The sequence below is a fragment of the Eucyclogobius newberryi genome, unplaced genomic scaffold, assembly GCF_026437365.1.
Source record: "Eucyclogobius newberryi isolate DKJ021-1_F unplaced genomic scaffold, fEucNew1.0.hap1 SCAF_6, whole genome shotgun sequence".
NCBI lineage: Eukaryota > Metazoa > Chordata > Actinopteri > Gobiiformes > Gobiidae > Eucyclogobius > Eucyclogobius newberryi.
The window spans coordinates 34093014-34163879 of record NW_027316278.1 but is presented as its reverse complement, the minus strand read 5'-3'; the positions used below and the strand labels follow the sequence as shown (position 1 = coordinate 34163879).

Genomic DNA, 70866 nt, shown 5'->3' with positions numbered 1-70866 from the left:
CCTCCGAGACAACTGCTGTTTTGAGCGTTACAAAAATGTATTGAATTGAATCGCATGGCGGTCGGGGACAGTGCCTCTGGATTGGCAGACCAGGGTGTGTTCCATCTACAGAGGGATCACACACCTGTGCTTCCCCGGTAAGGTCTACTCCAGGGTCGCGAATCTGATCGATAGTCAAACCTCAGATTTAGGAGCAATGTGCTCTATACTCTCCATCAGGTGCTTGAAAGTTCATGGGAGTTTGCCCAGCCAGTCTACATGTCCTTTGTGGAACTGGAGAAGGCTTTTGACCGTGTCCCTCGTGGTGTCCTTTGGGGGGGGTGCTCTAGGATTATGGGGTCCGGGGTCCTTTGCTCAGATTGGTCCGGTCCCTGTATGACCGGAGCTGGAGCTGTGTTCGACAGTAAGTCAGACCTTTTCCCAGTGCCTGTTGGACTCCTCAAGGCTGCCCTTTGTCACCGGTTTTGTTCATTGTTTTTATAGACAGAATCTCCATCTCTCCTCTTTGCTGTTTGCAGATGATGTTGTCCTGATGGCTCCATCAAACCTCAGTAACCCCCTCCCCCAACTAAGGCTTTGGAATATCTTCAAGATACAAACATAAATTCAAATTGCAGTATAAAGACCCTTCCAGTGTTTGTGAACAGAACAGGCATTCGAAAACCGTTCTAAAAATTAGCTCTACAGTATTGCATTTTCCATGGGAAATTCACTCGACCACACATTACCTCATATTAGCAACAAATTTAACAAAGACCTAACAACTATTCAATAAACATTTCTTAAATCTAACATTATACTGTACAATCATGAGCCAAATATATAGCAAGCCACAACAGTTAGACATTGAGCACCACAATTCCTTCACACCTTCGTGACCTTTAGAAAAAGGGAGCTGGAAGTTAGATATTAATTGTTGCAAAATGTCACAAACATATTAAAAAACAACCATTTGTCTGTGCTTTATTTTTATTTTGCTGCCTCATTAAAATTAGTAGAATTAAAATGTGAAAGAAGATATATATTATATTTCTCAAGGTAATTAGTAGTAAAATACAATATAAGTAGATCATCATTTTACATTTGGTTCATTGTAAACCACAACATTGATCAAAAATAGCTTAGTAATAGAAATAGGTTAATTAACTTTCTGTTCAAAGTTGCCAAACTGATAAGCCCCGCCTCTTCACACTGATAAGTACCGTACTTTTCTGACTTAAAGCCGCTACTTTTTTGCCTCGCTTTGAACCCTGCAGTCATTACAACGGTGCGTCTAATTAATAGATTTTAATGGCTAACAGCCACAGGGGGGCACTCTAGCAGGAAGCACAAGCGTTTGACACACTGTAGAAGAAGACGTCAGTGGACAGTAGACGCACTGTCCAGGTGACACGTCATGTTTTCTATATTTTAAGCTAAAAATGTGTGTGTTAATACAATCAGACTCATATTCACGGAGAAATTAGTCCCGCGGCACAGCAGCGGCCCGCAGGCGTGCCACAAGCCAATTATAAAATTTACAAAAAACTGGGGACAAACGGACAAAATGTTTTGTAAAATCTGAAATATAATTGTGTTCACCGCGTTTTAGTGAAATGTGTAGTTTAACCAGTTCACATAGAGTGTCAATAAGGCAAACTAAAGACCATTTAAGACTGCCATGGAAATGCCCTGTTCACCACAACAAAAGCGTGCCAAAAATCCCTGCTATAATTCGCACCATACATTCCCTTTAAACCTATATCCCTCAGAACTCCAAACTTTTTAATTTAAGGGACTTTTTTGAGTTTTATCTGATCCCCCGCCACAACTATTCCAGAACTTTCAGAACCTTTTTTTGTACTCACCTCAGCCTCCCTCGAGCTACGCCGCTCAAACATGCACACATCTGCGGTGAGCATTTTGTTGTCGTAACCTCGGCGATGTTTCTAGCAACAGATTCTCAGAGAGTTCAGAAATGAGCGCCATCAAAGCCGCTGTTGGCCTCATATCTCGACGCTGCTGTGATTGCGGGCTTCGCCGGTGACACGAGGGGACGCGAGGGGGGAGAGGGCGGAACAATTGGAGCTGTCAGCAAGACGAATGGTGTTTATGTCTCTCCAAAACCACACGGGACAAATTGGGTCTTCTTCTCTGCCTTGGACAAGGAGTATTCACAAACGAAATGCAAAAGGAAGGTTGCTCAACGTCCTCTAAAGTGTTGTGTTGCAGTTCCAATGTGCTGTGTAATTCAGTTGTTGTTTTTTTACACTTTTAGATGGGTAAAAAACTAAGAGCTATTTTTGTTTTTGTGTTTTGTTTAGTTTGAATTTCATTGTGGCTGGAGATTTTTTGATACTTTTTTGTAGTTTGTAGGCACTGCAGGTGAAGAGGGAAAACATCTTGAATTTAGAAATATTTGAAAACTTCCTCTGTAAAACTGGGTTGGGGTTAGAAGGTTATCGCAGGATTTTCATCATGAAACATTTTTGTATAAAAGATAAGGCATTTTATGTGTAAATGGGATATTTAAAATAAAGAATAGGGCCAGGTTTAAATGTCTTGCTTCATTCTGTTTACATGTTGGATTACATTTTTTTTTTTTTTTTTTTTAAAGGACATGGTAGCAATGGTAGTATTTAAGTAAAATAAAGTTTTGCTAAAAAATAAAATAAAAATAAATATAAACTCAAAGTTTAGTTCATTTTTTGGCATTAAAATGTTGATAAATCAGGTTTAGAATTGGATGTGAACAATCCTTTTGTACAATCCATAAAAGTCTAGTAAAGATTGTAAAATTTGATGCGCAGGAGCTTCTTTAGAGCTGATCTTTATGTTTCTGTGGGAGGAAAATGCATCTGAAGTTACAATGTTCTATATAATTTTGAGTACCTTTACTTGGGCATCTCATGTTTTAGGATTTAAAATAAGGCGTTCCCTCGTCTGGATTTGAGTTAGTTAGCGCTCCATCTACTGGCAGCAGAGAGAATTACCAGGGGGAAATAAACAAAAGCAAGCTTGCCCTGACATGCTAATGTGGCGCACAGTTGTTATGCCGGTGATTTGAAATTAAATAAGTTTAAAAATCTTTGTGATACTTTTACTTTTACTAATATATTATTTTGCTCCTGTATCTACATATTTTGAGTATGTCTCCCACCCCTGACTGCCTGGTGACCCCTTTTGTGTCTTAGACCTGTACAATTACTTCTGTTAATGACCTGTTTTGTCCAGGAGGCCAACACTTACTGTTAAAAGACAAAACTAAATACTGTCAGAAAAACGTAAATCACAGCAAATTGTGCAGTCACATTCTGGCCTCGATCAGGAAATAAAACTTCAGCTTTTGGGGTTTTTGGAGCTGCTGACAGACCAAGAGCCGAATGATGAGGTACTAAACCAGGTCTTGAGTTTCGCGGTCCATTTGTAGATTTGGACTGAAAACAGTGTTAAGGTTTTCCAGCAGTTTTTAGTGCCTTATTTTATTGAAGCAAGTCTTGAATCAGACTTTGTGCAGTTTGTCTTTACTTAGTTTTATGTTTCGTATTGCCTTGATTTTTTATTGTGAAGCACTTTGGTCACGTTGAGTTTTGTAAAGGGCTCTATAAATAAAGGTTGATTGATTGATTTGACAAGGTTTTCAACTGACAAAAAAAAATCTATGAAATTGAAATCAGTCAGAAATAGTTTTAGTCAAACCTAAAATTGTAAAAACTATGCAAATTTAAGATTAACTGTTGGTTGTATTTTCACATACTAAGCAATGTTTTTTCTGTCGGATGAGAATAAAGCCCTTCTGCTGAACGTTAATCAAGGTTGAAACAATAAGAAATAAATGGAATGATAATAATAATTGTAAAAATGGAAATAGCTTACAACGAATCAAACAAACAAGTCCTGAACAAAAAAAGCTACAGTGAAAACTATTAAATAAAGATTAACATTCAGCCGTTTACAGACTAAATCCATTTTGGATCCAGACTCAAATGATGAGGTTCTAAACCTTGAGTTTGTGGACTTGGACTCAGAAGTCTCCTCTGGGTGTATCCATCCTGATGCTGGCCCTCAGCACAGCACATTTGTCTTTGGTTACGCCAGCTGATCGGACGGTTACCGTAGAGAGAGTTCCCGCCTCCGGACTGAAGTTTGGATTGTGTTTTAGATAGAGAGGGGTCAGGGTCCTGATTCTGTTTTTTGTCCTAGTTTTGGTTTGGTCCTGTTTTTTCTTGGGTCCTGGTTCTGATTTGGTCCTGGTCTCTTGGTTTAGTCTCGGTCTCTTGTTCTGGTCCTGGTCTCTTAGTCTGGCACTGGTCTCTTGTTCTGGTCCTGGTCTCTTGGTCTAGCACTGGTCTCTTGGTCTGGTGCTGGTCTCTTAGTCTGGCCCTGGTCTCTTGGTCTGGCACTGGTCTCTTGGTTTAGTCTCGGTCTCTTGGTCTGGTCCTGGTCTCTTGGTTTGGTGCTGGTCTCTTGGTTTGGTCCTGGTCTCTTGGTTTGGTCCTGGCCTCTCGGTCTGGTCCTGGTCTCTTGGTTGGGTCCTGGTCTCTTGTTCTGGTCCTGGTCTCTTCTTGTGGTCCTGGTCTCTTGGTCTGGCACTGGTCTCTTGGTTTAGTCTCGGTCTCTTGCTCTGGTCCTGGTCTCTTGCTCTGGTCCTGGTCTCTTGGTTTGGTCCTGGTCTCTTGGTTTGGTCCTGGCCTCTCGGTCTGGTCCTGGTCTCTTGGTTGGGTCCTGGTCTCTTGTTCTGGTCCTGGTCTCTTCTTGTGGTCCTGGTCTCTTGGTCTGGCACTGGTCTCTTGGTTTAGTCTCGGTCTCTTGCTCTGGTCCTGGTCTCTTGGTCTGGTCCTGGTCTCTTGGTTTGGTGCTGGTCTCTTGGTTTGGTCCTGGTCTCTTGGTTTGGTCCTGGCCTCTCGGTCTGGTCCTGGTCTCTTGGTTGGGTCCTGGTCTCTTGTTCTGGTCCTGGTCTCTTCTTGTGGTCCTGGTCTCTTGGTCTGGCACTGGTCTCTTGGTTTAGTCTCGGTCTCTTGGTCTGGCCCTGGTCTCTTGTTCTGGCACTGGTCTCTTGGTTTAGTCTCGGTCTCTTGGTTTAGTCTCGGTCTCTTGGTCTGGTGCTGGTCTCTTGGTTTGGTCCTGGTCTCTTGGTTTGGTCCTGGCCTCTCGGTCTGGTCCTGGTCTCTTGGTTTGGTCCTGGTCTCTTGTTCTGGTCCTGGTCTCTTCTTGTGGTCCTGGTCTCTTGGTCTGGCACTGGTCTCTTGGTTTAGTCTCGGTCTCTTGCTCTGGTCCTGGTCTCTTGGTCTGGCCCTGGTCTCTTGTTCTGGCACTGGTCTCTTGGTTTAGTCTCGGTCTCTTGGTTTAGTCTCGGTCTCTTGGTCTGGTGCTGGTCTCTTGGTTTGGTGCTGGTCTCTTGCTCTGGTCCTGGTCTCTTGGTCTGGCCCTGGTCTCTTGTTCTGGCACTGGTCTCTTGGTTTAGTCTCGGTCTCTTGGTTTAGTCTCGGTCTCTTGGTCTGGTGCTGGTCTCTTGGTTTGGTGCTGGTCTCTTGGTTTGGTGCTGGTCTCTTGGTTTGGTCCTGGCCTCTCGGTCTGGTCCTGGTCTCTTGGTTTGGTCCTGGTCTCTCGGTCTGGTCCTGGTCTCTGTTCACGCTTGTTTTATTAATCCTGTTTACAAGGTTGTCACTAACAAATCGCTCCTTTTCAATTTCCCAGCAGCCATTTTTTGTCAAAAAAGAGGTGATTTATAGTCTCTTTCGAGGATAAGAGACCCAGTAATGACTGAACTCTGTCTGGACATCATTCTAGAGCCTGTGCAGGTGTAGAAAGATCACCTGTGAGCGCCATCTAGTGTTCAGACGTGTACAAAAGCCGATGGACATGCTCTTTCTATAGTATTTGTATTACAATGTACATCATGTAACAGTAATACATGATAGTGCTATAGGATGTAGTTTGTCTTAAAGGCTTTAGTGTTTTAAAAAATAAATGCAGAGAACTAAACTAATATCACAGAACTACTGCAGCAGTGACCGAGCAGTTACAAAAGTTATCTTATATTTTTGTTTTCTTTTTTCACATTTTATAACATTGCATTGAAATGATTGTGCTCAAAAATGAATAGGAAGCAGTGTATTCTTTAAAACTAGATTTTTACAGTGTGCAGTACTACATATACAGTGTCATTGATATCTATGTAGTTATTAACATGAACTAATTGTTTCACAGTAAACAAATCTAGTGTACTGTTTGACATGCATCTTTTAACCTCATTCTCCACTGCTGCTTGCCTGGAATCAGTGGCAGTCACAGTTTCACCTCTACAGGGGACTTCCGGTTATGGCAGCGCTTTGAGTAGACGCACCTCATATCGCTGCTGCAAAACGTATCTTTAATATCATCGTAATCCCAAAGAGAAAGAAGAAGAGATGAGTTAACAAGGAAGAGACAAATCTGGTAACACTACAGGACCAAAACAAACAAAGCTGACGGCCCACGGTCCCATTGATAAAATAGAATTGATGGAGGAAAACCATGCCAAGAAGAGATATCCCAAAATGCTACAAGTAATTAAAAAGATAAGAGGAGAAATTAATGATCTGACTTCACAGGAAATAGTTAAGAAAATGCTCTTTATCAAACAAAGATATGAGAGCGTATACAAATTGTCTAAATTACTATCTTGGAAACTTGAAAACAACCAGCTGAAAGAGCAATTTTTTAAATACGGGACAGACAAAATGATGTAATCTTAATGAAACAAGACCAAATTCAATCATTCATTTGAATCCTTACTTTTGTCAAAACATCCAGATAATAAAGATTATATAAATGTCTTTCTGGACACCCTCAATTACCTGTTATGTCAGAAGAACAAAATAAAAAATTAGGAGCTGAAATAACAGTTTTGGAAATACAGGGCGCAATCAAAAGTTTAAAGAACAATTATATCTCTGGGGATCGATGGTTTCACCTCAGAGTGGTATAAAGCTTTAAAAGACACACTTACCCCTTTCCTTTTGGAAACTTTTATTTGGGCATTTAAGAAAACTCAGACCCCTCCTAGTTGGAGGGAACCCGTTATGTCCCCGATACCTAATGGCCGTTCCACACCGCCGCGGCCGAAGCGTCCAGTTTACATTCAAAGTCTATGGTAAACGCGCGTCGAGCACGTAGTGCGTTATCCGCGGCGCGATTTCTTCGTTTTTGCGGCGCGATTGGTGCGGTTTTTAACGCTCTCGACGCTTTGAGCGCGCTTATGAGCCGGCCGAGGCGACGAAAGTGGCTTATGCGACGCGTTCAGATATGTTGAGGTCTCTGGCAGCTGAAGCGTAGCAGCCGCCGCAGCAGCCAATCAGAGCTGACGCTCCAGTGACGTACGTACGTACGTATTGCCCCTCGCATTTCCGGTATTCCCCGTGGAATTCCCCAAGAAGCGCCACTTTTTCCTTGCTCGTCAACAATGGCAGACGAACAATTGATTGTGGCTGTTTGTGGGAGAAAGGAACTGTATGATGTATTCACGGTGGAATACAGAGACAGAAATAAGCCTGGCGTCACCGTGTGAGGGTTTTGAAAACCAAAAACGCCAAAAACAACACTCTCGATATCCACCATTTTACACAATGAAAGGCCACGACAACAACTCCACTGCTCATGCGACAACACCTCTACTGCGCATGTGCGCAGAGAGCTCAAGCGCGCCGTACACGCGCCTGTGTACAGTGGCCGGGGCGTCCAGAGCGCGTGTCCGGTGCGTAAACCTTTTAAATGTACACGCGCTCAAATTCTGTGTCGGGTGCGATTAGGCCGCGGCGGTCTGTACGTAGCTTTAGGAAGGGTAGGACCGTTTGGATTGTGCCTCATATAGACCCATTTCTTTTCTGAATGTGGACTATTGTATATACACATCATTTATGTCCAAAATAATGGAACAATTACTCTCAAACTTAATCCACAATGATCAAACAGGATTCATTAACAAACACAAGACATAATTAATGATATACAAAAACAACAAAACAAAGCCGTAATAATTAGTTTGGACGCTGAGAAGGCTTTTGATTCTTTTAGTTGGTCATGTTTATTTAAAGAGCTAAACAGCTCTAAAGGGCTCTTTACGATGGTCCAACATAACAAATTCAATTCAATGGTAATCTGACAGGTCCACTGACTCTGAAAATGGGGTCAGAAAGGGCTGTGCCTGGTCTCCCCTCCTGTTTGCTTTGTATTTGGAACCATTGGCCAAATGTATTAGACGATCAAAAACAATTCACGGAGTTACAATTGATGGGACAGAACACACAATAGCCTGATATGCAGATGATGCTCTATTATATTTGACCAAACAAAATTAATGTATAAAAAATGCATCATTCTGGCCTCCCGCTCTGACCTTTAGAAAGACCTACTCATTTAAATGGCAAACGGAATCTCTTAGATATTTTGGGGTGGTACACAACTATTCTGAGGAAAAATTATACCCCTCTTTTTATCAATATAAAAAAAATATCTTGTAAAATGGAACCTTATCCCCTACTTAAGTCTAAGTCAAAGGATTGATACTATAAAATTAATGTTTTGCCCTCTATCTGTTCCATCCCCAACTGATGAGTGGAATAAAACAATCTCTAGATTTGTAAGGCAAGGAAAAAAAAAAACTATATCCAATTTTAAACTTCACAATTATCAGGCTATATCAGGGACTATAATTATAACGGACATCTGTAAAATGGAAACAAATCCATTTGGACTTAAATTGAAAATGAACAAATTTGACAGACTTTGAATAAAATGGGATTTTTATTCTGTCGGTCAGTTTATTTAAATAAAAAAAATATAAAATTTTATTTGTTGTTTATTTGTCTACTGCTTTTATTTTGTGTCTGCTTTCCCTCTCTGGCCGTGTTTATCTTTTTCTGTTTATTTTTTTATATGTTCTTTAATTTAAAAAAAAATAAAAACATTACCAAAAAAAAAAAAAAAAAAGGAAATGGTCTGTACAATGACGCTGGAGAGCTCCATGTGAAACCGGGGCCAAACAAAGAGCTCCTGTTCCCGAGGCCAGACAACCCCCCAGCCTCTGCAGCCTCCTACCAGCAGGATAAATAAATAAATACAAATGGGAAAAGGAGCCGCGGCCGCCCACTGAAAGGACCCGCCGGCCGCTGACTGACACACAATCGTAAAGACAAATTGTGGCATTGTCTTTGGATGGGGGGGTGGATGCGCAAAGGTAAGTGGGGTCAAAGGGCAGGCTGTGCGCGTCTGACCCTGCGTTTTTTAAGGCCCCCAGAAAGAACAGCGTGAATCGGACCAGTGTCTTGTATGTGAAATGTTGCGTGGCGGCTGTAGCTGCTCGCACACCAGTTGTACGGGGCGGCCTGGTGAACGCAAATGTAGCAACGTCTCACGGTTCTGGAGGTCGATGAGTTCGTTTCATGAAGATGTCGACACCAACATTGAAGGACACACAAAATTACCATTTAAACCAGGGGTGTCTAATCTTTTTTCACCAAGGGCCGCATTTTGAAACTTAAACGGGGCAGAGGGCCACGAACAACTTCACAATGTTGAATTTGTTGAATGACAAAGTGAATCATTCAAAATGTTGCATTTGACGTAATTGCGATGAGCCTCCACACCTTTAATTAGACCTAGAACATTAATATTAGGTTGGTATAACATCAATATGCCTGAATTTTCCCAATTTCACAGTAAAAAGTACTACTTTTTGTTGTTTGGGCCGACATAGCAGGAAGCTGGAGGGCCAATAAAAATTGGTCTGAGGGCCGCATTTGGCCCCCGGGCCCTAGTTTGGACACCCCTGATTTAAACTCATCAAAAATTCACCAAATTGAGCGTTTAATCAGTTCGAATGTAGTTGTGTTGATGCGTGGCACAGTAGTTAGACAGTGAGAAGGTCCTGCATGGTCGTGAGCTGGGATCGGACTGCTAGTCTTCCATGTCGGCGGGCAAAAATGAACTTATAAAACTTAAACTAAAATTACACATAAAAGTTTGATTTGACTGAATATGGAATACAGATATTAAAGGTGCTGTACATAATTTATTTAATCTTAAAAACATACAGAACTAGCTAATTTTAGCACTTTTTACAACTTTCTGAACTTTCATCGCCCAGAGTTTTGGCGTCACGTGTCACTTCCTGGTTCTCGGATGCTAAAGACGCTGTATAATGTAATGCAGACAACACACAGCTGTCTCATTTTCACACTACGATTTTTATTTTATTACATGAATACAAGAAAAAAAATCTGTTACAGCCTCTTTAAATTTAACTTTTCCATTTAATAAAATATTGGCACTTTTATTATCTTGCACTGGTAAATGATGATAAAAAAATAAAAACATAAAAAAACACAATACAGAGAAATGGTGGAAAAAGCTCTGGTCCTGAAGTGATCCATGTTGAGTCTAATGTCTTTTCCAGCCATGGTGCCAGGACTCGCTGCAGCTGTGATGGACGGGCCGACTCGGAGGAAGTGTGTGTTTTCTGACAGACGAGAGGAGTCTGAGGTCGAGCTGCCCCTTTCCCACAGAGAGAGAGCCAGCTGAGGGGTCCGAACATGGCGACCATCTCATATTACCTGAACTGTTTTCTAACGTTATCGTGCTGTGAGTGGTGGATGTGACTCAGCTTGATAATCCGTACACACTTTAGCTGCTGTTTAGTGTTATTTGCTTACTGTGCCTCGCTGTTGTTTGGCGTTTGGCGGGGCAGCATTGAAATGTTCCCACCGTGTGACAAATAAACGAGTTATTATATTAGTGTCTGAAGCCGTTGGTCCCATGAGAGAAGGTGAAGTAACACTTAGGGTCAAAATTAGTTTGTTTTGAGGTTTGTCCTGACCATTATTAAACCGTTCATCAAACTACATGGACACATTTAGATCAAGGAGGCGAGGCCCGAGTAACACTTTTTGTAAGCAAGTATTTTTTATGACAATTGAAGCTCCGGAATTTCAAATTTTACGGTTCCAACATGAATTTGACTATTGTATTTGTAGCTATCCGATCAGAGCAGAACCAGACTGTGCTCCTTCAGGACTTAATCTATACGCGCTTGTTCTTTTCTTCTTGTTTAATTTTCATTGTTAAAAAGAGCGTGTGGAAAGGCAACTCGCGTCGCTTTTCATTCTAACATCCTGTTTGATCACGTGACACTTCCTTATGTCTGTGGTCAGTTCACTTAGTGTCACTCTTAAATGGCATATTGCATCATAGCTGTACCACAACAGCATAAAACCATTTATGGGTCAGTCCAGACCCCTGCAGGGCATCTTGTACGATCAGGCCCCGTCGCCCTGGCATTAGGAAAAGAGCCCATGCCTTACAGACCACAAAAACCGGTGTGCTAGCTCCGTCTGTAAAGCGTTATGGGCTAGTGGAGTACAAAGCACTGACAGTGAGGGCCGTTCAATCCCGCTTGCGGCTTTAATTTGACTTCTTCCCATATCCTCTGTATCTCTGGTTCTTTATGAACAATAGGAGTTGTAGGATGTTGACACATTTTGGTTGCTATAGCGGCATGCCATCCTAAGAACTGTCTCCTTGGTTACGTAAAAGGAATAACCACATTATAGGCTGAGAAGGGGCATCGGAAATTGGGAGACTATTGGAACAGATCTGAAGAGGGAATTCACTTATTGTCTTTAAAATAAACTAAGTGTGTGGATATATAGAAGACCAGCTTGTAAAACCACCAGAAAAAGGACCACAGTTTGCTAAAAAAGTGGGTCTAAAATGTATTCCATTTGTTGCTTTTGATAACATTTAAAACACTCCCAAACCCCAAATTTGTCAAGGGCAAACCATTTTAGTTACATGAGTAGCATAATGGGTCTAATTTTCATAACTTCCCTCTAAAACATTATTAAATAACTCTAATGGCACATGTTGATTCATATCCAAGCATCTGATCTGCAGTGTCCTTCAGCCTGATTCTAAATGACAGCCTGGGGGTTTTTTTGGCCATGTTCGAGAGCAACAATTTCACAGTGATCAGACCGTTTCGGAAAGCGAGGCAGAAAGTGTTTCAGACGTCTCCAGGTTCTGCAGAAGTCTGGTTACAGTCCTGGCTCTGGCTTAGATCTGGCCTGATGAGAAGCAGACCCGGCCTTGGTCTGGTCCCTCAACAGAACCCGAGCAGAACAGATAAGCCTCCAATGTGGAGCAGTGGGAAAATGTGCAAGTTTGTGTTCATTTTACAGGGAAACTTTATCATCTTACATGCAAAACGAAAGGAATAGACCAATCAGTGAACTCCTGGACAATATATAGAAGTTTAGATCATATTGTGAATGATTAAACCTCAACTATTACATTCAAAGACACATTTCTTTTGGGTTGACGTCATATTTTTGAATGAAATCGTTTGTAAAGATAGAGATATTGTTGTCGTTATGACCCAGCCTCAGCCACGTGTAATCTTTCTGGTGGAGTATCCAACACTTGCTTGTCTCCATAGAAAATGTGAAACACTCATGCTAAAGTGATCACAAGCATTTATAAAAGTCAATGTTGACTCAAAAAAGAAGAATCAACTCTGCAAGCATCAGTCCAGTTCTTCTACAGTTGATTGCATTGTTAATTATAGACGGTTTGCTTCACTGTAAGCTGACATTATAGCTTTTATTTTTTTAATAGGATTCTGTGCTATTTGAAAGTTTTTAACGTGTGTGCACCTGAGGTAAGATGAATTCTTGTGATTTTTGTGCGTTCACATACTCACATTAGATTTTTTTGCTTCATCTGCTGTTGTGATGCTTAAAAAAAAAATAATAATAATAATAATACAAAATAATAATACATTCTGTCACTCATCCAAGAAGCTTCTTCAGTCACTGCCTTAAATATCTGTCTGAATCGAGGCACTAACTACATTGATATTTATTTCAAATTTAGCTTTCTTGTCCTTTTCCTTGCACTGTTGTTCTTTGTCATTTCAACTCTGTTACTTCCCCACGGCGAGATAAATAAAGGTTGTCTTATCTTATCTTGAGCCATAAAACATCCTAAGGGAAAAAAGTCAAATCGTTTCATTTCAGGCTTCGCCAGTTTACCCTAGAAATACTGTTTGTCACCACGTTTGCCAAATTCCAGTTTTTAAATATGATCTCATTGCGACTTTTGTGACTCGAACGCACCAAACCTCTTCCCCGACGGTAAAAGCTTCGCTCTTATCTCACCTCCAAATCTCAACTCGGCTATTTCCCACAAATATGCAGCTGACAAGGCCACGTTACATCTCATTACTGCTTGTTTTAACAGCCATCATCACCTTTGGGCGCCGCTGTTCATATGAATGAGTTTGCTTTGAATAATAGAAGCCATTTTGGGGCTTTTACCTGCTGGGAGGCTGATTCTATCTCCTTCTACTCACCCTCTTCTTATCTAGCAGCTTAAAAGTGCATTGCATCTCAATTATACAAAGTTAAGAGGCCATCTTTAAGCAAGCGATGATACAGGGGAAGCCAATTAGCATTTCTATCCAAGTAAACTCACAGTAAGGGGGCTTTGAAGTTTATGAAGGCCAGATAAGGAGCGCCGCAACCCCCACAGCGACATCCCAGCAGGAGGTGGAGAGAAAATATAACTCTGTTTTCTTAAATTAGATCTATGTTTGAGTGGGGCGTTCGTCGACTCATCAGGGGAACTCTGTAATAGACCACAAATATAATGAAAAAAAGTAGTTGGTTTTAATGTAATAAAGCCATCCATAAAAGTCATAAAGTTCTAATTTACCTGTTTGTGCTGCTGTACTGGTTTTATTCTCTCCATACTGTATAAATACATTTGAATTTATGTCATTTTATTTCATGCATGCTTATTTTTTTAATCAAAGTTTATATTTTACTCTTGCTACGATTGTTCATTGTTTGACGTTGCACCATGCGGTCCCACTTTGTGAATTTGGTTCACCGACAACGGCAATAAAACTGCCTCTGAAACGCAGCGGGGTTTTCCTCCATCAGAAGCCCTGTTAGTCACCGCGAGGGAGACACTTCGGAGCAAGTCGTCACAGGCCACGCTAACGGCCGAGAACCACCCCGTTTTATCACCCTGAGAAGTGAAGACATTTGTGGTGACGGAGCAGAATGCCATGTGAATGCTCAGTGAAGAGATCCAACCACTGAGAAAGAATCGTTTGTTGTCTGAGGTTTTTTTCTTACAGGACAGAAACATTTGCCCAGTGTTTTATGTAACCATTTACTGACTTTTATCACTTCTCTGCACGTCTAAGCTCAATGTTAACGCATGTCATTCATTGGGTTTGTCCGGTGTTGGATGCACTATACACTGTAAATATAATATTGTCTGTGCGTCGATAAACAGGAAACAGGCGATGCTAAAGTGCTAATGTGCTAACGTGCGCTAGCTTTGTTTTGCTGAATGTGTAAGCTAGCATCACTGGAAATACAGTTTGTCAGGAGATCAAGTCAGCGATTGGTTAGAAATGACATAACAGAAAAACACACCACGACCAGAGAGAACAGAAAAGACAAAAAAGACACATAAAGTCTAAAGCGGGAGTGGCCAAAGTGGTTGCTGAGTATCTATTTCATGACATTTTGTGCTGAAAAGAGTCATATTTGTAAAAGAGACCACATAAATTCTACTCCTCTAAAATATGTTAATAAAAGACAATTTCACCACCATCTTTGCATCTCTTGTTGGTTCCTCTTCTCAATATGAGTAAATATGTGAAAAAAGACAAAATGTATATTAACAACATTAAAGGATTTGAATATTAGTTTTTCTTCCACCGCTCCTTCAAATGTATTCAGACTTAATTAATATCTTGTTACATAAACTTGTTAAATGTTATGTCTAGCTAATTCTGGCATATTTGCATGTAATGTTTGTTAATATGCACAAAATAAAATAAAATAAATGAAATGAAATCAAATGAAATAAATAAAACAAAATAAGCCCTGGTGTTTTGGTGCTTTTTACACGTGCCCTTTTTGATATATTTTGCTACTATTATTATTCATTGTTGCGTGTTGCACCTAAATGCCAAAGCAAGTTTCTAGTTTGTGAATTTGATTAACTGACTATGGCAATAAACCCCTTTCTGATTCTGATTCTGAAGACAAAAACCTAAAATTATAAATTAAATGTTAAATTAATCTCATTTGAGTTATAGTACTTTTTTACTCTTACTTGGAGCACCACTGTGTACTTTTATTGAGTAATATTATTTAGGCTACTCTGCCCCTCTCAGGTCCTAACCTTTACCAAATGACCTGTTCCTCACTGTGATCCTAACCTTAACCTGATTGTGAAAAATCTATGGTCAAACAATGCAAAGTGGTGGTTGTGTGGCTAGACTCCTTTAGAAGCTAGAATCTTCTTCAGATCTCTCTCTCAACTCTGGTTTGATAGCGTATTCACCTCTCCATGAATCATGCCCTTGATCGGTATGAAGTGTGAACACACAATAAGAGAAACGGGCGTCCCCACTTAAAGCATGGTATTAATTTAGGAACCGTAAAACACAATATAAAATACACACCCTAATAACCATTCATAAATGTCAGGAACCACCCTTTTTCGACTTGGCAGCTAACAATCAGAGAAAACAGTCAATACATATGTGACAGTTGCTACGATACAATTGACTTCTGCAGTCATTTGGACAACTGTATAACCACCAGCCGTCACACCCGACTTGCATCTGCTGTAGGTGGTTCAACACTGCACTAACCCAGAACTAAAGGATCTCTGACACCGTGCAAGAACTGTACTAAACCAGCCGAACACCGGCCCAGACCAGGTCTAGCCCAGGAATAATCTAGAAGGAACCCAGTATCTAAACCACCTTTGATAGATACTGACCAACGCAGACGGGAACAACCAACAAATGATGCACTAAACCACAAATAAACCAGATCTAAACCAGGACTAAACCAGGACTAAAACAGGACTAAACCAGGACTAAACCAGGACTAAACCAGGACTAAACCAGGACTAAACCAGGACTAAACCAGGACTAAACCAGGACTAAACCAGGACTAAAGCACCATTGACAGATATTGACAGTGAGACCAAGACAAATTTGCAAAAAACTGCACTATACCAGGACTAAACCAGATCTAATCCAAGTCTAACTCAGGAATAAACCAGGATAAAACATCACTGATAGATACTGACCAATAAAGAAAGGAACAAGCCACAAAAGCTCCACTAAATCAGGTCTAATCCAGTACTAAACCAGGGCTAAAGCCCTTCTGATAGATACTTACCATTGCAAACATGAACAACCAACAAAAGCAACACTAATTTACGACTAAACCAGGTCTAACCCAGGACTAAACCAGGACTAAAGCACCTTGGATACATACTGACCACTGAGACCAGGATAATTAGCTAAAACTGCACTAAACCAGGACTAAATCAGGTTCAACCCAGGACTAAACCTAAAAACTTGAGCATCTCCGGTAGATACTGAACAATATAGACTGTATCAACCAACAAGAACTGCACAAAAACCAGATCAAAACCACCGGGTCTAACCCAGAAATAATCCAGAAATAAAGCACCTATGATAGATACAGGCCACTGAGATTGTGAACAATCGACAAGAGCGTTACTAAACCAGGTCCAACCAGTGTTAAACCAGGACTAAAACACCATTGATAGATACTGACCAATTTAGACAGGAACAAGTCACAAAAGCTGCACTAAACCAGGTCTAACCCAGTACTAAACCAGGATTAAAGCACCTCTGATAACTACCAACCCCAGAGACCAGGAAAAAATCGCAGACTCCACTAAACCAGGTCTAAACTAGGTCTAACAGTACTCAACCGCGACCAAACTTGGTCTAACTTTACTAAATCAATGCTGCAGACTTATTAAACACAAATCTATAAAAACGGCAGTTGCATAAATGTGTACATAAAACATAATTGTCTATTCCGGTGCCTGCTTCGCCTTTAGTCGGAGCGCTGAAGCTGACTCATCGTCGGTGAAACCCGCCTCTCATTCACTCGCGCTAACGTCTGCCTCACCGGGGCAGTTAAAAGGGAATCTCCATCAGGGCAACTCCTCAGCCACTGTTTTCTTACGTAACACTGTTTATCTGTTCACGTGCATTTGAACAAAGTCGACTGAGTGAACGAAAGCAGATCGACGGGCTGTTGAAACGCTGCAAAGTCGCTAACGTTACCTTAGCATGAGCTGTAAAATGATCACCGTCACAGGCAAAAGGTTGAAGATACATGTCAAAAAAAAGCTTGCATGGTGATTATTATAGTGATAATTAAAATCGTTACGCCCTCATCATCCTTATCTTTAGGTCATCATTTTCATTTAATTACTTCATTAATTCTCATTCAACCATTTACCAATATATTGACATACAAACCGACATTCACATCCATACACGAACACTTACACTCACACATTACCATTACCAAACGAACAGTACAACCAAATACATTACATCTATTTATTTATAAATATTTCTTTATTTCATAATTATTTCTCATCTCACATCCTTTATGCCTTTCTATTCACTTTCACTTCTCTCGCTTCTGTAAATATTGTATACTTTCTGTCACCCGGTGCTTGAAAAATAAAATAAATAAGTATTCTCATTGAAATAAAAGATTTAAAAAAAAGAAAAAAAGACGGGTGTTTATTAGTCCATAGCTATGTGTCTGTCGGATGGAATAGCCAAATATTTATGATAGAAATTAATTTTTATCTGAGTTTTGTGTCACCCAGACGCATGTGACCCACGATGTCGAGCAGTGAAGCGAGTCGGACACTGAGGTGAGAGATGTCCAAATGAAGCAGAGGGGCCGATCGAGGTCCATGGTCTGGTCATCATAGTGAAACATTCAAAAGAAGTGACCAGACGTTGGACGGTGCCACCACACGTTTATTCAGGCTTGAAATGTTTATCTCGGGTCTGACTTATAATAACACAATTACTGTAATGTGGGCCAATTCATCACGAATGAGGAGAAAAAAAGGGGGAAATCGGTCTGATTGACTACTTGCAATGGTTTCAATGTCAACAAATTAAAGAAATACTTGGATGGACGGACATGGAAAGATCGCCTTGGCTATTCACCGTGTTCAGCCCCACTTTTGCCTCTTTTTGCACTTCCATTGTTTTGGCATTTGTGGTTAAGCGAAGTGGAGAAAGAAGGAAAAGTCTCGCCGCTAAAATATGTTATGAAGTTGAAAGTGTTCAGTGTTCACGGGCACCAACAAGTCAACACGTCACCGGCTTTGTAATCTGCGTAGAACCTATTTTTTCTTAAAAGTCTTAAAAAAAGTCTTAAAAATAAAATATGTTTAAGACAAGGCTAGATATTGTTGTGTGTTACATGTTGAACTTTTCCCTTTCAAATAAACAAAGCAGTCACGGAGTAAGACCTTGAAGGACTAAATAAACCCAAAGAAACTTAAACGACTCAAATTAAGATAAATTATTACCGCTTCAAGTCATTGTAACGTTTAGAAGATTCTTTGTTGGTGATGTTGTGTCCAACAAAGCTGGTCATGTTCTGGTGTTTTGTTTGTTTGGATTGTGTGCTACCATGGAGACGCTTGCTATCTGTGTTCTCGCCAAATGGTGAATGCCAATTTGATAAAGCGACGTCTTGAACATGCATAACACAAGCTACGCTAATCTTGATGGATTTAAAGGAATTAGATTGGATTTGGTCCAATTTTAGAACCTGTAATAATCTAAGGGCACGTGACAATGTGTGTCATTTTGCTCAAAACATCATGCATAATGATATATATATATATATATATATATATATATATATATATATATATATATATTAATGACGTTATCCTGAGTTCTCTATGGTCCTGCCCAGCTCTGCTTTTTAAAAAAAATATTTAAATGTATTATTAGGCCCGAGCGCCACAAGCTGGCGAGAGGCCTATTAATCTCGTAAGGCCGTGCGAAGCACGGCTGCGAAAGTGCGCACATAGTGCGCACGAAATCGAGCGCGAAGCGCTCGCCCACTTCCAAACGCTCACTAACGCACTCCTTCACTCATGCACGCCCCGTGCATACTAATTAGTAGTAGGAAAATGGAACATTACCGTTGTAAACGGGCGAAGCCCGTGCAAAAGTGCGCACTAAACGAGCACTTTACATTGGGATGACGACCGCGAAGCTGTATAGTTTATGATATTTGAAAAATGGGAAACATTGTTTTCGCATCGGAATATTCTTCTTCTTCTTCTTCTCGGGACCAACCCCCCTATTTTTCACCCAGTGAACATTGACGAAAAGTCACAAAAATTTGCACACCTCTAAAAATCGTGCCTCTCTACATTCTGGCTATTTCCCTTTTCTAAAGTAAAAAAATTGGCGCGTCAGCGCCCCGAAATGAACCAAAAATGCATTGAGAGATAGGAAATGACCCAAAAAAAATCTGATCGTAGAATCATGAAATTTGGCGCAGAGGTAGATGGTGACAAGAGAAGTAAAAAATATTATTACGGCAACGCCGTCCGCCCAACCAAATGTCGGCCATATTGGTTCAAAAATGGCTAAGCATGACTCTGGAGTTTTTCCAAATGTCGTACTTTTACAAACTCCTCCCAGGGCGTTTGCTCTAAAACGCTGAAATTTGGTGAAAATGCTACTGAGGAGTGGGACATCAAAAGTTATTCAAATTACATTGATACCTGTCACGGTCTCTGTGCGGCGAAGCCGCAAACTGTAGCTAGAATTTCAGAAATCTCCCAAATTTAACATTTCTGCCGTTTGCGCAGATAAAGTCCAAATTGCGTCAAATTAGAATCAGTTGTTAAACTCTTTGCCCTAAATCTACTTGAAGTGAAATAAATTAATTTGGCGCCACAGCGCCCCCTACAGATTTTATATGGAGGTTAAATGTTTAGTTTTGCGAAATTATCTGAAATTTGACACACAACTCAATTTTGGCATCTCCATCAAAAAAGTAAATGAGACCCATGTCATAATTGCTACGGCTTTGCTGTAGCGATGACCAAAACCTCCCATGTTATTCCAATGGGGAAATCACCAGAACATGTTTACACTTTATACTTTCACAAACTCCTCCCAGGGCGTCAGCCCTATTAACCTTAAATTTGGTGAGACTCATCTTCAGGGGTGGACCGTCAAAAGGTATCCACATATTTATTCAAAAAGTCACGGTCTCTGTGCGGCAAAGCCGCACATTTTGCCAAGAATTCAAAATAAAATTGCTTTTTGATGGTAAAACAAAGGGGAGAAGATGTGACAGCGTCACAGATTCAGCAGTAGGCGTAATAAAAGGACAATTGGGGGCGCGTTAGCGCCCCTTCCTCTTGCGGCGTGGCGGCGTAGCGGCGGCGGCGTGGCGAGGGCCGATCATTGCCGCTTGCGGCTTTAATTATTATTATTATTATTATTATTATTCTTGTTATATATTTTTCTTTACATAGGTCAGTTTGTTGTAAGTTTTTGTTGCTGTATGTTAAAAAAAAAAGAAAAAGAAAAATAAATGGTATTAATGACATGGACCCTTCTTTACTATTATTGCTATTTATTTAACCATTACCACATTACTAGGACTATTAATCTTGTAAAGATGCAGTAGCTTGTAAACGTCCATCTCCGTATCGGACTCTAAAGTCTCCATACACATTTGGAATTTGAGTTTTTCAAATCTAATCATTGGTTCAAGATGAGTTCTGCCTTCTCCACTGCTGAAAACGATGCACTGTTTTTGGTGGTTTCTGGGCCCAATCATCCACGAGCCGTTTTTACAATTATGTTTTTCCATCACAACATTCTCAGAACATGAAAAGTCTAAAGCCCTACACACGTCTCCATAACCGCTCAGAAGAGGGCACATTGGAAACAGCATCGCTCAATAAAGACATAAGTGTGCACTGTAAAAACAAACTAAACCATTTATATTACGTAAACTTACCCAAATGTGTACTTTTCACTAGTTTAGAATAATGTTAGATGTGCAATAGATTTAATGCCAGGCATGACTTGGACTCGAGTCAGACTTAAGTCATTATTTGATTAACTTCAGACTTTGGAGTAAGACTTGAGACTCGACTTGGAGCCTTGTGACTTGAGACGTCTTGCTTCTCCTCCTCAAAAATAGATGAGTTATTTTTTGTGCTACAATGACTTGAAGCTCAAGGCAAAGCTTTGGGACTTGATTTGGACTTTTGGGCCATTGACTTAGGACTTGATTTGGACTTGTGGGACATTGACTTGGGACTTGATTTGGACATGTGGGCCATTGACTTGGGACTTGATTGGACTTGTGGGCCATTGACTTGGGACTTGATTGGACTTGTGGGCCATTTACTTGGGACTTGATTTGGACTTTTGGACCATTGACTTTGGACTTGATTTTAAAGTGTAATGCAGTAGAAAGTACAGATACCTGCTCGCAGATGTACAGATACTTAAAAATATGACTTACGGAATAAACGTCTCAACTCTGGAGTAATACTGCTTAAAATGTGCCTCGTATGAACATGTTGCAGTGTGTAGCGTGGGAATGATATTTACATGACACGAAGCAGCTGTTATTTCTGTCAAACTGCAGTGAGCATCATCACTCAAGTCACCAACTGCACACGGCGGCGGCGACGGCGGCGGTGTTTGGCCAGAGCCGGCGTGGACATGATGCTAAATGACAAACCCCCAAAGAGCCGAACATGGAAACACATGCCAGACCGTACATTCCCTCCGTGTACATGTACATATACAACGGTCCGACACATGGGAAACTGTGTAACTCCAGAAAGCCCAGGCTAAATATTTAGATTTGCTTTTGTCCGGCGCACAATAACAACGTATGAAGCGTTAGGGTCAGTGCGAGCTTCAAAAGACGAATAAACAACATTTCAGGAGGCAACTGGGGAGATTAGTTGTTTTTAAACGTTGATTAGCAAAGCTGAGTATTCTTGCATATTCGGTCACTCTCCCACTACCTTAATGTCATGAGGCGGTGTCAAACCTGCTCCTCTGGGTTTTAAAGTCCGCCAGACTCAAAAAAATGCAGTAAAACCAAGTCTCGAACCAGAACAAAGTTGCAAAGTCTTTGAAACAACGTTGGGCTTCTATTTTTGGAAAGTCACTGGCAAGTTCTTAGTCGTGTCGCGTGTGTTGCTGTTTTTTGAAGGTCAAAATTGACCTTTTTATGCAACTTTGGTTCTGGTTTGAGACTTGGTTTTACTGCATTTTTTTGAGTCTTGAGTTTGAGTTCTTTGTAGGATTGGTCGATGGCTTGGTTGTTGACCCTGAGCAGAAATTCAAAATGAAGCCACAGAACAAAGGAGGACAAAGAGAGTGCATTTGCATGAATGGGTTGTGAGGTGATTGATCGAGAGGCAAAGGTATCAACAGGGAGGAAATACAGAAGTCCTTTTCTACTGACATTTTCCACCTAAATCCTGGCACAATTCTCACTCAAACCAAGTCAACATGATCGTATTTCGTGTACAATGTCACTTCCTGATAAAAATGCATCCATTTCAGTGAGTCACAGTATTGACCACCGCTTTGTGCTCCTCCGTTTGGAATATGTTTCGATATGTGGCGCTGATTGAAAAAAAACACCCCTGATCTAAACTTCCAATGTCCCGGCATTTTGGGCAAATGGCCTTCGGGAATCAGGTTTTAGAATTTCAGAATCGTATTTATTGCAATTGTCGGTGAGCTCTAGGAACTTGCTTCGGCGGAGCAACATAAAACATAATGATAATAATAATATTTACATGAATATTAAAGTATTATTAAGGTGCTCTGAAGTGTTCCTGAGTCCAAAGGCAGAGTGAAAGAAACTGTTCTTGTGGCGAGAGGTTCTGGTCTCGTCCCCAAGTCCTGGAGACGCACACGTCCTGCTCATTATAGAGGATTTAGATTTAGAACTTTTACTTTGGAGTAAGACTTGGGACTAAACAAAACTAATATCCCACTAAACAAAGTCGTAGTTAGAGAAAACATCAGCGATCAGCGCCAATGTAAGCTGGGCCAAATGCAGAAGGAACAACATGCATTCTTAATACGAGCGAGCTGCCTCTGCACAGATCTGACATGTCATATCCATGGTGACAGTCTTGTCCACCAAGCATGGCAACAAACATGAATCAAAGCGTAGCATTCAAAGTTGAGCCTCGTGACTTCACAAATTCCTGGCTAATTCCTATTACTGGAAATCTGGTTGTGAAATTTCCAGGATTTTTTTCTCTCTTTAAGGCAAGTTAAGATTCTGAAAACAAGTTGCAACCTTTTTTCTGAAATCCTACATTACGCAAAACTATCAAAACCAAATGTTGCTTCTGCTGCGCTTCGTCCGTCTGAGGCCGATCTCTTTTGACAAGGAGCTTCTTACCGTTTGAGCTAAACCAGGTCACGTCGTTCAAGAAGAGAAAATAGTTCCCTCGTGTTTCTTGGATTTGAAGTTTTGTTTTAGCAACCGTCGCAGCGCAAGGACGCATTTGTTGTTGGATGCCACTTGCCCATAAAGTTTGTCTCTCAAAACAACCCCATTAAAGCGTCATTAGAAGAGCAAACGGGGCTGTTATCTGCAGACACCGGTGGCAAAGGCTTTCACATCTCTTGGCAAACGCTTTCGCAGCCAACCGTCGCATACCTCGGCCGTAATTAAGCGGCGGCGTAGCGTTCTGTCATTTCTGATTCTGATTAGAGGTAGCTGGCGATCCACAGTGGTACTTTTGACACTTTTATGACACATTTAAACTCTTGCACTCCGGGGAATTATCGCCGTCTTTTTTGACATTACGACGCCATCTGTCACCGTCGTTTCGTTTGGTTTAATGCGTTTTGCATTTTGAGGGCTGGCTTTGGTTCAAGGAGACAAACATGGGCAATAGTTACAGCTGGGAAAGACATATTTACGTGATTATCTGAGCATTATGAAGACCAAATCAGAACTTGTGCAAGATGGCTGATCGGAAAAGCAAGGGATGGATACAAAGAGTGGTAAGTTCCATTGACATACTGCACAAACAGGTAGACGCAGCGTTTGGGACTCTTTTTTAGAACCAAGCCGTTAGCTGTTAGCTTCAGCGTGCAAAAAACGTTAGTTAAGTAAAAAATCAAGGGAGTGTCAGCTGGTACCAACATCGAGCGATTTCAGTGAGGTCAAAGCGTCGTTAAAGTCATTGTTGAGAGTGTAAAGTGTGTTATATATTAGATAATAATTGATTAGTAACATGGAATTATTTACTGGAAACTAAAATAACTGATTTCAATAGGTGATCTGTGGTTTGTAGCTGTTTTTAGGGAACACACTCTAGACCAGGGCTATTCAACCTAAGGCCCTCCAAGCAATTTATTCGGCCCACAACTAGTCTTCCAATCATAGAAAAAAAAAATCGTGTTTATAGGTTTAATTCTGGGTTAGCACTAGTTAAGTCCTGGTTTGGTCTTGGTTTAGTGCTTGATGATTGGTTCAGACTTAGTTGTAGTCTAGTTGTAGTTTCTGGTCAAGCACTGTGGATATTTTTTATGATCCAAAATGTTACTACAGTAGCATGTTGTGCACCTCTGGCCCAGACGTCTTGGCCCTCCGGAAAATCTGGCTCTCGGGAAAATGAGGTTGAATAGCCCTGGACTAGATACTAAAACAAACATGTGTGAAAGAACTGTTTTGAGGTATTTTCTTGACAAATATTGTAAAAAGTATAATGTGGTCATGTATAATGTTTCATGAAAATGTAAATGTTATGCTGAATGGACCCCAGGAAGACTAGCGAATGGGGGGTCCAAATAACCAACTAACTTTAACTTTTTGGTTCAGCGTCACATGACACAATCAATCCATCAAGCCGTAGAATGAATAAATATTATAAAAAGTAAAAAGTCTGCTGCAGCTAAAAGATAAAATGAGATCAGTGCTTATTCAATAAACTGAGCTTTTGTGCACCGTCTTCGTCGCTAAGGGTGATAGTCTACGTGTGTTGATGAATGGTCTTGGCCAGGAAAATAATGCAAAAGAGATTGGTCATCTCAATGGGACTTTCCTGGTTGACGTTTCTGATCTTGTGCGCTTCCTGTAAAGGTCAAGTCACCGCTGAACATCCTCTTTTACGTGTTACTGGTGAGGAGAGCGGATTAATGACACAAACGTCACGAGATAAATGTATATACTGCACGTTAACCTGGGGCAGGGATAGAGAATTTCTTTGAATCCGGGTTGGAACATTGCGTAGTTTTCAGAGCAAAATAACTTCCATCCATCCATCTTCTTCCACTTATCCGGGGCCGGGTCGCAGGGGCAGCAGTCTAAGCAGGGACTCCCAGACTTCCCATTTCCCCAGACACTTCTTCCAAATACTTCAGGGGGATCCCGAGGCGTTCCCAGGCCAGCCCAGAGACATAGTCCCTCCAGCGTGTCCTGGGTCTTACCCGGGGCCTCTTCCCAGTGGGACATGCCCAAAACACCTCCCTAGGGAGGAGCCCAGGAGGCATCCGGAACAGATGCCCGAGCCACCTTAGCTGGAGGAGCAGCGGCTCTACTCCGAGCTCCTCCCGTGTGACTGAGCTCCTCACCCTATCTCTAAGGGAGCGCCCAGCCACACGGCGGAGGAAACTCATTTCGACCGCTTGTATCCGCGATCTTGTTCTTTCGGTCATTACCCAAAGCTCATGGCCAACCTGTCGACACACCTGTCAATCTCTGTCTATCATAATCTGATTTCTAGATTGATCAGATTATCGAAATGTCATGCAAACAGTTACAGTTACAGTTAAAATGAGGTGAGTACTCTGATTTCATTTTGATTGTTCACTCTGTGCGGGATTTGTGAAGGAAAATGGTGCAGAAAAGGGCAAACAAACATAGCAAAGGCTTAAAATGAAAGAAACTATGTTAAAAATATATTGTACTTTGTCTTCCAAATACACTAGTTACTCTCTAAAACTCTACTGATGATCAAATTTGTGTGTACGTGTGTAAAAAAACCACAAAGAAAAATCTGATTTAATTATGTGATATTTACTGGCCAATGTACCCAGTGTTTAGTGCTTTGTTAATCTACCAGAAGTCTGTGCTGTTTCTAAATCCTCTGTTTTCCCTATTCCATTTATTTATTGTTTATTTGATAGGGACAGATACAACAAACACAGATCTGAATTCATTAACCGGACAAATCTTCAACAGATTTCACTTAGATTTACAGACTTCTTTCATCTACTACGGCCTATCAGAGCCACTTAGAAATGAAGGGGGTAAAGTAAGGCATATTTGTTGCGTTTGAGCATTTGAAGTTTGAACATGAAAATTTGCTTAAAGTACAACAACAAATAAAAACAAGGTTGAAAGTTTTAAAACATTTCCTGGTTTAAAGGGGCTGAACTCAATTTTCTTCATGTCATTAATTCAAATATGTTTCCCCAGTACAAATATATTAAAAGCATATGTTCGAGTGCAAATGAGACACTGGTGTGTTATTTGCATGTAAGTATAGAGCGGATAGAGAAAGTGCGCTGTTAGCATGCTCGCTTTAAAGCTGAACTAAGTAACATTCTCACCTTAATAAACATCTGTGTAAATCCCTGTGATATTTAAATGTGTATTTTTGGGACGTTTGAAGTTTTCGTTGTTGCCCCCTGCTGTCTCTGACGACTCAAATCCCAGTGTGTGAATTGTTTTTGTATATGATTCTACTGTGTTATTTTATTAAAGAAACAAAGAAAAGAAAAAAAAAATTGGTTTGCATCTGTTTTCTGACGACCTATTTTCACAAGGAAGCTGCAGGAGAAGCTCTATCGCCAGAGATACTTAGGTTTGCTTTAACAAAATTACAAAATTCGCTCTGGCCTCGGAAAGTTATGAAAAAGTGTGAATAATTAGGATTCTCAGAATGCATTAGGAAACTGCTGAAAATAGTTAAAAATTACCCTTATCTTATGTATTTAAAGTTTTTAAGATGGTAAATATCGTATAAATGATTTGTCCAAATTTTGACGTCGAGGAACAAAAAGATTGGTGTGAGTTTGAATCCGACTCTGACAATTTGCTGAATGTCCGTCCTTCTCTCGTCCCTAAACAGGCCAAACATTTTGAAAAAGCGCAGAAGATCTCTATAACGTCACAAATCTTGGAAATTTGGAACACATTTTCTGATGCTGAGAGCAAGAAGACTTACACAAATCCATCAAATAAGCAGAAATAAAGCTAAATAAAATTCCTTGTATGTTTTTGATGAAGGAACAACGTTATGACAAGGACAAACTCTCAAAAATAAGTCATAATGTGTTGTTTATTTTACACATTCTAAATTCTGCTCTGTCATTGATTTGATCCATAAACATTTTAAAAGGTCTGGCGTTGCCGCAAACACAGTTAAAATCAAATTAGGCTCTTTGTTTTGGCCGCTTCCCCATTGAGCTCTTCGCAGCACAATGACATGCAAATGAAGTGCTATGCACTTCACACCTGGAGGTCACATCCATCATGCAGGTTCTCCTCAGGGACGTTTGAGGGGCTTTCACAGGTCCTCAGCCCCCTCTGAGCCCCCTCAATCCCCTCTGAACCCCCTTGAAGCCCCCTGAACTCATCCGAACCCCCCTGAACCCTTTTACACACCACTGAACTCCTCTGCACCCATCTGCACACCCCTGAAGTCCCCTGAAGCCCCTCTGCACCCCTCTACACCCCCTTGAACCCCCTGAAGTCCCCTGAAGCCCTTTTGCACCCATCTGAACCCCCCTGAACCCCTGTGTTTGCATGTGTCCTGGGACGGTCCATAAATGTTCACTGAAGCAGCAGATGTGTATTTGTGGCAAAGGCTTTAATGTGTAATTAACAGTTAATTAATGAGTAATTACAGAGCCAATACACAAGCTGCTTTACAGTGTGAGAACATGTGGAGCAGTTAGATTACAGCTCATTTTGGGTAGGGCTATTTTATACAGAAGCATGTTTTTTTTTTTCTAAATCAGAATTACTTTTATTAATTCAAAATATATAGAGAAATGAATACTTATGAAACTTTTTTTTGTATAAAAAACTGCAATTAACACAAATGTTGATTTAATTTATTGAGTATTTTGTGGTTTCACTACAGTCTAAAAAGGACACATTAAAACAATTGATCCTACATATGACAATCCTCAATATTATTGCTGTCGCATCAGATCTCAAAATGTTGTGACATCATCAAATGTTATCGAGGACGCGCTCCTCTGTGTTTTTAAAGTCCACACGCCTTCACCGGACAAGTGTTTCAATCATTTCAGAGTTCAGAAGCCCTTCACTGAGACTCTCCACACTGAGCCGCTATTATCTTTAGCCTCATTTGGACTGCTGCTTTTTAATGCTCAGAAATCAGGACTGAATTACTCTGTCATAAAGAGTGAAATGCTTTTACAAGTAAAAATACAAAAGGTTTAATGTCCAAAAAGTAGTTTCAGTTGACGGATAAAGAACCTTTAACATGTTTGATCTCCTGGTAAAATCCCATTGAGACACATTTCCTCAAATAAAGAACAAACCTGCGTGTTTAATTATTCATAATGCTTTTTTCAGATACGCAGTGCACTTTAGTGAGAAGTGTTTTGGTTCCGAGACACTTGTTGCGCCTCCGCAGCAGCAGCGGCCCGTCCAGGCGCAGGCTCATTTCACTTTGTGAATGTTTTGTTTTGACAAAGGAAGTACAAGCGGGGGCCACGGGGGCCACGGGGGGAGGCGGGGGCCACGGGAGAGGCGGGGGGAGGCGGGCCCCTGCAGAGTTTTTACGCACTGGTAATTAAGCGCTTTGAGTGACAGCGCCGGGGCCAAAAGGCGCAGAGCCGTCTCCCATTGGCCGCCGCTGCGCTCTTTTACAAGGCGCTCTTGTTCCTCACGCACCACTTGGAGCAGAGACGCACCGGAGACAACAGCACCAACACCGGAGAGCTTTTGGAGTAACCGGGGACATTGTAGAGTTTTTTAAGACTCATTTAACTTCCACCTAAAATGTGTTCAATCGGGAGCTGGCTGGCGCTGCTGCTGCTGCTGGTTTGTCCGTGCGCCGCGTCCGAGTACGAGTACCTGAGCTGGAGGTCGGACGCGTACAACAACGGGGGTCGCGGCTACGGCAAGCCCCCGCAGTGCGTGGACATCCCGGACGACCTGCGCCTGTGCCACACCGTGGGCTACAGCCAGATGCTGCTGCCCAACCTGCTGGAGCACGAGAGCATGGCGGAGGTGAAGCAGCAGGCGAGCAGCTGGGTGCCGCTGGTGCACAAGAACTGCCACCCGGGCACGCAGGTCTTCCTCTGCTCGCTGTTCGCCCCGGTGTGTCTGGAGAGGCCCATCTACCCGTGCCGCTGGCTGTGCGAGGCGGTGCGCGACGGGTGCACGCCGATCATGGAGGCGTTCGGCTTCCCGTGGCCGGAGATGCTCACGTGCGACAAGTTCCCGCAGGACGACGTGTGCATCGCGATGACGCAGCCCAACGCCACCGAGGCCACCAGACCGACAGGTGAGTCCCGGGGCGCACGACGCAGGGGCGCGTCAGGTCATAAAAGTGTCTTAAAAATATCCTTAAAATGGATTGAATGTATTTGCCACTAAAGGAGAGGTTTTAGGCTTCCAGGTCCACAAGGATGAGACAGATTTATTATGACACATGCTGTTGATGATCACGCACATCTGAGCACGCGTGATCAATACTCACGCACTGGACCCACAATACGCACTAGAGACAAAGAGGAGATGGATAAGGACTGAAAGCTCAGACACTTTTGGAATAATCTGCCACCAAAACACTTGAGAAATAATGTTTTGTGTTTTTTTACATGGCTTATGAAAGAAAGGACATACAAGTTTGTTTATTATGGTGTAATTATAATTATACTGTATGAATATCAGGGTTTATTTCTTTTTAAAAGTAAGACATATTTCTATTAAAGAAACGTTTTTTAAAGGCCTTTGATAATTTTACATTTTTATTTTAAATTCCCCAAAATTCCTGCGCTGAAGTTTCCAATCGTTTTGAAAAATCTAGACATTTACGTGCAATTTTCCGCCCCGTTTGCAGCCCTGGTGCACCCCCTAAGCCTTTTCCCAGAATCAGAGTACCCCTCACTCGGGCACAAGGCAAATAAACCTCTTTACTTTTGTCATTGAGTCAATTAAAACTACAATAGTTTCTTGTTTGAACGTTACTGATGTCCAAAACCCCGCCAAAGCCTCTTGAGGATGTAATATTTACAACAAAGACTAATTTTTTGTTAAAATGCTGTTAAATGTTACCTTCAGTGTTAAAACTGAAGCCATTCCAAGTCCCCCTCCCTGGTCTGTGCACGCGTACCTCCGGTTGGGAACCACAGAGTTAGCATTACAGGCCAATGATTTTCCATGTTAGATTCACGTCTTTCGGGCCAATGTCTGAACCAGAAAAGACACAAAAAACACAAAAAATGACACTTATGACAAAGTCCTAGAACAAAACACACTACAAAATGATGAACCGCACATAACAATAGCGATTGTTTTGTAACCTGTAGTTATGGGCGGGGCACTTCAAATGGAGAAGTGGAAAGTTGGAGACGTTTGCCATGTTTGGGCTTCATAATCAGAATATTACTGTTGTGATTATTGTGAGAAAAAACTTAATTTTTTTGACGATAGATTTAACTAAAAAGACTTAATTTTGCTTCTAAAATGATCACGATTGCTAATTGTTAAAAAATAATGACGTTGTTTTTTCTTTTTTTTTTTCTTTTTTTGCCTTACAGTGTTGTTTTTGTGCCTATTTTGACAAATATTTCCCAAAACAAAGTATGTTTTCCCAAGTATTTTGGATTGGGTTTGTCCCCAATCTAAAGTTTAGTAATTGGTACAACTTTGTAAAATTTGAATAAATATTTTGGCTTTAAACAACAAAATAAAGTTAAATGTGCTAAAAACAGCTGGAGGAAAAACATTCTTTACATTTAGATCAAAAAAGACATAATTTTGCCTCTAAAATTGTCCCAATTTTTATTTTTGGGTTCTCAGGATTAATAATAATGAATAATCGCGATTATCGATTAACTTGATCATCTTGGCTTCCCTAAATCAGACCAATACAATTTATTTGACACACTTTGTCAAAATAGACTATTTATAAGTTTATTAATTTAACAATATATGCAAATCTCACAGTACAAAATCGTCTAAATGCATCTTCCGTACAATAGTACTCAGAAATGCTACTTCTTCCATTTAAAAAAGCCTTGATTTCCGACTAACAAGACCGTGATAAGTGTGCGTAATAACAGTTATTTCTTCATGTTGTTCTGCAATGAAACAGGAAACAGGAAACAGTGTCAGGATCATGTTTTTGCAGTTTTAGCGATTGTTGCAACAAAACAATAGCATGACGAGAGGACAAAACTACCTCTAAACTTAAAAAAAGCAGAGTGGCGAAACGCACTGAGGGAAAACTGAATGAAAAGTGGAGCATCAAACAGCGTCAAAACAAACAATCAAAAGTCACAAGTGTGAGCCGGAAAAAGAGCCAAAGTTGTTTGTTTGTCGACCTGCCTGTGACACATTTTTACGTTTTTCTAATTTTGACACTATTTGGTGTATTTTTACCTGTTGTACATATAAAGGATAGTTTGGAGCAGGTATTTGTGTAGAAAACTCTGAAAGATCTGTAGAGAATGACAGGAAGTGACATCACAGCAGGGACACTCCTTCCAGTGAAAGTTTATGCAGAATTGACACAACTTTTTTGACTCTCTAAACATTAATTCAACATAATAAAGTCGCTCTCGTTTATTTTTATTTATCAAATTAAAAAAACATATTTATCTGAACTGCGTTTTAGTTCAATGAGTCGTCCGACTTGTAGGGGGCACTTTAAAGCCGGCGCACAAAGAGCAACTTACAATAAAAGTAATGCTATTTTTATGACAGTTTTGTGTGAGGAGGTGTAAATGGCGGTGTGGCGTTGGCGTGAATATAACTGGAGTATTATGGCCACTCGGGGCTGTGGAGCGGGGCCTTTTATTGGGGTCAATGAGGCCCATTAGAGAACAGCGTTACAGAAAGGGCCCATTCAAACGTGCGCAAGACTGCAAATGTTGGGACTTTTGTTGAGGGCAAATTGTAGCGGAAGGATTTGTATTTATTTGGTGTTGTTTTTTTGGATAAATATAAGCCTAAGCTAATTGCACTGCAGTGGGAAATCAAAAAGCCGATTGTGCCAAATAAGTGCTTGTAGAAAACAGAAATACTGCAATTTGGGAGATGTTGTCTGCACATCAAATGTTGCATAACTAAATTGAGGCTGCCAACAGTTTCAACTTGCTAATTGTTAGCCTTGCAATGCAAAATAATCACTGTGCACGGAGATTGTACCGTACGTTTGTTTGTTTGCTTGTTTTTTTTTGCCTTCGAGTGTTGTTTTTGTGCCTTCTTTTGACAGAGATCTCCCAAATCAAAGCACGTTTTTCCAAGTGTTTTAGAATGGGTTGGGAGTAAATTAGTTCAACTTTGTTCAATTTGAATCAGTATTTTGGTTTAAAAGAACAGAATGTGTATTTTACCATTTTTATTCCAGAAAAAACAAACAAACAAACAAACAAACAAACTATGAAACCTTTTTGAGAAAATCTGTTTCAATCACTTTTATTTATTTTGTTCATTAAATGTTTTCGGTTAAATCAACACTTGTATTTTAAGTAGAACTCAAAATAAGAAAAAAATGGAATTTTTTAACAGATTTGTAGACTTCAGTTCCCAATTTTAATTTATTTTATTCATTAATATTTTACATTTATTTTTCTCAATCTATGGACTACTATGTGTTCTTAGTAAAGATTAAATGACTAATACATTTTTTTTGGACGTTAGATTGAACTTAAAAAATACTTAATATAGCTTATAAACTTGTCACCATTTACATTTTTTTGGTCCTTATGATTAGATTATGACCTGAATAATCACAATCATCGATTAACCTGATCATCTCGACATCCCTAATCCTGGGGTGTCGTTTACCATCACCAAAATGCCTAAAAGAGCGACCGTCACCTCAGCCCGGCGACGTTGCTTTCCCTACGGTGGCCCTTTTGGACCAGTTGTTGTTTTAGCTGATGTTTAGAGGCTCGCTGATTGGACTGGGCAAAGCAAACAGGCGCGTGTCGAGACCCGCACCTGTGTTGCGTGAGTGTGTGCGTGAGGGGGAGGACGCTGTTGTTTCAGAGGGTTCAAGAGCCGAGGAGGAACCTTTTGGGAGGAAATCCAAGCCGTGAAAGTCCGGCCCATCCGCGGTCACACTTCCAAAACGTGAACCGCGCTCCACCGTCGGGACCGGGACGTTTTTACACACAATTTCAACAGCGTAATCGACGAAAGTATCGAAAATGACACACTAAGCGATATTAAAACTGGTGTCAAAGCTAGATACTTATTTAAGTACAAAAGAAAATCACATAAAAAGGACACAATTGCGGTTTAAGAATGATTTTGAGCTTTATTTTGTGTTGGAATTGGACAAATTTGAAAGAGTTTGGACCAAGCTGGACCTTTATTATATCTGAAATGTGCCATGGTTTTGTTTCTTTGGATGTTCTTTTGTATTTTTACTTGTACCTTTGCTCTTTGGTCATGTTCTATTCTGTGTTCTTCAAGAAAATGGGAAGGAAATGATTTTTTGTCTATAGAAAAGAGCATTTTCTATTGTCATTGTTGTATTGACATTGGTATCGAGTATCAAGCCTGTTCCTTGGTATCAAATCCAGTTTGAAATGGTAATATTGATTGTAGATTTCTTTACTCACTAAACTTTTACTTATTACTTTATAACATGGTCATTTCTAGACACACTTCAGTCAAATATGATATGTGCAGTTTGTGTTGTCGCCATCGAATGTTTTCAATCAGTCAAACTTTTTAAGGTAATCGGACTGACACTTTCAATCCAAAATAATACTTCTTGTTCTTTCTTTATTAAACATCGTGATCTTGTTCTTGTTCTGATAAAGCTCAAGATCATTCCAAAACTGTTCAGGAAAGGTCAGATTTTGTCTTGTTCATGTAATTTTAGGGCAATTTTTTAATATTTATTGTCTGATTTTCTATCCTTTTTGAGTAAAACGAAAGAAAGAAACTAATTTGCGATTGTAAAGAAGGTTTTGAAGGTCTTTCTCAAAAGCAGAATCTGGTGTTGTTCCATCCCTTCTTGAGCAACCCTCTCGCTAAACTGTTATGAATAAGACGTGTCAAAGATTTTTTTTTACTTTTAAAACGACTCTTCAGTTCATGTCTCGAATCTCAAACTTTGCTGAAGATTTTGAGGTCTTCTAAGATCCTTAAAATATAAGGGCCTATGAGGTTTTTATAATTTTCTCATTTTAACTTTATGTGGAGTATTTATACCTGTTGTACATATCAATGATAGTTTTACACCAATCGAGCAGGTATTTGTGGAGAAAATGTTGCGAAATCTGTAGAAAATGACAGGAAGTGACATCACACTCTCATTCTAGTCAAGTTTATGCAGAATTTACACAAAAGAAACAACTTTTTGGACTCTAAGCATTAATTCAACAAAATAAACTCGCTCACATATATTTTCATTTGTCCAATAAAAAAGATTATAACTGCATTGTATAATCTATAATCCAATAAATTAGAAGAAAATGAGCCGAGGAGCAACACCAGTAACACAGGTTGGACCACTCATTGAACTAAAACACGGTTAAGATAAATCTATTTAAGATGTAGCTAAAAAATAAGATAAAATAATATTTTAGGTGTATAACTTTTACTTCCTGGTTGCCCGTTTTTTTGCACAGAAAAACCAGCAACCACCGGGGCAAAACTTATTTTTTTACTTTATTTGACAATAGCAATATGTATATATATATATATATATATATATATATATATATATATATATATATATATATATATATATATATATATATATATATATATATATATATATATATATATATATATATATATATATATATATATATATATATACATATGTGTGTACATATTGCGTGACTTTATTTTGTTGAATTAATGTTTAGAGAGTCAAAAAGTAGTTCAATTTTCTGCATAAACTTTGGATGGAATGAGTGTACCTGCTGTGATGTCACTTCCTGTCATGATGATTTCTCAATGGTTTCGCCACAAACTGACATTTGAATGTTGTAAAACTATCATTTATGTGTACAACAGATATAAACACACTAAATAAAGTCAAAATTAGAAAATCATAAAAACCTGTCATACGCCCTTTAAGGATTGTTTTCAGTCCTACTACGTTTTACTTTCAATATGTTTTTTTTAGGACATAAAAAAGGAACCGGGGCAGGACCAGAGTGAACTTTAGGTAATTCAAGAATAAAATAAGGGCGTGGCAACCAAAGAAAGGAAGATACTCCAGTTGAGCTATTAGTTTGCTGACTTGCTGAGTTTTGCAGTTTAGCTACACTATGTAATGTTCCAGAGTATGGCATTAAACCTGTGCATCTCCATGGAGACGAGTAGGTGATGCCACAGGGCCGAGTTACAGTTCAGATCTGTGGCGAGTCAGAATGTTGGTTCTTCAAGTGGTTTTTGTGGACTAAAACGCCCGTAATCGACTAAATGCGAGACAAGTGCGTTTAATGCCAAACTGCGGAACATCTGAAGGTCGAGCAGGTGACGTGCACGCCAAGAAAAGTTACACAGTGCACCTTTAATGAAACAAGTAGGTAATACAGTTTTTGTTAAAATAAATATTTTTTTCTTGGCTTGAATTTGTTTCACCAGAATCCGAAAAGTTCCACACTGCATCCGTGGCATTAAGAGAATGTAAATCAGTTTTAGATTTGGCTTCTTCAAGGTTCAGATCCTTTTGACAGATGTAGTAATACTGGTTCAAAATAAATGTACTGTCGACAAAATATAAACAACCCTAAACCACAGAACCACCAAAAATCTGACCGTTATCTGGACTTCTCAGATGATCGAAATGTCTTGCAATTTCGTTCTGGTTGTTCGCACGTGGGATGTCGCTGTTAATCGATATTCATGATTATTCAGGTCACAATATAATTGCAAAGACTAAAAAAAATATGATTGGGACATTTTTAGAAGAAACACTTTTATTTTTTTTTAATTCAATTTATAGAAAACTGACAATTATTTAACTAAATCAATTAAAAGAAATGTGTCAATTCTAGATTGAAAATAAGAACACTTTTCTAGACTTTTCTGCCCAGACTTTCCTCAAAAAGTAAACTTCAATGAAAACAAGAAGGAAAGAACATTTAGGATTATATTGTCACTTTGGTCGTGTTGTTAATTATCGTAAATCATTTTTAAATCGCAATGTATACTCTCAGACACAAATACCTGCTCGTTTCTTTTAAAACTATATTTTTTACATGCAACAGGTATAAATACATCAAATAAAGTCAAAATTCGAAAATCGTAAAAACCTGTCATACGCCCTCTTTAATACATTTTGGCAACTCCTTTCACGCAAACGAAGCGGACAAACGCGCCTCGGTAAACTCCCCGGTCGTTTATCACCGACGGAGCTTCAACGGATTCTTCAAACCTGCGGGGACCGGCCGTGGAGTGGAGAGAGCGTTGGGAAAACAAGCGGAGAACTTGGGAGGAGGAAGAGGGATGTTGTAAGAGAGTGAGAAAGAGGAATGGGTCCAGGGGGGGGACCGACGGAGACGAGCCAGAACCGCGAGAAAGCAACAGTTGCGTTTGCGGAGAGGACGAAGACGAAGACGGAGGGTGGAGGAGTTTTCTTTGGAGGTGGAGCTCAGATCAGGCGGTTCAGATCGCCTTCACTTGGCGGCAAAGGTGCAGAGCGACTTTATTGAAACGTACAGAAGAAGAACAGTCACGGTTCTGCTCCGACAATGTCCAAATCCAGTAAATTTATAATGATTATTCACGTTATCGTCCTGTTTGTCTGTGAAGCACTTTGAATCCCTTTGAGTACAAACTGTGCTCTACAAATAAACTGGCCTGGCCCAGCGCTCGCTTCCATCGGTCCGGGTGTGGAGTGAAGGAATAGTACACTGTAAATACCTAATACTTCAATCATTCATTCAATAAATGTCTTGGTTGAGGTTCAAGTCCAGCACTAAACGTGAAACGTAACCACAAACATTCAGAAATATGCCTTGTTTAGAAGATTTTGGAAGAAGTTTTTGTTCTTTTAGAGGTCCAGTAGTTTTAATTATAAACCATCTACTTCTAATTCTAATTTTGAACCGTTAAACTTCTCTTTAGTGGAGGATTACTGTCTGAACTACTACTACACTTTATAATAATTACACTTTTAACACAGACTTACTTTATAATGAACAAAATGTTTATTCAGGATGATTCAGGCTTAGTAACTACCTATTTAAAGCCCTCTCCCCTTAATTAAGTCGTTACTAAGCCTGAATCATTCTTAATAAACGACTTCATTGTGAATTGCTTTATTAAGGCTCATTAAGGTGCAGTCATCATAAATTACTGTGCATATTTCAAAGTACCATAGCTTCCCAACCCAAATGATTTAACCTTTACACCAGTAATAACTTTGTGTAACTGCAATACACTCATAATATTGTTTGAAAGCGTGCACATAAATCCACCAAACATTCACGTTTCTGGATTGTTCTTAGCAATAGCGGGGGATTTCCACATGTATTTCTTATTTCAGTCCAAACCGTTTACGCCTGAGCGGCCGGTGGTCTCCTGTGGGATAAAGGTACAGTATCTGAATGTTTATGTATGGAAATAGATGGTGGAGGATGGGGGACGGCGGGACGGGGGAGGATAGAGGGGGGCACGTGATGAGTGACAGCCCAATATGTGCACTGGGCTCTTGGCTCCTTTGGCTGAGAAAGAGCCTCTTTTCATGGTAAAAGGACCACACAGGCCTGAGACTGCAGACATCAGCTGTTGGGATCCGTTTGGGCGGACGGGACGAGGGCCCAGCGGGGGGCACTGCAGGCACAAAGAGGGCTTACATTACAGTAGGCTTTGGGCCGCGGGACCGGAGGCTACGCTAACGGGAGAACAAATGTATAAAGTGTTCGACCTTGACTCAGATGGAACAGTTGAACGTTTTATAGGTCCAAACTCCCGATATCTGAGAATCCATCTGGACCGGCTCTCAAAGACTGGACCAATCGCACTGCAGCATTGTGGCTTGGGGGTAGAGTCAAAGGTGAAGCGCCCCAAATGACCCAAAACAAACTGCGTCCGAATGTCCACACTCGTCCCCTGACCCCTCGTTCACTCCACAGTCCTGCACTATTTTGCAGACTTTATAGTGCATTCAGTCACGGAGCGATTCGGACACTGAGCTCGCTAGTTTTTCCTCGCCGCGGGTCACGTGACTCTGGCGTCCAAGTGGAAAAAAACTTGTTAATAAATATTGGTCAAATCTGTCTAGCACACGTAGTTATGGACTAATAATCACTATACAAGTCATGGATCTCACATTCATCAACAAACGGACTGGATCATTCAACTTTTTGCCTGTGATGGAGACTCAAGCTAAGCTAAGCGGCTAACGCTAGCAACTTGGTGGCAACACAAAGTTTATTGAAGAGCGTTTTTTTTTTCATATTCTCGAGTCAACAGTTTGTTTAAACAGCTCTTCTGCTTCATTCAGTCGTGTTGTGTGGGACATTTTGAGTGCATTAGTTTTTCAGCTGCTGGACATTCGGACAGCACTAAAAATGGCGCGAGCCCTAAATAGTGCCCTCTGTAGGAAAGAGTGTGGACATTCAGACTCTGGTAATCATTGCTTTTCTCACAACTGAATTTAAGCGATGTTTCATTTCTCCGCTTGTTCCGCCGTATTTGTTTGAACGTCCCCATCTCGAGAGCCGCTCCAGATTGATTAATGTGTTAGTTTTATGCACTCGGTGAAGCAGAAACACTGTGTAGCAACGTACGTATTTCAAACGACTTTAGCAATAATCTGAGCGCATTCCAAAGATAATCCCAAAGCTTGTGTAACGTGTAACCTACAAATTTTCTTTTAAAGTATTCAGACATTTGTACAGGCTAGTAATGGAGGTGTGTAAAGAGTTGTGCTAACAGTGTGCTAACAGTGCTAATCTCCGCCGCATCTCGCCTCGTCCCAGTGTTAATGGGTTTAAATTCAGATCGGAAAAAACAGTGACTTCAGTGGCTCAATAAACAGCCAGTGTTTTCTTAAGCTTTTCACACCTGGACTAGACTTTAACAACAGGCCTTTAACAAACACATGGACCGGACAACTGGGACTGACCAGAGAGAGAGGGGGAGAGAGGCCTACTGCCACAGCAACAACTACCTCTATTATTATTACAACTATTACTACTCATTAGTCATTGTCAACATAAACATTTACTCTAGAAATGTTAGAACAAGTCAATCGTTCATTTTATATCGACCTTGTTTTATGGCGCATACGTTCGCGACTAACACACACGACTTTGACTTCCACATCACATCTCGCCGCGCTCGGAATTGGTAGCGGACGGGTTTGGCTCCGTTACCATGGTCGCAGCGAGGGCCAGAACATTCCTCCCACCTCATATACGCGTTAGTATCATTTATAAGACGCTCTACAGCCAGGGTTTGTATGTATGTGTATATGTGTGTGTGTGTGTGTGTGTGTGTGTGTGTTTACTGCGGCCCAAATGCAGCTGGCTATAAAAAGGCAAATTCCTGTGTAAGGTCAGGTCAGCGGCGTCCTGGAGGCTTTGACGCGGCGCTACTGCAGAGCTCACATCGCTCTCTTTCTTTAAGCGTTTGTTTTGTCCCGTCGGCTTTATCGGACAGGACGGTTTTATTACTGTTTTGCACTGTTTTATTATTATTATTATTTTTATTGAACCTTTATTTAACCTGGAAAGTCCCATCAAGTCCTGTAGACGTGGGACCATATTAACATTTTATTATTATTATTATTATATTATTATTATCATGGCCAAAATAAAGGCGAGTAGTGATAGAGGGAATATTCAGGATGATTTGGTAAAAAATAGTTTACAAAAACATGGTGGTTTTTGAGCAAAATTCAGACTTTGGGGGAAGAATTTCTTTATTATTTGTGTTAAAGGGCACAGATTAAAGGTCTGTGTAGTTTATATTCTCGAAATTGTTACCTAACGCCCATTTTACTTTGTTTTTTAAAACAACAAAATAAATCGAATCAAAAATCGAGGTCAATTACTATGAGAAAGATTCTAGGTCTATCCCAGATCGTCCAGCTCTACAATAGTATCATGAATGTTCAAAGAAAAAAAAAATATTGATGGTTTTAAAATGTTATGGATAGTCACATCAATACTTTCACTATCATGAAGAACTTCCATGTTTAAACAACTATTATTGAGTTGGACCAAATTGTTTATTGTCCCGAGAGTTAAAACCTTTCATGTCAAATACAAAAATCAATGGCCAATTGTTACAGGTCTTTCAGAAGAGCAAGGAGGACATTCAGCAATTTAAAATGCGGTTAAAGTGACCGGTTGGACGACTCATTGAACCAAAATGACGCTAAGATAAATATATTTAAAATGTTGCTAAAAATGATACATATTTTATGCCTGAATATAATTTTTTTTAGGTTTATAATTTTGGGAGTGTCTACAGTGCCGCGGCGCGCGGCCGAAACTGCCATGTTATCTTTGTGCCGGCCGCGCGCCGCGGCTCCTGAAACTGCGCCGCTATTTGACCGCGTTTTAGCGCCATTTTAGACCGCGCCGGGTTAAGGTTAGGGTTAGGGTTAGGGTTAAGGTTAGGGTTAGGGTTAAGGTTAGGGTTAGGGTTAAGGTTAGGGTTAGGGTTAGGTTTAAGGTTAGGGTTAGGGTTAGGTTTAAGGTTAGGGTTAGGGATATGGTTAGGGTTAGGGTTAAGGGTTATGGTTAAGGTTAGGGTTAAGGTTAGGGTTAGGGATATGGTTAGGGTTAAGGGTTAAGGTTAGGGTTAAGGTTAGGGTTAAGGTTAGGGTTAAGGGTTAGGGTCAGGGTTAAGGTTAGGGTTAAGGGTTAGGGTTAGGGTTAGGGTTAAGGTTAGGGTTAAGGTTAGGGTTAGGGTTGGGGTTAAGGGTTAGGGTTAAGGTTAGGGTTAAGGTTAGGGTTAGGGTTGGGGTTGGGGTTGGGGTTGGGGTTAGCCATGAGGCTATAACGGGCTATAAGGGAAATGCCGCGGTCCCTGAAACTCCGGCTCTCCAGCCACGGTCTACAATTTTACCCAGCAAACACTGGGCCAAAACTCATCTAATGTCACAATTTGTAAAATTTGACATATAAATATTCTTATGAAAGCACCTTTTTATTGTTGAATTATTGTTTAGAGTGTCACATTCATTTTATTTCTTTTGTGTAAATTCTGCAAAAACTTTGGATGGAATGAGGTGTGATGTCACTTCCTGTCATTTTCTGCAGATTTTTCAAATAGCTACTCGATTGATGTAAAACTGTCATTTCTATTTACAACAGGTACAAACACACCGAATAATGTTAAAATGAGAAAATAATAAAAACCTGTTTGTGTTTTGCAGATTACTCCCCGATCTGCCCTCCCTGCGACAACGAGATGAAGACCGACACCATCCTGGAACATATGTGTGCCAGTGAATTTGGTGAGCGCCTTACACACGCACACACACACACACACACACACACACACACACGCACACACGCACGCACACACGCACACACGCACACACGCACGCACACACGCACACACGCACACACGCACGCACACACACACACACACACACACACACGCACGCACGCACACACACGCACACACACACACACACACACACGCACGCACACACACGCACGCACACACACACACACACACGCACACACACGCACGCACACACACACACACACACACACACACACACACGCACGCACACACACACACTTCGCATCACTGTGGAACCCAAATGTCGTATTCAAGCCCAATCACCAGCTGACATCTTGAGAAAAAAACTTAATTTATAACGAAAACATATTTTATTAAAGGTTGAATGGACGATTTTTTTGGCCCAAATCTGAGTCTCATTTCCTCGTGGCGTGGACTGCCGATTAGTCCTGCCACGTATCAATCATAGGACGACGCACCTACCGCTCACCTGCAGCCACGTGTGGCTCGTCCCACGAGAGCAGCACGTTTCCGTGTGTCTAAGCGCATTGATCTATCATAAAATAGTTCCCTCAGTGTACAGGACAAAATGAAGACGGAGACAGACTGTTCGAGCTGACTCATAAGGAGACGGAAATCTACGGGAGACGAGAGATGCGATGCGATCCGTCGCGCTAATAAACAAACAAACGTGTGTTTATTAGCGCACAATTTGAAAATGGATGGATGGATGGACGTGTGTGTTGTATCAGTCCGCACGGGGGAGTGCACATGCGCACTTCCGCCTGCGTTCTCAAATCGCTGAAAAATCGTCCATTGCACCTTTAAGAATGATTACGGTTTAATAATCACATAAGTAACACTCTAAACCTAATTTCCAACCCTAAACTTAATTAAGTAGTTACTAAGGTAGAATCATGCTTAATACATTATAAGCTCGTTATGAGTTAATTCTTTGTTAAGGCAAATTAAGATGTAGATTTATAAAGTGGTAATCTTGGTAATCTTTTCAAATTAAATTAGATATTTTTAAGTTCAATGGAAGGAAATGTGACAATTTTATATATCCTTTCTGCTCAACCGTCCCTAAAAAATGTAATTAGACACATCTTAACTTTGAAGCTAACAACAATTTATTTGGGCTCATTTGAATCCTTAAATATGAATTAACGTGGCCATAATATTTAACTTTTCAAAATAAATCCTTACTTTTTTATTGTTTTCCGTGGCAAAATTCTACTTTTTTAAACATATTTTTAAAAAGTTATTTAGTACAATTTGCATGCTAGAGACCAGAATTGTCTTCTTTGTTTTAACTCAACCGTCATGCATCTTGAGGACGGTTTTGTAGATAAGCGTGACTGATGGGATGGATTCTTCTCTCTTTGTGACCATACAAGGCTCTTTCCCCCACGCAATTTCCCTCTCATCTTTATCTGCAGCTTTGTGGACGAGCTCTGTGAATGTCAAATGTTTATGTGGTCCAGGCTCCTGGCTCGTCTGCTCCACCCCGCGAGCTTCTCGGTCCAGAGAAAGATCCAGAAGTCCAGGTCTAGAGCTGATCTTAAGACTGTGAATAGTTGGAATACTGGAGTTCATCGCCCTGTTCTCGCTCCTGGACGATGAGTCTGTGGACCGTCATGTTGTGAGCTGGTTCAAGTCCTGGCTCAGTTCATATTTAGTCTGGATTTTGCCCCGGCCCAGTTCAAGGCTGATCCCAGTCATTGTAGTTTTAGAGGAAGGTGTTTGATGATGGGACTTCCGAAGAGTAGGATGTTGGTTTGGTTCAGTCCTGATTTAAACCTGGTTTAATGATGTTTTGTCCCACTTTAGTTTAGTTTTACACTGAGGAAGGGTTAGTCGTACCAATGAATTTGCGGTCCTACTTTAGTCCAGGCTTAATCCAGTTTACACTTGGTTTATCCCTGATTTAGTCCTGTTTGCTCTTGGTTTATCCATGATTTAGTCCTGTTTACTCTTGGTTTATTCCTGATTTAGTCTTGTTTGCACTTGGTTTATCCCTGATTTAGTCCTGTTTACTCTTGGTTTATCCCTGATTTAGTCCTGTTTACTCTTGGTTTATCCATGATTTAGTCCTGTTTACTCTTGGTTTATCCCTGATTTAGTCCTGTTTGCTCTTGGTTTATCCATGATTTAGTCCTGTTTGCTCTTGGTTTATCCATGATTTAGTCCTGTTTACTCTTGGTTTATCCCTGATTTAGTCCTGTTTACTCTTGGTTTATCCCTGATTTAGTCCTGTTTACTCTTGGTTTATCCCTGATTTAGTCCTGTTTGCACTTGGTTTATCCCTGATTTAGTCCTGTTTACTCTTGGTTTATCCCTGATTTAGTCCTGTTTACTCTTGGTTTATCCCTGATTTAGTCCTGTTTACTCTTGGTTTATCCCTGATTTAGTCTTGTTTGCACTTGGTTTATCCCTGATTTAGTCCTGTTTACTCTTGGTTTATCCCTGATTTAGTCCTGTTTACTCTTGGTTTATCCATGATTTAGTCCTGTTTACTCTTGGTTTATCTTTGTGCCGGCCGCGCGCCGCGGCTCCTGAAACTGCGCCGCTATTTGACCGCGTTTTAGCGCCATTTTAGACCGCGCCGGGTTAAGGTTAGGGTTAGGGTTAAGGTTAAGGTTAAGGTTAGGGTTAGGGTTAAGGTTAGGGTTAGGGTTAAGGTTAGGGTTAGGGTTAGGGTTAGGTTTAAGGTTAGGGTTAGGGTTAGGTTTAAGGTTAGGGTTAGGGTTAGGTTTAAGGTTAGGGTTAGGGATATGGTTAGGGTTAAGGGTTAAGGTTAGGGTTAAGGTTAGGGTTAAGGTTAGGGTTAGGGATATGGTTAGGGTTAAGGGTTAAGGTTAGGGTTAAGGTTAGGGTTAAGGTTAGGGTTAAGGGTTAGGGTCAGGGTTAAGGTTAGGGTTAAGGGTTAGGGTTAGGGTTAGGGTTAAGGTTAGGGTTAGGGTTAAGGTTAGGGTTGGGGTTAAGGGTTAGGGTTAGGGTTAAGGTTAGGGTTAAGGTTAGGGTTAGGGTTGGGGTTGGGGTTGGGGTTGGGGTTAGCCATGAGGCTATAACGGGCTATAAGGGAAATGCCGCGGTCCCTGAAACTGATTTAGTCCTGTTTACTCTTGGTTTATCCCTGATTTAGTCCTGTTTGCACTTGGTTTATCCCTGATTTAGTCCTGTTTACTCTTGGTTTATCCCTGATTTAGTCCTGTTTACTCTTGGTTTATCCCTGATTTAGTCTTGTTTGCACTTGGTTTATCCCTGATTTAGTCCTGTTTACTCTTGGTTTATCCCTGATTTAGTCCTGTTTACTCTTGGTTTATCCATGATTTAGTCCTGTTTACTCTTGGTTTATCTTTGTGCCGGCCGCGCGCCGCGGCTCCTGAAACTGCGCCGCTATTTGACCGCGTTTTAGCGCCATTTTAGACCGCGCCGGGTTAAGGTTAGGGTTAGGGTTAAGGTTAAGGTTAAGGTTAGGGTTAGGGTTAAGGTTAGGGTTAGGGTTAAGGTTAGGGTTAGGGTTAGGGTTAGGTTTAAGGTTAGGGTTAGGGTTAGGTTTAAGGTTAGGGTTAGGGTTAGGTTTAAGGTTAGGGTTAGGGATATGGTTAGGGTTAAGGGTTAAGGTTAGGGTTAAGGTTAGGGTTAAGGTTAGGGTTAGGGATATGGTTAGGGTTAAGGGTTAAGGTTAGGGTTAAGGTTAGGGTTAAGGTTAGGGTTAAGGGTTAGGGTCAGGGTTAAGGTTAGGGTTAAGGGTTAGGGTTAGGGTTAGGGTTAGGGTTAAGGTTAGGGTTAGGGCTAAGGTTAGGGTTGGGGTTAAGGGTTAGGGTTAGGGTTAAGGTTAGGGTTAAGGTTAGGGTTAGGGTTGGGGTTGGGGTTGGGGTTGGGGTTAGCCATGAGGCTATAACGGGCTATAAGGGAAATGCCGCGGTCCCTGAAACTGATTTAGTCCTGTTTACTCTTGGTTTATCCCTGATTTAGTCCTGTTTGCACTTGGTTTATCCCTGATTTAGTCCTGTTTACTCTTGGTTTATCCCTGATTTAGTCCTGTTTACTCTTGGTTTATCCCTGATTTAGTCCTGTTTACTCTTGGTTTATCCCTGATTTAGTCCTGTTTGCACTTGGTTTATCCCTGATTTAGTCCTGTTTGCACTTGGTTTATCCCTGATTTAGTCCTGTTTACTCTTGGTTTATCCCTGATTTAGTCCTGTTTGCACTTGGTTTATCCCTGATTTAGTCCTGTTTGCACTTGGTTTATCCCTGATTTAGTCCTGTTTACTCTTGGTTTATCCCTGATTTAGTCCTGTTTACTCCCTGTTAGGATCTGGTTTAATGCCTTCCTCCTGGTCCAGACTCAGGTTCGGTTTGGTTTAATTTTACACAGAGCTGGGAGGGTTTGGTGGGACTAAATGTTTGGGGTTTGATCAAGATTGCATCCACGTTTGGCCCTTGGTCCGTTAGTCACAGTTTTAGTCCTGTTTTAATCAGGTCCTGGCTCAGTTTTACGTGGAGGGAGGGTTCGGTGGGACTAATGGACGGGGTTGTTAAAGTGTTTAGTGGCAGTTCCTTAAAGCAGTAAAATGCTTGTTTGTTGTGGTGTCTGGGGCGAGCGCTGCAGTAGCTCCACTGGGGCGAGCGCTGCAGTAGCGAGCGCCTCAGTAGCTCCACTGGGGCGAGCGCTGCAGTAGCTCCACTGGGGCGAGCGCTGCAGTAGCTCCACTGGGGCGAGCGCTGCAGTAGCGAGCGCCTCAGTAGCTCCACTGGGGCGAGCGCTGCAGTAGCGAGCGCTGCAGTAGCGAGCGCTGCAGTAGCTCCACTGGGGCGAGCGCTGCAGTAGCTCCACTGGGGCGAGCGCTGCAGTAGCGAGCGCCTCAGTAGCTCCACTGGGGCGAGCGCTGCAGTAGCGAGCGCTGCAGTAGCGAGCGCTGCAGTAGCTCCACTGGGGCGAGCGCTGCAGTAGCGAGCGCTGCAGTAGCTCCACTGGGGCGAGCGCTGCAGTAGCTCCACTGGGGCGAGCGCTGCAGTAGCGAGCGCTGCAGTAGCTCCACTGGGGCGAGCGCTGCAGTAGCTCCACTGGGGCGAGCGCTGCAGTAGCCAGCGCTGCAGTAGCTCCACTGGGGCGAGCGCTGCAGTAGCTCCACTGGGGCGAGCGCTGCAGTAGCGAGCGCCTCAGTAGCTCCACTGGGGCGAGCGCTGCAGTAGCGAGCGCTGCAGTAGCGAGCGCTGCAGTAGCTCCACTGGGGCGAGCGCTGCAGTAGCGAGCGCTGCAGTAGCTCCACTGGGGCGAGCGCTGCAGTAGCTCCACTGGGGCGAGCGCTGCAGTAGCGAGCGCTGCAGTAGCTCCACTGGGGCGAGCGCTGCAGTAGCTCCACTGGGGCGAGCGCTGCAGTAGCCAGCGCTGCAGTAGCTCCACTGGGGCGAGCGCTGCAGTAGCTCCACTGGGGCGAGCGCTGCAGTAGCGAGCGCTGCAGTAGCTCCACTGGGGCGAGCGCTGCAGTAGCTCCACTGAGGCGAGCGCTGCAGTAGGGAGCGCTGCAGTAGCTCCACTGGGGCTCGGTCTTACTTTTATAGAGCAGTTCATCAGATTTGAATCGAGATCGAAATTCAGTCTTTCCCAATCGTACCTAATCGGTTTGGTTTAGTTCACCAAGAGGTCCGCAGTCTTTTGGTTTGGATTTCCGACTTTGGAGGAAGAAGTTTTGCCGATTATTTTTGAACATAAAATGTTTACGTTCACGGAATTACAATTCAAAGCTGTTTATATGGAGACAAAATAAAACCCAATGGAAAATCTAATGAGGAATAAAAACAGAACAATAGCACACACTTGAAACACACTACTACTACTACTACTACTACTACTACTACTACTACTACTACTACTACTGCTACTATTAGGCATTTACTACAAGAAATAGTCATGCAACGAAGCAAAAACAAAATTAAAATAAAAACTTGAAGAAGACAAAAGTTCTGGGCTTTGATCCTTATCTACAGCGGCCTCGTCCACACGCCCTCTGCACCGGACGAGCCCTCAAAGCTTTTAAGAGCACTGACTTTGTGTCTGAGCCTAAAATATAACACTCAGACAGGCTCCTTAAAACTGTCTGCAAGTGGGCTAACGTTTATTAGCATAGTCACTAGCATTAGCCAGCTGCTGACGACCTGAAACAAACAGCTCAGCCTCATTCTGGAGTGATCTCTGTAAGTCCACTGGTCCCTCCTGACCACAGGCACACATTTCTGAACAAACAGGGTCTTGGGGGATGTGACAGAAGAGCAAGAATCCTTTGTTTTCAGACTTTTTGTTAGCACAGCCCACAGTGAACATGCAGCGTTTGTCCTCAAGATGGCAGTAGCAATGAGTGTGTGTCACGTCACTTCGGACTCATGACTACTTCTACTTGCACATTGTCTACTTCTACTACTGAAATGGCCACTACACTGTAAAACCACAATACTATGACCACTACTCAGCTCCTCCTCCTTCTGGCCAGTGCTTCTGCTCCTACAAACACAGTGCCTACTTTTAGTGTGTGTGCGTTTCTGCTCAACGACCCCATTAGCAGACTGAACGTTAAACATGCGTTAATGGCTGCGCCCAAATGTTCACACCGTTTTATTCGCAAGGAACATTTTAGTGGCGTCCGAAAGTCCCGCAGGTGAAATAGTAGTGGACACAATGCACCTGGAAATGTAAAGTCCAGCGCTGGTTACTAAACCAGTCAACAGGGGAAAATAACTGTGGACAGCGACACGACTGAATGAAAGCAGACCAAGAGCTGTTTTAACAATGATTTATCTTGGTTCCAATGAATGAAAGAATACATAACATAATTACAAATATTTCTCATTTGCAGGGTATTTTAATTGCCATAAGATAAGATAAGATATGCCTTTATTTGTCCACACATGGGGAAATTTCGCTGTTGCAACGCAAGTAGATACAGAAGAAAAGAACAGATAACACTCTTAATAGAAAATCACTCTTACAAACAAAACCCCTATGTACAGAACCTCTCATATTCTTAAATATATACACACATTATGACTACAACACTGCTGAAATGTCAACTCTCTTGTTGTTGGACTTTGGGCTGATGGTCCCGGTGTCTTTGGGCAACAGTAGCTCAGTTGGTAGTGATCGTCCTCAGATCTGAAGGTCGCCGGTTTGTATTTTGCTCTTGCTTTTTGTCAATGCTACGACGCAGCTTTCTGAGATAAGTATATTCGTGATCGTTTAGAAAAATTTAGTGCGCAGTACATCACCACTAGCGCTGTTCATTTGGTCCTGGTGTGAGCCTAGTTGATGAATGTAGACTTGGTTTGGTCCTTTTCTAGTCCTGGTCCAGGTTTAGTGACAGTTTTAGGCCCAATTTTAATGTGGTGATAAATCAGCTGGTATCCAAAGATTTGCTCATTCTTTTACCTCGATCTCTACCTCAGACAAAAAGTCAAATAATCCAGTGCGTTTTGATTTTTAAGAGTTCCATCTTGACTAAAACTTGCACGACAAAAATGACATTACAATTCAATATGCCTTAATAGCAGTTTTAACATCGTAACACATGCGGAAAAGCTTAACGTTTCCGTGGAAATGTACCTGGACGTGGGCCATTACATTAAATACATCAATTTAGGGAATAGGGAAACATTACGTTGACAAATTGTCGATCTCCTCCGTCCGGCGCTCGGCTTCTTAGTGTTGGACGTCGTACCTGTGTTTGTCCATGTGGAAGTGATTTGCGTAAAACACTTTTTAAAATGAACGGACCAAATGGGGCTAATGTGCTCAGCAGCTGTGGTCGTCAAAGTGAACGCCGAGGCGCAATATTCAGCTTTTTACAGGGAATTGCGGGTAAATAACTTGTTCTTCTGTCCGGTTCTGGTGGATAATGGAAGAAAATGTGCATAGAATAGATTTTTATGGGTAAAATGTGGCCAGTTAAAGACCATTTTTGACATAATGCGATGATTTATCTTGTTAAAATGGGGCGTGAACTAGTTTTTTGTTGATTTTATTGTATTTTGATGGAACATACGTCAAAAGGATGTCAGTACATTTTATTTGATCTTAAATTGAACATGTTCGTTGGCAGAGCTGTGAGGTTTTCAGATTCTTGCTTTCACGTTGTTGGTGTAAAATAAACGTATACTGATTATGCTTCTTTCACTAAGAAGCAGTTTAATTTGGCTAAATTAGACAACCTTAAAGTAATCTTGAATGTAATCACTTTTTTTTAGTATCAAGAACATTAAAAAATGACCAAAAACACCTGCCTAATCCAATCTGAAACAAATCTGAATCTGTTTTGCGTCGGTTTATACAATGTAAATCAAGCTCGGCTCTGCTTTTAGTTCCTTTTGCACCGAGAAAAGTCGCCTCTGTGTGTTTTTGCTTTAACTTTAACAGCTGTTTATTCCCCGCAGCTTCGCCCACAAATCCATAACTATGAAAAATGATATAATTATTCCTCTGCAGGCTTCACAGGATTCACGCTGGAATTCCCTAAAATATTTTAAAATCTGGCGTGTCGCATTCCTCTAGCGGCGATGGGGAATTAGACAGAATTTATGGCGAGTTTGAGGATGTGTCTTGTAATTTCAGAAATATATGAGCTTACACAGGCGTAGGTGAGGCAGACTGAAAAGCATTTAGGCAGCGGGAGGACGAATCAGCAGATTTAGCTTTGGAAAATACCCAAGTAACTTTTTTAAGACCGACTTTCTACCTATAAAGAGAGAATTTGTTATTGTTATATGTTTGTTGGCGGAATTTTTGTCATGTAAGCGTGATGCATAATCAGGACGGTTATTGTTTTTGTGGATTGTTGACTGTATTTTGTAGGATAAAAGTGTCTTCAGTTGTTAGCGGTGTAGCGTGAACTCTCTCATGACGGTCAGATTCTGAATGTGGAACTCAAACTCTACAATCACACAGATTCTGGTCGTGTAGGACGTTCTAAATCTCTCACAACTGGAAACGCCGTGTCCGCAGCTTTAGTCGTTTCCATTTGAAAACCTCTCAGTCAGACCGAACCCGCATTTGTTTGGTGTTCGCACAGGAGTCTCGGGTTTCATTTGTTTAGCGCTCGGGCCGGTCGTTTACCAGCGTGGCGACTGCACTCGGCTTTGGTCTCGCATCTCCGCTTTCCCCACAGAGCGGCCCGGATCATTCATGTGGACGAAAGATGGATGTTGTTTGCTCCTTTTTGTCATAAGTGTCTTAACTATGAGGACATGTGAAGATATACAGAACAAGAGGGAGAGCATAATGATTTAGGAGACGTTTCCAGGTTTTGGCTCGCGCCGCTCGAGTGGAAAGGCTAAACAACGGCGGCGGGAGTTAGCTTAGCATAGTCTAGCATAGCGTTCTCGGATATGTCCGCGTTGAGGTTATGGAGTTGAGCTATGTTTTGGAAATTGGGAAAACTGCTGAAGTTGAGTAAAAAAAAGAAAAATTGCTGAAAGAAGTTAGTTCTAGTTTAATCAGGGTGTGTTTAATCGACAGCCTCAATCTGATGCTATAGTTATAATTAGGTAGGTCAGATTATCAGGTTCATCGATAATTGTGATTATTCAGGTCACAATATAATGGAACCAAAGAACCAAAAGATAATAAACGTGACCATTTTAGAAGCAAAATTTTGTTCGATATAAAGACTTAAATGAAAATAACTTTTGCATCTGGCCATTTTTGTCATATTTTATTTTTATCTTGTCATTCAGAAAGTTAAATTTTGTAAAGCCAAATCAATTGAGGAACAGTAACATGTTAGACAATGGAAATGAAAGAAAATTCAAATTTCCCAGTCTGACCATTTTGGACGGGGAATTCTGAGCCTTTATAGATTTATAACAAAAAGCAGATAAACATTTGTTTTCAAGCAAATTGTCACTTGTAAAATAAATGTATTGTAATGCTTGTATCTGTTTGTCTCCAAGCTTTGCCTGGAATGTTTCACAGTATAGCATTTATCTGTCATACTCAATTACATTAAAAGGCACTTTTACCAAAGTTATATTGATTTTGTTTATATGATCATTTTGCACAAGGAACTTTGGCTGGATCTGGTCCTTTATTATTTATGTGATGATTTACTGAACTCTACTTGGCTCTCTAATATAGCTTTTTGCTGATTTATAAAACAGTGCACAGCCATGATTTAAGTCAAGTTCAATCCCCAAATCCACGTTTTGTAATATCTGAAAGTCTTATGACATACTTTGATCATTCATAATGCTTCCATTTACTAAAGCTTCACTTCCCAGGGCACTTTTCTCACTTAAGGCTCTCAAATCCCTCTTCAAATGAGTTTAACTAAACCGATTTTGACATGAAGACACTTTTTTTTTTACTATCACATCTCTTTTCTGCTCATTATAATACTAAACTCAGTCAGCGGTGTTTTTTGCCTAGCATTAGCAGGGCACATGGTTAGGATTAGGACAGTTTATCCGCACTCTCCAGTCTCTACAATGTAAGAAGATTTCGTGCTAGGTGATGTCAGAACAGCTTTATAAAGTAGAAGCGTTAGGCCACCCCTGTAGGTATTTAACTTTTGTCGAAAATCCGCTCTTAAGATGAACTTTCTTTGCACCTCTCGTTGTCAAGACAATTAATCTGCAACTCTAAGTTGCTTATACCAAAATAAAGCTCGGCAAGGAAAGTTACAAATAGGATCTGGGGTTGGAGAAATTGCCAGTGCTTTAAGAATTAGCTTAAGCATATTTGTTTTATTTAACCTTCTTTTATCCAGGTATAGGTCGATTGAGAGCCATTTCTCATTTACAACGACAACAGCCAGGTCAAGAGGCAGCAAAATACACGGATAAAACATTAAATCATTCATACATTAGACGATTTACTATGAAAAGTACTTGGTTTTAGTTTAGTTTTGTAAATGAAATGATGCTAACGTGACAACATGTGATAATGACGTGACGGCCAGTTGACGAGCGAATCCAGATCACACTGGTTAAAAAGGGCACTGATATAACTTTTGCTAGTACTCCATATACTGAAGTACTTATAAGAGCTGATACGCTGCAGTGCTGTGAGTTGAAAAGCTAACTTGGCAGGATGTCTGAGATGAGTGATGATTGAAAGTCGGGAATTCACTTTTGTTGGTTTTTATCAGAAGATGGAGGTTGGATATATTGTCGATTGTTGAAACTGATTTGTTGGAACGATTTGGAAGTGTTTAAAGATTGATTGGATGTGTACAAAATTGTGGCAGCCAAATATAAATGAATGAGGTAATTTCCAGCTGAGCAAGCGATGTCAATTTTATTTCAATTTTAAATAGGGTTGGACCCAGGATAGACCCCTGAGGGACTCCCATGGCTATAAGACGTACACCCACACATACAATCTGTACACTGTCAGGGATGTTACTTCTGAAACATGCCAAACAATCCTCAGAGAGACTTATATGTGTGAGACGGGTGAGCAGCATCAAGTGGAAGGCCAGTTCGCTTCTTGTTGACCGGTTTTTCAAAGGCCTTGGCTACACATGGCAAAATGGAGATATGTCTTTAGTATTTTGAACCTAGACTACCACCTCTTCTAAAATGAGGGATGCAGGCTGCAGATTTCCACTCTTGGGAGAACTCACGTCAAAAGTATGTGCCCATAGCTTCAAGAAAAAGGGATCTAGGGAGTCTAAACCAGCAGATTTGTGAGAAAGATCAGAACTACTTTTCAGGAATGGATTTTTATAGTATTCAGATTTTGCTTTGATACAAGATTGAGTACATCTGTTCCTAACAATTCCTGCCAATTAGAAATATTCTTTGATGCCTTTGCTTTGCGCCACAAGGAATGCTTTGATCGGATCAGGTCTGACAAATCTGTGCTAATCCAGGGACTAAAATGATTTTTGATCCTAACCTTTCTTAAGGGAGCATGCCTTTCCTGGATATAGATACATGTGTCCAAGCATTTCTTGTTTTATCAGCGCATGTACAAAGACACGTTCATTAAAGTGTGTTAACAGGCGTTTATAGATGATGAGAGGAGATCGTTTGACATTTGAATCGTTTTGGATACTGCAGCGGTCTCTAAGGCTCCAGCAGAAAACTCTGTACAGTACTTGTTGGGCCTGTTGGTTAGAATTATGTCAATTCATGTTCTCCGTTGATTTTCAATAGATTTATTTTGAAATTGTTTAAATTATCTGGGTGAGATTTAAATTGGGGTTGCACAGTGCTGGGTGGATTAAGCATGTCCCAATTTACCCAGTCCCAGTTACGCCACATTTCTTTGAAAGAATCATCTTCAGTAACAACATCTCAAAACATACTTCGATAGAATACATTGTCTTTAGAGTAAATAGCAACTTGTCTTGTTTTTATTGTCAAAAAATAGTACAACCAGGAATTAATACCTCAGAATTAGGCACAGATTTTTTATTTAGGCTGTGGCTGCAGAGCCGCGGCGCAGTCAAATGGCCCAGCAGTTTCAGGAACCGCGGCATTGCCATATAGCCTCATGGCTAACCCTAACCCTAACCTTAACCCTAACCTTAACCCTAACCCTAACCCTAACCTTAACCCTAACCCTAACCCTAACCCTAACCTTAACCCTAACCCTAACCCTAACCTTAACCCTAACCCTAACCCTAACCTTAACCCTAACCCTAACCCTAACCCTAACCTTAACCCTAACCTTAACCCTAACCCTAACCCTAACCTTAACCCTAACCCTAACCCTAACCCTAACCTTAACCCTAACCTTAACCCTAACCCTAACCTTAACCTTAACCCTAACCTTAACCCTAACCCTAACCCTAACCCTAACCCTAACCTTAACCTTAACCTTAACCTTAACCCTAACCTTAACCCTAACCCTAACCCTAACCCTAACCTTAACCTTAACCTTAACCTTAACCCTAACCCTAACCCTAACCCTAACCCTAACCTTAACCTTAACCTTAACCTTAACCTTAACCCTAACCTTAACCCTAACCCTAACCCTAACCCTAACCTTAACCTTAACCTTAACCCTAACCTTAACCTTAACCCTAACCTTAACCTTAACCCGGCGCGGTCTAAAACGGCGCGGCTCTGTAGACACTCCCTTTTTTTTAATAGGATTCTGAGATGACCAAAACTATTTTTTGATTAGCTTCATGAACATGGACTTTCCAATTCATGTCATGGGTAGAAGACCTAGAATGTTCAAATGCATCTACCCAAAAACTCTTTCGACTGCAGAATTAATTAAATCCCCCTATTTCAATTTCCATGAACCGTTATGTAAACTCTGGACAGTTCCCTAGTGTAGATAAATTTAAGCATCTTGCGGACAATTGGTATTTGATTGAAAATAGGCTATTACTTGGAGTTAGTGTTCACAATATCAAATGTTAGTGTTACGATTATTGTGAGAACAACTTAGCGATAACTCACGATTCTTGAGACTGTGACTAAACAACAGTGAAATCTGTTATTTTCTTTCATTCTCGTGGTCTGACATGTGACTGTTCCTCAAGTTTGTGCCCGGCTTTACAAAATGTGGTAACAGTGACAGAAACAGCCAGATAAATAAAATTTCGTTACATTTGGTCAAATTTTTTGGCTTTATATTGAACAAAAAATATTACATTTTTCTTCTGAAACTGTCACGATTATTACATTTATGTTCTTACGATTATGTTGTGACCTGAATAATCATCCCTACTTAGAGTGGGGTCTCCTCTTCACAGATTTGACTTGTAAATGGCTTGGTAGCGCCACCTGCTTGTGTGCATGGAGATGTGTAAATTCAATGCAATCTTGTGGAACTCTTTAATCACTGTGGTTTAATTTGCCAAACCATTTCCCCATGTATATATTTAGTGGTGCAAAGTAACATTAAGTACAGGTAACAATGCACTTAATTCACTCAAAATAAGTGTCATTTTTCAACTAACTGAGAGGTGATCACTGGAAGATGTGAAAGTATGTGCTCTTTTGAAGATTTGGGAAGACCTGTTTATTTAAAAGACGTGTATGTGGTTTTGTAGTGCTGTCCAACTTGTTAAACTAATGCACCCAGCACTTGTAACTCGGCCCATTAATCCCCCACGCACAATCAGCTTGAAAACACAAAAAGTCAATGCAGGAATCTCCTCTGACTGCCAACAACACGCCATGTCCACATGACTGCTTTGTTCTGTCGAAACCCACGCACCCACGTAGAGTTAAGTCATGTGTTTGTCTAAAACATGGGAAGCAATTACACCCGATATCGCAAGAAAACAGATGAAAAAAAATCGTAAATGAGCGCCGACACTTCCAGTAAGATGGTTTTCAGGGTAGAAGAATGCAGATCGGTTGCCAGGTCCGGGAGATGTTTTACACATGATTGGGCCGTGTAGATTAATAAAATGTGAGTGAAAGTCGCTGATTCATTCGTCAGCGCTCGGTGAGGGGTTTTCTGAGTGCTTCAAGGTGGGGAAAATGGAATAAGAGCTCAAGTCACATCTGTTGGAGAAGAGTTGAAGACAGAATTAATCTTGGGTGACATGGTAGCGTTGTGGTAGGGACTGCCGCCACACAGTAAGAACGTTCTGGGTTAAAAATGAAGTCAAGGTGAGGTGTTGGAATCGGTGTGTCTGCGTAGGCTTCCTCTGGGTTCTCTGACTTCATCCACTTGTAAAACATCCTTGTAAATGGGATCTTGATTCTGACTGGAAAAGTAAAGGTTTATGAAAAAACTCGTGGTGTTGGTGGTGTCCTTCAGAGCAAAGAAATTGGTATTGATTTCATGTGAATTAAACCTCCTGACAGAACCTTTCCAATTCATTCCAAGTAAAACATTCAACTTCCAAAGCAGGCACAACCACCAAAACCATATCCAGTGCAAACCCAACCAGAACTGCTTTATTTACAAGGACAAACAAGATCTAACCCAGGTCTAAACTCTGACTTGGTTGCACTTTAAACCTTTTGACGATTGACTTGATAACAAACCAATTTGTGTCTTTATTTCCTCAGCGTTCAAGGCCAAAATCAAGGAGGTGAAGCGCGAGAACATGGACCGCAAGGTGATCCTGCAGAAGCGCAAGAAGATCATCAAAATGGGCACGCTGAAGAAGAAGGATCTGAAGAAGTTGGTGTTGAACCTAAAGAACGGCGCCGACTGCCCCTGTCAACAGCTGGACAACCTCACCCCCCAGTACCTCATCATGGGCCGCAAGGTGGACCAGCAGTTCCTCCTCACCGGCATCCACAAATGGGACAAGTCCAGCAAAGAGTTCAAGAAGACCATCAAGAAACTCAAGACCTACAAGTGCCCCGCATTCGAGAACGTCTTCTAATCCAATCACGGCGACAAAAAAATGATGGACTTGCACAAACGTAAAAGCGGAACTCAGTAATTTCTGGTCTACGACAAATGAACCGTTTTAGAGACTGCGATGAGGGATTGGCTAAACTTGGCGTACGAGTGTCGCCGACCTGGTGGCATTTTTGAGGATTTTATCAGTTTATAGTGTTATATATCCTCAATAGAACACACCTGGACTTTAGTTTCATTGACGCATGTCTTGGGTAATCGTGCATAGTTAGTTCTCCTTCTCCAGAACTTTAATCAATGAAACTCCTCTGTGTTTTTGAAGAGCACACCGTCACCAAAGTCTTTTTTTAATCGTGTCATTGCACAGATTGACTCTCAATTTAGTATTATTCACAATAGTTTCATTCAAAATACTTCAGTTTTCAGTGCACCATCAGATGCAGCCCTAGCTCCCTCTTCTTGTGTTTTAAATAATGTAATTTCAAGACACATATACATTATTTTAAGTGATACTACAGTAAATTCTAGAGTATGCAATGATTAAAATGCCCAGGCAATGGGTTAGCTAAACGGCAAGCTAGCATTGGTTTTATTTCTCGATATTCACTTTTAAAGAAATGTGTTAAAATTACTGAGTTCTGCTTTAAAGGAACATCCTATGCTTTATATTTTGCCTGTTTGTATATCTTTATATCTTTGTACATTTACAGATTCACCTTTGAACATGTCTGTGATTTGAATGTGCAGAGTGATTGGGTTACTTTTCTACTTTCTTTTGTTTTTGTACGGACTTAAACACAGAAGATAACCCCTCTCTCACTGAAATGATTGCCAATATATCTGTTGGCCAACTTTGACAATGACCCATAAAGTGGCAAGAGATCGCGAGGGTTGTTGAGATTGGACAAACGAATGGAAGTCAGTGAAGCATAGAATCAATTTCTCGTATATTTAAACATCTTGATGACTTATTTTTTTGTTGGCTCGCAAAAATCTACACATTTTTAATCAAACAAACGTGCAAATCTAAAGATCACAACAATTGCCATCAAGATAATCCGGCTAATCTCTTCAAACGGAATTTTCATAAATTGGCCAAATATCAACAAAAACATTAAGACCAAAGCAAGCTAGCAACTCTTCTTTTAAACATTTTTCTGTAGAACGTACGTAGCTGGGGAAACACCGCCATCTAAAGGGCGTGAGTGGAAGTGCAATCAGTCAATATGATGAATCGGTCTTTGACAAACGTGAGAATGTGAGAAAATAGCATGAGAAGAACAGTAATTCAAAAAAACGTTACTAATCTCTATCGACTTCCATTCAGACTTCTAGATGGTTCATGATCGTTAAAAGATAATTGTATGTGTAAATGCCGACGCAATGTTTTATTTGTTTTTCCTGGTTCGTTTTAGCACTATTTTTTGAATGATTTGAATGTCAGCGGTGCATTGCTGCCTATTATGTGTACATACAAATTTTACATAAATATAAGAAAAAAAAAGAAAGTTGAGTGGTTGCTTTCACTAATTATATTGATTTAAATTATTGCCATTACATTGTTTTCTTGAGTTTTGTGGGCTTCAGTCTCTCCAAGAAAGTTCATTTTTACAGGGTACACCTTTTACTTTCTATGTTCATGGTGACATCCCGCATAAAGGTTTTGACTTTAAACTCCAGCTTTAATCAAATATATAAACATAAAATTCACTGGAAAAATTAAGAAAACTGACCTTTGTTGACCAAAAATCAGCACAATTATTGATCAGAATCTCAAAATGTAACGCTTTAACAGGTTTAGAAATATGTTTGGAATATTTAATGATTAATAGATTTTTTTATGTCACGTATGATCAATTAAGCCCAGAGCGCCCAAGTTTGAGGGCTTGTGTTTTGAGCTCAAACACAATGGTTCAGTAGATACAGGTCATTCGAGTCTCGGGGTCAGAAATACTCCAAAGCTTCAACAGAAAATAGCAGTTGTCAAAAGGGTGCGTTGAATTTGATAAAAATTGTCACAATTTCAAGTGTTGTTTTTGAAAAGGATCCAAAAATGCTGAACTTTCTCTATTCAATTTTTAAACATAAAATGACAAAAACATACATAGAACATACTGGCCGATGCAAAGAAAAAAATTTGAAAAAAATTAAAAATTAAAAATAAAATAAAAAAAATAACATTAAATGAAAAAAGTAAAATAAATTAAAAAAGTAAAAAATAATAATAATAATAATAAATAAAATAAAAATAAAAATTATGACTTCTCAAATAATAACTTTCCAATGATCTATTAAGGATTGGCTCTTCATACATCGTCTTATGGCTTGAAGTCTTAGAATAATATTCTAATATAGCTAGCAATTTAGAATATAATTACACGTTTGTTTATTCATGCTGACAGAGAGGTCGCTGAACTTTTGTGTTGTTCAGAACGACACATCTGCAATCTCGACAGTCAAACGGCAAATCCAAGCGTGGAAGCATGGAATTCTGACCGGTCCAGCATGACCTATTCTCGTCATCACAATAATCAAGATAATAGTGTTTCCTGACATTCCTGGCCTGTCAAACACAGCACAGAAAATAAACATCCAAGATACTGATTGTAAAACCGTTTAGGCTTGGGAATCTTTCACTTTGGCACCGCACATGTGAACAACAAAACATCAGATCGTGGCGTCAGTAAAAGAAAAAAAAGCCTTGTTAAAAACCAGGAAGTGCCTCCATGTGTTTTGAGTAAGAGCCTTGGGTAATGGGGACGATCGCTCAGATGTGGACTTGTAATCATAACTTCAAAAGACAAAATCATTCAGACAGAACCCGGTGGAGATGAACTGTTTAACAAACATCCAAGGCAAAGGCAAGGCCAGTTTATTTGTAGAGCGCGATTTGTACACAAGGCGATTCCACGTGCTTCACACAACAGGAACAAATGCGTTAAAGTGTGGACCACAAATGGATGTAAACGAGTGTGAAGTGTAAAACGAGCTGGTGTTGTTTGGGGCGATGGTGAATTAGACAGAATTGTTTTAAGTGTTTTTGGATGTTGGAACAAAAACAGAACAGGCACTAAGAAGAAAACATGAAAATAACCAAAGACCGTGTGGGGTAAAAGGTAAGAGCGCATGAGTTCTTTACCAACTCTAAAATTGCAGATCAAAATGTATACAAGTCAAATTATTTACTGCTTAAGTCCAATGTTTCACTATTCACGCTTTAAAGTGCACATAACAGGTTTGTATGATCTTCTAATTTTGGCTTTATTTGGTGTATTTATTACCTGTTGTACATATAAATTATAGTTTTACACCAATCGAGTAGGTATTTGTGGAGAAAAGTTTAAAAATCTGTAGAAAATGACAGGAAGTGACATCACACCAGGGACACTCATTCCAGTCAATGCAGAATTTACACAAACTAAACTACTTTTTTGACGTTTTAAACATTAATTCTACAAAATAGAGGTGCTCTCGCATATTGTCATTTGTCAAATAAAAAATTGTCTTGCCCAGTGGTTTCTGGGCAATTTCCTGGTGTGATGTCATCAATTACAACCTGGAAGTAAAATAAAAAATTGCAATTCTTGGATGAAATATAGTATATATTTTATAACTGCGTTTTGGTTCAATGAGTTGTCCATCCTGTACTTTTAAGCATAAACAACAGCACCTAACAGCACCTTAACCGGGCAAAGGCAATAGAAAACGACCAAACCGAGGTAAATGAATAAACTTTAAATTTACTGAGTTAGCAAATAGATGAACATTTCGACAAATGGAAATGTCACTCATTCAAAAACTGTGCTAAATATAGTGGGCACTCAGCAGTCGCTCACACAGTCATTAGCAGGTTATTATGCTGTATTTATAACCCTTAGAGTTGCAGACCTGATCTAATAACCATTTAAAGATTTTTTTTTGATATGTTGGTATTGAAATCATATAAATATATATTCCTCAATTGCCAAAAATCATGCACAATATGCTAATCCTCCAACAATAATCCTGACCAGACCTAGAGCTGAAGAACCGAGTCCCAAATGCAAAGGATCAAATTTCACACATCAGATTTAGACATTTTTATTCATTTATTTGTTTCTACGCCTACCACCTCTGACCAATATCCTCACCCAAATCTGAAAAAGTCTTTCTCTTATATTATGACATTGCAATTTTTTTTTGCATCCATAAACACGATCTAAGTTTAGCTTCGGACCAACTATTGTCCCGCTGTCAAAACGGTTTGTTATTTTCCCCTCCACAAGTCAATTTAGTGTGTTTTGCCCAGTGACACAAGAAGAAACTACTTTTTTACTCTCTCTAAACATTAATTCATCAAAATAAAGTCGCTCTCATATATTTTAATATGTCAAATGAAATAAATGTTGACAGTAGATGAGTTTTGGCCAGTCTTTGCTGGGTAATTTTTGAGTGTGATGTCACCAATTACAAACAGGAAGTGAAATCATAAACCTGAAAAATGTGCTATTCTGTATTCTTATCATTTTTACCAAAATGCTAAATATATTCATCTTAACTGCACTTTAAACTTCTGCACACATCTATCCATTAACTCTGTGCACACTTTGACAGGAACGAGGACTTCCAGAACCCAACCAGAACCAGAACCAGAACCAGAACCAGAACCCAGAACTCAGCCAGGACTTGATCAAACCCAAAATGTTGGTTTTCCCGGGTGATTCTGTGGCGGTTTATGGCGAGTGTGCATGTGTTGTGCATTTCCTGTGTTTGTGCGAGACTTGGAGCTGCATTTTAAAACGACACAGTGTTTTGCCATTTTGCAAAATGTGTCTTTATTATCATTATTCACACACACACAGAGTTTAACTTTTCACTGCATAAATATTGTGTAGTGAAGCCAGGTGAAAATAAAGATCAAGTTTAGAGAACACCATGTCCAAGATTTGAGTCCCATTTAGTCCAGCTTATGTCAAAATGTGATTTTCAATTATGATGTCGGTCCAGTCCTTTATTGTTGGTGCCTTTTGTGTCGTCTATTTTAATTGTTTTCCCCTGTCGTTGCTGTAGATGTTATTGTATCTGTAGTTGTACATATGTTTTGATTGATCTGTGTTTTTCTTTGATGAAAAAAAAGTACAATTACCGTAGCTCTTTTTACATTAAAGTACACAGTAAAAAACAGAGTAAAATGTCACTATTTGTGCACTACAAATGCATTAGATGGTTTCCTAAATTATTATCAGTGAAGATTGATGTTAACACAGTGTATTATTTCACATTTCTATTAAAATGATTACGGTTTACAGACAATTACAGACTGTCTGACTTTTCATTTCTAACAGGCAGTGGGATCAACTTCCAGAGGATCTTTTTGGACTTGTGCCGTGCGATCTGTGGACCAGGATGACCAGGATGTGCAGTGTGAATGTTTTGTGTGATCGAGTGATTGGTGCAGGTCAAAGAGAGAGAATTAATTTTGAATGAATAAGTTCAAAGAATGTTGGCGAGATGAGCACTCCTATCGAGCTCAATGAAAATTATTATTATTATTATGAATAGAACTAAAGTTTCTTTATTACAACTTTTTCAAGGTCAAGGTTAATTAATATAGCACCAAGTCCAAAGTGTTGTACATATTCAAATGTTAAAAATAAGGCCGTGGCTGCAGAGCCGCGGCGCGGTCAAATGGCCCAGCAGTTTCAGGAACCCTAACCCTAACCCTCACCCTAACTTTAACCCTAACTCTAACCCTAACCCTAACTCTAACCCTAACCTTAACCCTAACCCTCACCCTAACTTTAACCCTAACTCTTACCCTAACCCTAACTTTAACCCTAACTCTAACCCTAACCCTAACTCTAACCCTAACCTTAACCCTAACCCTAACCCTAACCTTAACCTTAACCCTAACTCTAACCCTAACTTTAACCCTAACTCTAACCCTAACCTTAACCCTAACCCTAACCTTAACCCTAACCCTAACCTTAACCTTAACCCTAACTCTAACCCTAACCTTAACCCTAACCCTAACCTTAACCTTAACCCTAACTCTAACCCTAACCTTAACATTAACCCTAACCTTAACCTTAACCTTAACCTTAACCCTAACTCTAACCCTGACCCTAACTCTAACCCTGACCCTGACCCTAACCTTAACCCTAACCCTAACCCTAACCCTAACCCTAACGTTAACCCGGCGAAGTCTAAAACGGTGCGGTCAAATAGCGGCTCCTGAAACTATTTACTTATTTATATTTCTTCTGTCCTTTTTTGGAGTATTTTTTTGTGTTGTTTTTCTTATTGTTTGTTTGTCTGACTAAAAAGAAAAAGCCAGTCTGATGAGATTCGTCTTTGTAAGAGATTGTATTCGTAGTAGTTTCCTCACACCATACTTTCACTTGGGTGTTGTGTCACTTTTGTTACTTTTCCCACGTTGACAACAATAATTATTTGGACATTTGCGTTTCCTGCACTGCTCCCTTCATATTTCCTGCTTTTGTGCATTATTATGTGTTATTACAATGTGTTGTCCTTGCATTTACATTCAAATTATAAATCAGATGTTACGTCCAAACAATTACGCTTGCTTGAGTTGTAGTTTCCCTTGACTTGACTTTATATGTCGCCCACTTCTGCTAAGATTGAACCGTTTTAGTTTGTAATTGTGGGTATCTCTTCTGACAAATGAATAAAAGTATCATCTCTAGTGAAGCTGTTTGTTGACTTTAGATAACTCTATGATTAGGAAATCCTTTTGGCTGGAGATCAAACGGATGCTTATGACGTCCATGAACCACACAAAAGGTTTATCCCTTTAGTCACATCCATTTGAGGCGGCGCAAACCACCTCCGAACGTCGATATTTGCCAATCATTCTTCGATTCTGAGCCGTGCCAAAGAACAAGGCCGACCCGGTGCAGACTCGCACAGAGAGGGAGTTGTTTGCTCATTGGCCCGGGGGGACGGCGGGTGGGGGAGGGGCGCTCCATGTGGCATATGCTTTTGGATAATGGACATTAGTTTAGCAGCTTTTAAAGGGGTGATGTCAGAGTGCGGCTGCTGTTCCAGTAACTATATTCCTGTAAACTGGAGCGGGGCCTTGTATGACGGCACGTTCTCAGTCGGGGTGTAAAGACGGCATTACTAACCGTGGATGGGCGTGAAAGTGGCGAGGTGGCAGAGTGGCTGGCACATCGCAGACAGGAGGTCACAGGTTTGATTCCCCCGGTGAGGTGGGGAGTTTGTATAGTCTGTCTGGTGATGAATGGATTTCCTCAGGGTTGATCCAAGCAAACAAATATTATAAACATATACGGTATATTAATAAATGGATGGACTGACATAGAAATATCATGATCACAACCTTTATAACCTCGAGCAATAGTGTAACTGATAAAAGAGCGACAAGATAAAAATATTTTACACATCACAAAGCAGTTTAAGACCTGAAAGAGAAGAGTGCAAATTAAATCCCCTCGTCATATGCGCAGCTAAACAAGACAGTTTTTAGCTCAGATTTGAACATCGTCAGAGTAGAACCTGTCTCACATCTTCAGGAAGACTGTTCCAGATTTTAGCTGCATAAATCTGAAACGCAGATTCCCCATGTTTTGTCCTGACTCTGGCACCAGCAGGAGGCCGGTCCATGTTTAGTCCTGACTCTGGCACCAGCAGGAGGCCGGTCCATGTTTAGTCCTGACTCTGGGCACCAGCAGGAGGCCGGTCCATGTTTAGTCCTGACTCTGGCACCAGCAGGAGGCCGGTCCATGTTTAGTCCTGACTCTGGGCACCAGCAGGAGGCCGGCCCCTGAGGTCCTCAGAGTCTGAGATGGTTCATATGGCACATAAAATAACATATCCAAGATGTACTTTGGTGCTAGGCCATGGAGAGACTTGTACACAAGCAGAGCTGTTTTAAAGTCTCTTCTCTGAGACACAGAGAGCCAGTGCAGAGACCTGAGAACAGGACTAATGTGATGGTACTTCCTGGTTCTGGTCAGGACCCGAGCAGCAGCGTTCTGGATGTACTGCAGCTGTTTTACAGCTCGTTTGGAGAGACCAGTGAGCGGTCGTTACTGTAGTGTAATCTGCTGGAGACTCTCCAAGTCTCACCAAGTCTGGTTTAGACACTATATTTTTATTTTGGCAAAGTTGCTGATTTTATTAATTTGACGTGGCTTGAACCGACACCTTAACGTGGTGGAGGGGTTTGAGTGCCCGAATGATCCCGGGAGCTATGTTGTCCGGGGCTTCATGTCCCTGGTAGGGTCTCCCAAGGCAAACAGGTCCTAGGTGACGGGTCAGACAAAGATCGGTTCAGAAGCCTCTTATGACGACGACACGAACAAGGCCGTTTACGTCGCCCGGATCGGCGTCACCGGGGCCCCATCCTGGAGCCAGGCCTGGGATGGGTGCTCCATGGCGAGCGCCTGGTGGCCGGGTCTTACCCCACGGGGCCCGGCCGGGCACAGCCCGAAAGAGCGACGTGGGGCCGCCCTCCCGTGGGCCCACCACCCGCAGGAGGATCCATAAGGGGCCGGTGCAGAGAGATCTGGGCGGCAGTCGACGGCAGGGGCCTCGGCGACCAGATCTCCAGACACAGAGACTAACTCTGGGGACATGGAATGTCACCTCGCTGGGGGGGAAAGAGCCTGAGCTTGTGCGGGAGGTTGAGCGATACCGACTAGATATAGTCGGCCTCACCTCCACGCACAGTTTGGGCTCTGGAACCCATCTCCTCGAGAGGGGCTGGGCGCTCCACTTCTCTGGTGTTGCCCGCGGGGAGAGGCGGCGGGCTGGTGTGGGCTTGCTGATAGCCCCTCAGCTGAGCCGCCACGTGTTGGAGTTTACCCCGGTGAACGAGAGGGTCGCGTCCCTCCGCCTTCGGGTGGGGGACAGGTCTCTCACTGTTGTGGCGGCCTACGGGCCGAACAGCAGTGCAGAGTACCCGGCCTTCTTGGAGTCCTTGGGAGGGGTACTGGACAGTGCACCGACCGGGGACTCCGTTGTTCTACTGGGGGACTTCAACGCCCACGTGGGCAATGACAGTGACACCTGGAGAGGGGTGATCGGGAAGAACAGCTTCCCCGATCTGAACCCGAGCGGTGTTCAGTTATTGGACTTCTGTGCTAGCCACGGATTGTCCATAACGAACACCATGTTCAAGCACAAGGGTGTCCATCAGTGCACATGGCACCAGGACACCCTAGGCCGGAGGTCAATGATCGACTTTGTTGTCGTGTCATCAGACCTCCGGCCGCGTGTCTTGGACACTCGGGTGAAGAGAGGGGCAGAGTTGTCAACCGATCACCACCTGGTGGTGAGTTGGATCCGCTGGCGGAGGAGGAAGCCGGACAGACTTGGCAGACCCAAGCGCATTGTGAGGGTCTGTTGGGAACGTCTTGTGGAACCCTCTGTCAGTAGGGTATTCAACTCGCACCTCCGGGAGAGCTTCTCCCATGTCCCGGGGGAGGTTGGAGACATTGAGTCCGAGTGGACCATGTTCTCCGCCTCCATTGTTGATGCGGCTGCTCGGAGTTGTGGTCGCAAGGTCTCCGGTGCCTGTCGTGGCGGCAACCCCCGAACCCGGTGGTGGACACCGGAAGTAAGGGATGCCGTCAGACTGAAGAAGGAGGCCTATCAGGCCACTCTGGCTCGTAGGTCTCCGGAGGCAAAAACCCGGGCCTGGGAGGAGTTCGGGGAGGCCATGGAGGAGGACTATCGGTCGGCACCAAAGAAATTCTGGCAAACCGTCCGGCGCCTCAGGAGGGGGAAGCAGTGTCTCACCAACACCGTTTACGAGGCGGGTGGAGGCCTGCTGACCTCAACTGGGGATCTCGTCGGACGGTGGAAGGAATACTTTGAGGATCTCCTTAATCCCTCAGTCACGTCTTCCGAAGAGGAAGTAGAGACCGGGGACTCGGAGGCTGGCTCATCCATCACCCAAGCTGAAGTCACTGAGGTTGTTCGCAAACTCCTCGGTGGCAGGGCTCCGGGGGTGGATGAGATCCGCCCTGAGTACCTAAAGTATCTGGATGTTGTAGGACTGTCTTGGTTGACACGTCTCTGCAACATCGCGTGGCGTTCGGGGACCGTGCCTCTGGACTGGCAGACCGGGGTGGTGGTCCCTCTGTTCAAGAAGGGGGACCGGAGGGTGTGTTCCAACTACAGAGGGATCACACTCCTCAGCCTCCCGGGTAAGGTCTATTCCAAGGTACTGGAGAGGAGAATTCGACCGATAGTCGAACCTCGGATTCAGGAGGAGCAGAGTGGTTTTCGTCCCGGTCGTGGAACACTGGACCAGCTCTATACCCTCCATCGGGTGCTCGAGGGCTCATGGGAGTTTGCCCAACCAGTCCACATGTGCTTTGTGGATCTGGAGAAGGCTTTCGACCGTGTCCCTCGGGGTGTCCTTTGGGGGGTGCTCCGGGAGTACGGGGTCCGGGGCCCTTTGCTCAGGGCTGTCCGGTCCCTGTATGACCGGAGCAGGAGCTGTGTTCGCATTGCCGGCAGTAAGTCAGACCTGTTCTCAGTGCATGTTGGACTCCGCCAGGGCTGCCCTTTGTCACCGGTTCTGTTCATAATTTTTATGGACAGAATTTCTAGGCGCAGTCAGGGGTCGGAGGGTGTCCGGTTTGGGGACCACAGGATCTCATCTCTGCTGTTTGCAGACGATGTTGTCCTGATGGCTCCATCAAACCCGGACCTGCAGCATGCACTGGGACGGTTTGCAGCCGAGTGTGAAGCGGCTGGGATGAGAATCAGCACCTCCAAATCCGAGGCCATGGTTCTCGACCGGAAAAAGGTGGCTTGCCCTCTCCAGGTGGGTGGGGTGTCCTTGCCCCAAGTGGAGGAGTTCAAGTATCTCGGGGTCTTGTTCACGAGTGAGGGAAGGATGGAGCGTGAGATCGACAGGCGGATCGGTGCAGCGGCTGCAGTGATGCATTCGCTGCATCGGACCGTTGTGGTAAAGAGGGAGCTGAGTCGAAAGGCAAAGCTCTCTATTTACCGGTGGGTCTACGTTCCTACCCTCACCTATGGTCATGAGCTTTGGGTAGTGACCGAAAGAACAAGATCGCGGATACAAGCGGTCGAAATGAGTTTCCTCCGCGGGGGGAGCTCAGAGTAGAGCCGCTGCTCCTCCACGTCGAGAGGAGCCAGCTGAGGTGGCTCGGGCATCTGTTTCGGATGCCTCCTGGGCGCCTCCCTCGGGAGGTGTTTCAGGCATGTCCCACCGGGAAGAGGCCCCGGGGAAGACCCAGGACACGCTGGAGAGACTATGTCTCTCGGCTGGCCTGGGAACGCCTCGGGATCCCCCCGGAGGAGTTAGAGGAATTGTCTGGGGAGAAGGAAGTCTGGGAGTCCCTGCTCAGACTGCTGCCCCCGCGACCCGGCCCCGGATAAAGCGGCAGAAGATGGATGGATGGATGGATGACGTGGCTGTTAACATAAGTCTCAGTTCATAATTACCCCAAAATGTCTATATTATGCTCACAAGTCTCTCCATGGCCTAGCACCAAAGTACATTTCGGACATGTTAGTGCCATATGAACCATCTCAGACTCTGAGGACCTGCTGGTGCCAGAGTCAGGACTTGAAGTCTTCCTGAAGATGTGAGACAAGTATTACACTGACAATGTTCAAATCTAGACTAAAATTGTTCTGTTTAGCTACATGTGACTGGATTTTACCTGCACTCTTCTCTTTGAAAGTATAATGATGATTTATGTTGTTATCTGTTCCTTTTTAAGTGAAGCACTGGAATGACTTTGTGTATAAATTGTGTAAATAATCTTGCCTTGCAGAAAAAGATTCAGTTGTACTCATCTGGACTCTGTGTTTAGAAACTGAATCTTTGTCTACAATGGAACACTCCTGGACAAATGAGGGATTACACTGACAATCTTGCCTTGCTTAAAAAGGATTTGTCATGACAGCTCTTATGCATAATAAAGTTCAGATAATATAAGTTTGCATGAAAAAATCAAGATAGAAACATTTACCTTTTTCTGCTGCGGGTCCAAGGAGGCGATGCTCACTACCAGGTCTGTACCTTTGTTCATGTAAATCATGTATATCATTTGATGATTATATTACATTACAGTTTCCTCCTCAATAAGTGTCTAACATTTGATTCCCAGGTTTATGATTAGTTTATCTCAACAGCTTATGCATAAATGTTGTTGACTGCTAACGCGACATCGACAATAAACGAATCAAACTATGATATATTTTTCAACATCTTGTTTAATATATTTACAAATTGAAAATGGACATTGTCGATTGTTTAGCAGCTATAATATTTCATGAATTTTAACTGTTCCTTAACCCTAAAACACATCACCCCCTCTAAGCCCCCCTTGGCACCAAACAAGAGGGGCCAATGCAGGAACTTAGTAAGGATAAAACTAATATGATGTGAATCAAATGAAAACATATTGAAATAAATTAACAAACAAATATACAAGCAAAGTGCAGCACATATTATGTCAAATTTGAGTTCCGATGTCACTTCGATGTGGAATGTTTCAAAAGCTGGAGATCTGGAGCTTGGTCCCGGGGCCCGGATGGATGTGGAAAATAAGCACTACATCTTTCCATATATGTTTTTCATCTTGATAAATGTTAAACCTCCTGCTTCTTCATCTATTCCATTACAAATTCAAATGAGAAAGGGAACACTCAAGCTTAAATGAAACATAAAAACAACCCACGTATTTCAAGTCAAATCACCTTTTCCAGGAAAGATCGGGATCAGTTTGTGCATTAACCAAGCAAATATTTTCCTACTCCTCCTTTTATTCACAATTTATTTATATTTTTTTAATCAGGTTTTCCTCCGTGCTACCTCTTATAATCAGGGTAAATCAGACAACAGTAAAATACTCAGACGTTTGTTCATCCTAAAAGGTTCAGAAAGGGCTTCAGTTTGAATCGGGCGTAATTTTAGTCAGGCGTTTTATTATACTGTATATCCCAAACGGCCCGTACGGTTGTGGACATTTATTACACAAAATGTCAGTGAACTGTAACTGTTAGCTGGCTTGAAACTCGCCCTGATGCTCCAACTTTCCTGTGTGTTGTTGGAAAATAGGCTGGCATCTCTTCAGTCCGCGCACTCGCCCATAATAAGCGTTTTCTCTCCTTTCTGCTACGTTCTATCTTGTCTCAGGAACACTAGTCATTACGCAACCCGTCTTTCTCCCGCTCTCCTGCCTTTGAACGTGGCTCCATACTTATTATGTTATCATGATACATTTATGCAAAAAAAGACAGCTTTATGGGGTTTTCCACCCAATAGAAAGTGTTTCATTTTTCCTGGCTTGGAGCTCTGTGGAAAATGATTGGTTTTCCGAAGGTCATTGACAGGAAAACAAAAGTGCAAATACATAACTTGGAAGATGCATGCGAAGTGGTGGTAAACATTATAATACTCACTTCAGCGGGGAACACACACTTACAGTTATGCAAAAAAAAATAATAGGAATTGTATTGAACTGTTGCGCTCAGAAGCTTTGGCACGACTTACGCTGTTGGAACGCACAGGTCAAAGACACAGTCGTCGCCGGGGGGAACGAGGAGGACTTAAGCTGCTGCTGGAGACGAGCCGCTGATGATCAAATGAACCCAAACTATGGCCAAACGTAATGAAATTGTGTGGGGAAAATGGCAAATAATGACTGAAAAAAAGGGATAATTTCGCTTCCGATACGTCGATATTTAGGCTTGATCTGCACAGCCCTGACAGAAGAATCCTTTGACCAGTCGACAACTAGAATAATGGTAACTTGCAGTTGAAATTAGTTGAGTTAAACGGACAACTCATCGAAACAAAATCCAATTAAGAGTTAAAAAAAAAAGTATAATAATAAAATCCCAGAATAGCAAATTTTTTAGGTTTGTAATGCCACTTCCTGTTTGCAATTGATGACACCACACTAAGAAATTACCTAGCAAACACTGGGCAAAAACTCATCTAATGTAAAAAAAAAAAAAAATGTATTTGACGAATGACAATAAATGAGAGCAACT

General features: G+C 41.5%; 1 protein-coding gene across 1 annotated transcript; it reads left to right on the top strand.

The window, feature by feature from the left end:
- Window positions 1-28831: 28831 nt before the first annotated feature.
- On the top strand, window positions 28832-56921 carry LOC140347590 (secreted frizzled-related protein 1-like). The gene is made up of 3 exons (XM_072434107.1): window positions 28832-29439; window positions 41473-41553; window positions 56553-56921. Exons 1-3 carry the CDS (start codon window positions 28932-28934, stop codon window positions 56873-56875), a joined length of 912 nt encoding a protein of 303 aa, XP_072290208.1. The 5' UTR covers window positions 28832-28931; the 3' UTR covers window positions 56876-56921.
- Window positions 56922-70866: the final 13945 nt, after the last annotated feature.

Bases quoted from the DNA above. Each gene is read 5' to 3' on its own strand.
- LOC140347590 (XM_072434107.1), top strand. From the start codon at position 28,932: ATGTGTTCAATCGGGAGCTGGCTGGCGCTGCTGCTGCTGCTGGTTTGT. The intron at 29,440-41,472 runs GTGAGTCCCGGG...TGTGTTTTGCAG, and splicing joins CGAGGCCACCAGACCGACAG to ATTACTCCCCGATCTGCCCT. The intron at 41,554-56,552 runs GTGAGCGCCTTA...TTATTTCCTCAG, and splicing joins TATGTGTGCCAGTGAATTTG to CGTTCAAGGCCAAAATCAAG.